The 69,965-nt window shown below is 41.8% G+C and overlaps 2 protein-coding genes, 2 long non-coding RNA genes, 1 other non-coding gene and 1 pseudogene across 5 annotated transcripts in view; 3 read left to right on the plus strand and 3 right to left on the minus strand.

The window, feature by feature from the left end:
• The first annotated feature begins 37,753 nt into the window (after positions 1 to 37,753).
• Positions 37,754 to 38,749, plus strand: LOC147126973 (uncharacterized). Its single transcript, XR_015084698.1, has 2 exons — positions 37,754 to 37,974; positions 38,307 to 38,749. It is a non-coding gene; the product is annotated as an uncharacterized LOC147126973 (long non-coding RNA).
• Positions 38,750 to 43,793: 5,044 nt separating this feature from the next.
• On the minus strand, positions 43,794 to 50,780 carry LOC147126974 (uncharacterized). Its single transcript, XM_086022190.1, has 3 exons — positions 50,357 to 50,780; positions 49,773 to 50,015; positions 43,794 to 45,131 (listed from the first exon to the last, which is right to left on the minus strand). The coding sequence occupies exon 3, from the start codon at positions 44,984 to 44,986 to the stop codon at positions 44,645 to 44,647; it is 342 nt and encodes a 113-aa protein (XP_085878316.1). The 5' UTR covers positions 44,987 to 45,131; positions 49,773 to 50,015; positions 50,357 to 50,780; the 3' UTR covers positions 43,794 to 44,644.
• A 352-nt stretch (positions 50,781 to 51,132) lies between these two features.
• On the minus strand, positions 51,133 to 51,303 carry LOC147126975 (U2 spliceosomal RNA; annotated as a pseudogene).
• An 11,151-nt stretch (positions 51,304 to 62,454) lies between these two features.
• Positions 62,455 to 62,527, minus strand: trnat-ugu (transfer RNA threonine (anticodon UGU)). The gene has a single exon. It is a non-coding gene; the product is annotated as a tRNA-Thr (tRNA).
• A 2,156-nt stretch (positions 62,528 to 64,683) lies between these two features.
• LOC147126977 (uncharacterized) overlaps positions 64,684 to 69,965 on the plus strand; it is a 16,885-nt gene continuing 11,603 nt past the window's right edge. The window contains 1 exon segment of the mRNA XM_086023079.1: positions 64,684 to 65,106. Coding sequence (XP_085879205.1) covers positions 64,992 to 65,106 — 115 coding nt within the window. The 5' untranslated portion in view covers positions 64,684 to 64,991.
• The window catches only part of LOC147126978 (uncharacterized), a 4,569-nt gene continuing 479 nt past the window's right edge, over positions 65,876 to 69,965 (plus strand). The window contains exons 1-7 of the long non-coding RNA XR_015084692.1: positions 65,876 to 65,935; positions 66,636 to 66,819; positions 67,263 to 67,468; positions 67,718 to 67,745; positions 67,815 to 67,994; positions 68,227 to 68,881; positions 69,871 to 69,907. This is a non-coding gene — a long non-coding RNA (uncharacterized LOC147126978). The remainder of the gene's footprint in view (positions 65,936 to 66,635; positions 66,820 to 67,262; positions 67,469 to 67,717; positions 67,746 to 67,814; positions 67,995 to 68,226; positions 68,882 to 69,870; positions 69,908 to 69,965) is intronic.

A 69,965-nucleotide genomic window follows, 5' to 3' on the forward strand; every position in this document is an offset into this window, starting at 1 on the left:
AAATACAATTTCACACACAAAAAGTAGTGCCTGTTCATAGCGTCCAATGATATTGAATAATAAATTTTATGCCTACAAATAATATACTCAGTGAAATAATTGATATTATTATTATCTATTATACTCTGATGTGTTGCATAATTATGCAATTTAGTACTCATGATTTTGTCAAGTATTCTAATTTCTATGTTGTCATTTTCTCGTGGCTCTGTTTCAATCACCACGTCGTCATTGACATCGTCCCCCAAGTCAGTCGGTCCCTGAGGGCATGTGTTCATCGTCGATCTAGATTGTCACCAGTGTTTGCCTCCATCTCCAACTCTGCTGTTTTTTCAGCCCACTCCATCTGGATCTCAGCCGTCACCAGTGACTTGCAGTTACACTTCAAGTCAGCATGCAGGGTCAGAGTTGCAACCGTCACCAAAGAGATCATCCTGGACATGACATTTCAGAAAATATAATTACATAAAAATATTTATCAGGCAAAGTATACTGTTTGAGATGATGGTAACTTCGATAATATGTAATCAAAATAAATTATTCAACTAAATGACAACATCAATAAATGTAGCTCTGAATTAAAAATGTATATTGTTAGCTGCATATCGTCGCTGTCATGTGAAAAACACTTCTCCATTTTTTTTCAATTTTATTATTTTTACGTGAATAGTGGTTCTGCTTTACAGACGTCGCATTAACATGAAAATTAAAACATTTTCAAAAATTGGACATATGTGTTTTTCACAGGATAGAGTTGATATGCTGTAAGTTGAAAAGAAAATGATAGTGTTACCCTCGTCTTTTTGATCAAATCAATACTGCTACTGTTCTTCAGGCTTGACATGAGCCATCGTGTTGCTACTACTATAAAAGAAAAACAATGCATTGAAACTAATATTTTCAATTAAAATGTGCACAACCTTGTTGGCTTGTACATGAAACCTTCAAAATAGATATCCTGACAGTCAATATATTTTAGCAGTACAGCATTGTAAACTGGGATTTTTGGGGAGTGTAACTCAAAATCCATTAAATACTTGGTTAATGTGTACTGATATATAATGATTTGCTCTTCTTATTCATATACAATCAATAATTTGTTAGAATATACAATACAATACAATTTTATAAAATATTTATAAAACCTCACTGCCCTTTCGTGTCACTACATTTCTATTAAAGATAGCTCAAAGACAATCGGACTCAGTGACATGTCTTCAAAGTAGAAACAAATTATGGGACATTTTGCTTAAGTTTTTTCCTTTTACATTAACACACTATAATGTCCTTGTTTTTTGGAGTTCAATGAGACTACCTAAATTAATAAAATGGAGCAACCAATTTAGCAAGAGTCATTAACAGCATCCATACAATACATACGTTTTTGTTAACGTGCTAAACTACAAAATGGTGCCAGATACGTTGAAAACAGAGCTACATTAGCCGGGTACTATTGCTAACAGTGAAACGCATCTATCGCCGTAAGCCTGAGTCCAAAGCTATTATTTGGGACAGAACGACGTTATGAAATACATATTAATAAGTTGGATATACACGTATCTGACTTTACCTGCTGTGAAGATGCGTCTCCTGAGCCGCTGGAAGCGTCGTCCGATCCGCCCGCGTTCGCCATCTTGGTTTTCTTATCTACGCATGCGAGGGGAGAGGAATCGCGGATTGATTAGCTTTTTTTTTAATTAAAAAACATTTTTTTTAAATATCTTTATTTAATAAATGCCAAATATAATAAAAAAAATTGAACATAATTTGCATTTTAACACACACATACAAAAAGAAAACAACGCTAAGGCGAGGAAGGCAGCGGGTCCAGATGGTATCAGCCCCCAGCTCCTCAAATCCTGCGCAGACCAGCTGTGTGGAATTGTCCAGCACATGTTCAACCTGAGCCTGAAGCTGGGCAGGGTCCCCCAGCTATGGAAAACATCCTGCCTGGTCCCGGTGCCAAAGACCCCCCCACCCGAAGGAGCTCAACAGCTTCAGACCAGTGGCGCTGACGTCTCACCTGATGAAGACCCTGGAGAGACTGGTCCTTGTCCACCTGCGCCCCCTGGTGAGCTCCTCAATGGACCCACTCCAGTTCGCATATCAGCCTGGCATCAGTGTGGATGATGCCATCATCTACCTCCTCCACACTTCACTCTCCCACCTGGAGAAGGCGGGGAGCACTGCTTTGATTTCTCCAGTGCTTTCAACACCATCCAGCCCACCCTACTGGGAGACAAGCTGGAGCGGGCAGGGGTGGCCCACCACCTCACCACATGGATCCAGGACTAGCTCACAAACTGGCCACAGTATGTGAGGACACAGGACTGTGTGTCTGACGTGCTCCTCTGTAGCATGGGGCCCCACAGGGAACTGTCTTCCTGTTCACCCTCTACACCTCGGACTTCAACTACAACACCCCTACCTGTCACCTGCAGAAGTTCTCTGACAACTCTGACGATTGTCGGCCTCATCACAGGCGGAGATGTTCGGGAGTACAGAGAACTTACTCAAGGTTTTGTGGACTGGTGCCAGCAGAACCGCCTCCTGATCAATGCGGGGAAAGCCAAAGAAATGGTGGTGGATTTCGGTAGGCACCAGCACTCTTCACCTGCACCAGTGAATATCCGGGGAACAGATGTTGAGAGAGTCTCAACTTACAAGTACCTGGGTGTTCATCTGAACAATAAACTGGACTGGAGCAACAACACAGACGCCCTCTATAGGAAGAGTCAGAGCAGACTCTTCCTATTCAGGAGACTGAGGTCTTTTGGGGTTCAGGGGACACTCCTCAGGAACTTTTATGACTCGATGGTTGCATCGGTCATCTTCCAGGGAGTGGTCACCTGGGCAAGCGGCGTCTCGGCCCGGGACAAGAAGCGGCTGGACAAACTGGTCAGGAGGGCCGGCTCTGTCCTGGGCTGCTCCCTGGACTCTGTGGACTCGGTGGGGGACAGGAGGATGTTGGCCAAGCTGTCATCAATGCTGGACAACCCGGACCACCCCCTCCAGGGCACCCTAACAGCACTCCACAGCTCCTTCAGTGACAGACTGTTACACCCTCGCTGTGCAAAGGAGAGTTTCCGCCGTTCCTTCTTGCTTGCTGCTGTCAGACTCTTTAACAAGAACATTGTGTAGTCTCTACAAAGTGGCGGACATTAGTGCAATTGTGCAGTCCTGCACCTGAGCTCATATCGTGCAATACCCAACATTCCCCACTACTGTAATACCGTGCAATACTCAACATTCCCCACTACTGTTAATCTAGTTTTATTTTTATCCAATGCTGTTCCTTACATTTCACTACAGCACTGCAGCACTGTCACTTAGAGTATTTTTCCTCTGTACTATGTACAGGCTAAAATGAGTGTTCCTCATACTTTTTATGTAGATGTAGGTAGGTGTGTATATACATGTGTATATACACATGTTACTGTGTATATTCACATAGGTTTGATCCTGAATGTTTGCAGTCAATGTTATACATTAATGGCTACATTATGCCGCCGCCCCTGTGTGACCTATATCTTTTTTGCTGTAACACTGAAAATTTCTCCACTGTGGGACCAATAAAGGCATTCTTATCTTATCTTATCTTATCTTATCTTATCTTATCTAAGGGGTAAACATAAAATACCATCCAAGAAGAAAATTAGTTATTTAAATAAAAACATTAAATTCAACACAAGCAGAAATAGATGTAATTGCTTTCTGTTTCAGAGAGTATCTGATTGAAAAGATATAATGTTTGAATTTGTTAATGAAAACAGTGAAGCTAGGGATCCTCCCCCAAGATGGCCGCCTCATTGGAGAGACCTCTGAGTGAGTATCCCCAGTCTAGCTAATGTCCCTGCCCAAGATGGCCGCCGCACTGGGGAAATCTCGGGGTGAGTATCCCCAGTCTAGCTAATGTCCCTTCCCAAGATGGACGCCGTACCGGGGAGACCTCTGGGTGAGTATCCCCAGTCGAGCTAATGTCCCTGACCAAGATGGCCGCCGCACTGGGGAGACCTCGGGGTGAGTATCCCAAGTCTAGCTAATGTCCCTGCCCAAGAGGGCCGCCGCACTGGGGAGACCACGGGGAGAGTATCCCCAGTCTAGCTAATGTCCCTGTCCAAGATGGCCGCCACACTGGGGCGCCCTAGGGGTGAGTATCCCCATTCTAGCTAATGTCCCTGTCCAAGATGGCCGCCACACTGGGGCGCCCTAGGGGTGAGTATCCCCATTCTAGCTAATGTCCCTGCCCAAGATGGCTGCCGCACAGGGGCGACCTCGGGGTGAGTATCGCCAGTCGAGCCAATGTACCTGTCCAAGATGGCCGCCGCACTGGGGAGACCTTGTGGTGAGTATCAACAGTCTAGCTAATGTCCCTGACCAAGATGGCCGCCGCAATGGGGAGACCTCGGGGTGAGTATCCCCAGTCTAGCTAATGTCCCTGCCAAAGATGGCCACCGCACTGGGGAGACCTCGGGGTGAGTATCCCCATTCTAGCTAATGTGCCTGCCCAAGATGGCCGCCGCACTGGGGAGACCTCGGGATGAGTATCCCCAGTCTAGCTAATGTCCCTGTCCAAGATGGCCACCGCACTGGGGAGACCTCGGGGTGAGTATCCTCAGTCTAGCTAATGTCCCTATCAAGATGGCAGCCGCACTGGGGAGACCAAGGAGCAATAACACCGGGCCACTGGAGATGAATGGTGAAATTGTGTGGCTTTTTTAAGGGTAAATGAGTTGAATGTGTGGGAAGTAGGCAATTTTGGGGGTGTTGAAAAGATAAATGTGAGCTGAATGAGTTGAATGACTTGAATTTGTGGAAATTGGAATGGTGTAAATGTGAAAAGTTAAATGTGTCATGTGTCATCTTCCAAACCGCTTATCCTATACAGGGTCGCGGGGAGGTGCTGGAGCCTATCCCAGTAAACCCGTAAAAAGTCAATCAATGGTTGCAGCGTGATTTGTCTTTAAGAGGAAGGATTTTGCTGCCCAAAGCCGAGGGTTTGTCTCGACTTACATATGCTGCCTTGTCCCTCAATATGAACAAAAAGATTTTGAACAATATAGACAAAATGTTTTTTAATTTTGTCTGGAAGAACAAAACCCATTATATAAAACAATCAGCTATAATGAACTCCTATGATAGAGGCCTTAACCTTTTGTACTTTCATACCCTAAACAATACCTTTACGATAAATTGGATAAAACAATTCTTAAAAAATCCACTTTCAATGTGGAATTTTATTCCAAATTTTGTTTTTTCTAAACTTGGAGGCCTCAAATTCCTTCGATTCTATAATTATAATATCTCAAAACTCCCCATTAAACTTTCTAATTTTCATAAGCAGATGCTTCTTTCTTGGTCATTAATTTATAAACATAATTTCTCACCACATAGATATTATTTATGGAACAACAAAGATATTGTATACAGATGAAAATCCTTATTTTATCCCACTTAGTTTTCACATAACATTCTTCTGGTTTGTCAGTTAAATGGTTCGAATGGTTAACTTTTGACACACCAAGAGTTTGTTTTGAAACTGTTTTGTTTATTTGTGTTTCTGGATTTAATACTGTTGTAAATGCTATTTCTGCTGGTGTCACTATGTTATTTAGGAATTTGACTGATTACAACTTGACTTTATTACCCATTGATCCATCCAAAACTGAAATCAGGAGGATATGTTTTTATCCTAAATGTAACAATTTTAATTTACGAAAACTCTTTCAAAAAGATGTTGCCTCTGTTCCATATGTTGTTTCTTATTGGAATAATCTTGTCAATAATCTTAATTGGCAAAAAATATGGAATCTACCTGCTAAATATTTGATTAACAACAAGATAAAAGAAGTAACATTCAACATAATCCACAGATGTTATCCATGCAAGTTTTTTTTTTTTACAGCGATTTAAAAAAGACATTGACACTCGTTGCTCTTTCTGTGAAGAATCTCCTGAAGATGTGTTTCATTTGTTTGGGGATTGTCAATTTGACAATCGTTAGATATTTCTAGACATGTTTAATCCTTTTATAGTAATATATATCAACCAGAAAATTGCAAAGGTGATTCAAATTCATTTATGGCTTCAATCAAAGATCTTATCCCTAACATCTCAGAACAATTCAAGCTAGATTGTGAAAAGGCTATTACATAAACCGAGATTTCAGAAGCGCTCCACTCAATGAAAAGAGGCAGATCCCCAGGTATGGACGGAATCTCTGTGGAGTTCTACATTCATTTTTGGGAGAACATAGAAAGCCAGTTATTTGAAATGTTTAAGGAATGCATAGAAGGAAGAGAAATGTCCACAACCATGAAACAGGGTTTCATCCATCCATTATCTATATCGCTTCTCCTCACAAAAGTCGCGGGGCGTGCTGGAGCCTATCCCAGCTGTCTTCGGGCATTAGGCGGGGGACACCCTGAATTGGTTGCCAGCCAATCGCAGGGCACACAGAGACAAACAACCACACTCACAATCACACCTAGGGGCAATTTAGAGAGTCCAATCAACTTACCATGCATGTTTTTCGAAACCGGAGTACCCGGAGAAAACCCACGCTGGCACGGGAAGAAGATGCAAACTCCACACAGGGAGGCCGGGGCCGGGATCGAACCCACGACCTCTGAACTGTGAGGCGGACGTGCTAAACAGTCGATCACCGTGCCGCCTGAAACAGGGTTTAATTACTTTAATACCCAAAACAAATAAAGAGCATTTGTTGATAGAAAACTGGAGACCCATTACATTATCAAACATAGATTATAAAATTATTTCTTTAGTTTTTGCTAAACATTTTTTTTTAAATCATGGTGAAATCATAGGAGAAACTCAAACAGGTTTTATGTCTAATCGACACATTAGTTCTAATATAAAACTAATCCTTGACCTGATGGATTACTCTGAACATCTTGAATCAGAGGAATCAGAGGCACTTCTATTATTTTTAGACTTTTATAAAGCATTTGATACTGTAGAGCATCACTTTTTATTTGATGCCCTTCATAGCTTTGGTTTTGGTCAAAATTTCATCTCGGTTATTCAAATGCTTTATGAAAATATTGATAGCTGTGCGATGCTCTATCCCAATACAACTAAAAGGTTTCCTGTTTTAAAGTCAGTTCGTCAAGGATGCCCAATCCCTCCTTTTTTGTTTTTGATTGTAGCAGAGTTGCTATCAATACACCTTTTGAATAATCCAACTCTTAAAGGGATATCTATTTTTGATAAAGAAATTAAAGTGACTCAACTAGCAGATGACACAGTTATTTTTTACGAGATAAACATCAGGTTGATAATGCTTTGTTTTTGATTCAACAATTTTCTAAGGCATCTGGCTTATAATTAAATAAATCGAAAAGTGAAATTTTGGCTTAAACTCAGATTAAGGAAGAAAGTTATGTAATATTTCTGTAAAGAAAGAAGTTAAATACCTTGGTATTCATATTTGTAAGAATGTTAAAGAACGCCAAAATAATCATTTTTCTACAAAACTGAAAAAGACAAAGACTCTTTTGGATTTATAGCTTCAAAGGGATATTTCGATATTGGGTAGAGTGCTCTTAACCAAAGCTGAAGGGGTGTCACAGTTTGTTTATCCTGCTCTATCTCTTGATGTGCAAGACTCTATAGCTAAAGATATTGATGGCATGTTGACAAACTTTGTGTGGAAGAACAAGCATCACCACTTGAAAAAGGGACTTCTTTCTGGCTCTAGAGCTGAAAGTGGACTTGAATTGTTATCTTTCATGGACTTGAATCATATGTTTAAAGTGAAATGGCTGAAGGAATGTTTAAAAGCTCCATCATCACTATGGTACTTTATCCCGCATAATATTATCAAAAATGTTGGTGGGTTGAATTTTCTGTTAAAATGTGACTATAATATTACAAAGATACCTCTAAAACTTTCCACTTTTCATCAGCAAGCCCTATTAGCATGGAAATTATATTACTCCCACAACTTCTCTCCTCACAAATCTATTGTATGGAATATTGTTGTTAGAAGGAACAAGTCTTTATATTTACAGCATTGGGTTGACAAAGGTATTATTTTTGTAAAAGATCTGTTTAACTCAAACGGGCAATTAATTAACTATGAAACATTTTTGAGAGAGAAGGAATACCCTATTAAAGCACAAGAATTCAATTTTGTTGTGATTAGAACTGATGAAAAGCTATAGTGGTGCAGAAGTAAATACAATTTCCGATTCAACATTTTATATAAATGGTATTGATCTGATGTGTAAACATAATAACAGCCATATTAGATTGTGCTTCCATAATCATAGGAATAGGAAAATAATCCCTCGTGGGAAATTCTTCTGGAACTCTCTATTTACAAAAATAGATTGGCGTAAAACATGGCTTGCTCCTTATAAATTTTTTGTAACAAATAAAGTGAGAGAAATACATTAAATATTACATAACATATATCCAACTAATTTATATATTTCAAGATTTGCTGAACTGGATGATAAATGTACATTTTGTGGAACTGTTCAAGAATGTGTAACTCATCTTTTCTATAAATGTCCCTTTAGTGTCCAATTTTGGAAAGATGTACAGACGTATATTTCTCATAAAACTTCTCACAATGTAAAGATTGAAGGTAAAAATATTATCACTTATTTCGTTTTCAAAGATACAGAAATTTGCGATATTGTTGGTCTTTTTATTTTGTTAGGAAAATGTCATATTCACAAAGCCAAATTCTTGAAATTTACGCCATGTTTTACGTTTTTTTTTTTTATTGATAGTGATTGTTACATTGAGTCTCTTAAGTTTGTAGATAATAAGAAAGGTAAAACATTTCGTGAAATTTATTCAATTTTTTAGTTGAAGTCTGTCGACATTTTGTTTATAGTGAAATTGTACTAGAGTCACTGATAGTGTAGTGGTACACACGCCTGAGTTGTGTGCGGGCAGCGTGGGATCGATTCCCGCTCAGTGACGGTGTCTGTGTGTGCCCTGCGACTGGCTGGCGACCAGTTCGGCGTGTAGTCTGCCTTCGCCCGTTGACGGCTAGGGATGGGCTCCAGCACCTCCCCGCGACCCTGCATAGGATAAGCGGTTTGGAAGATGACATGACATGAAATTGTACTGGGACGTCTGATTGTTTGTACATATATATATATATATATATTTTTTTTTTTTTTGTTTAATTTTGTTTCCATTTATTGTTCATTGTTAAATTGACAAAACAAATGTCATGGAATTGTTAAATTGAATATTATGTCAAAAAAAAAAAAAAGGACGAGCTCGCAAAAGTAGCAGTAATGTACTTTATTTTATTTTATATTTAGTAACCCAGAACATACAAACACAGCAACTAGGGGAGTGACAAACATAGAGGCAAATGAATAAATTATAGAAATACATTATAAACCGTGACGTCATCAGCACGCGCGCAGGCCACTGAAGGACCCCGAGACAATTTTGCAGCCCGAGCACATATCGTACCGACACCGGCAATTCGTGCGTAGTGAAGATTCGTAGTCATAGAAGCGAGAGTTGTATTCACGAAACAATGGCACTCACAGTTTTTATACGTACTCACAAGAAAAGAAGTCAAACCCTCACAATTTTGATTTGTACTCACAAATTATTACTATTACGGATACGAATCTTTAATCACGAATATGCCTTTTACTACTACGGATACGAATCTTTAAATCACGGATATGCCTTTTTGACAGCGATCTTTTTTCTTTTTTTTTTTTATCAAACAATGTCAACCTCAATTAACTCACAACATAGAACCACCAAATGATCACAACACACACATACACTTGAACTGTGTGGTATAACAAAAATAAAAATAAAAGCGAGAATTTATTTTTTTTATATTATTAAATCTACTCAGAAAATAAACCCATCATATTATTATGTATTACAAAAGCCTTCTTTGTTCTAATTCTATTCAATATCTTTGCAAAATGTCCCATTTCTTTTACATAAATCAAAACCAAAGGGTGACATTTTAAGAATCTGCACCTATGAATGAACTGTTTCGCCATTATTATCAAAACATCATACATGTCCTGTTTCATGTGTTTTTATGTCCCATATTTAATGTCCTTGTACTCCAGTTGAATAAAATCCTGGTCCTTCTCAGCCATCCAATTGTGAAAATCTTCCCAAAAGTTTTTGATATGTATATACAATCAAAAAATAAATGTTCCAAAGTCTCTAATATCAGAATTACAAAATACACAACCATTTAGTGGGCAGCACGGTGGTCGCCTGGTTAGCACGTCCGCCTCACAGTTCAGAAGTCGTGGGTTCCATCCCGGCTCCAGCCTCCCTGTGTGGAGTTTGCATGTTCTCCCCGTGCCTGCGTGGGTTTTCTCCAGGTACTCCGGTTTCCTCCCACATTCCAAAAACACATGCTTGGTAGGTTAATTGGACACTCTAAATTGCCCCTAAGTGTGATTGTGAGTGCAGATGTTTCTTTGTGTCTGTGTGCCCTGTGATTGGCTGGCAATCAATTGAGGGTATCCCCCACCTACTGCCCGAAGACAGCTGGGATAGGCTCCAGCACGCCTGCAACCCTTGTGAGGATAAGCGGTATCGATAATGGATGGACAACCATTTTGTTCCACATTAAATCTCTGTTTCAAAAAGTCACCACACAGGTAGATATTATTCATCATCTTAAAATGTGTTTCTTTAGCTTTTGGTGATATGGGTAGAGTAAGGTACTCTGTTCTAATTCTAGCTTTAATCTCTTGAGTGTATTCTTTTAACAGATTATTTCTTTTTACAGGCAATGGAAATAGTTTGGATGTAAGGTTACCTCGTAAGAATTTATTAGTAATTTTTTATCAACAAAATTAACCTCATCTATTACAGGTGATGTCATCATTGGTATTCTTCTATCATAAATCAGCATTCCTTTCACCATATTTACCATAGCTTGTGGTATTGCTTGAATTACTACATCATATTGTTTTTTAGTACATCTTAAATCAAATTTAGCAACCGAAGCCTCATAAAAAAGAAGCTCTCCTGATTTGTCCAATATATGTAGAATCGACCAAATCCCCTTCTCCACCCAATCACGATAAAACAAGGATTTTCTTTTCATTAGAACACATCTATTGTTCTAGATCTGATGAAACTTGGACAATTGAATTGGTATCTTAGAAATACAAAAATAACACTATAACAAAAAATCAATACCACCACATTTCTCAAATATTTTCGAGGGAATATAGAACCAAAAATTATCCATATTACCTTTCATCAATTGTTGCAACCACATAAGTTTTATCATACCATTCATTGCTTCGTAATCAATTAAATAAATAAATAAAGAGAAAGCTGGGTATATAAATCTGGAGAGTACCTCCATTTTGGTAATCAAAATACGTCCAAAAATAGACATATCTCTTTGCAACCAGGAATTAAGTATGGATTTGCATTTATCTACAACTGGAGCAACATTCAGTTTTTCCCTAATTTTGTAATCTCTGGCTATCAACCCCTAAATATTTCACCTCATGTTTTACTGGAATCCAATACAGATTCATTGGACGATGATCATGTATCGACATCAACTCGCATTTTTTCAAATTTAAATATAATTCTGATGCTTTACAAAACAAACCAATTTTTCTAGTTACCAATGGGATCTCTTCTGCTTTCTACAGAAATATTGTTATATCGTCAGCTAATTGAGTTATTGTCAAATGATTACCCAATACATTCAAAGGCTCAATTTCAGGGCTATTCTTCTGAAAAATAGCAGCTCTGCAACCAAAATAAATAATAAGGGGGAGCAAGGACATCCCTGCCTTATCCCCCTTTTAACCTCAAATCTCCTTGTTGTTCCTGAAGGAAGAGAAACGGAACTATTGATATCCTTATATATCGTATTTATTACCTTAATAAATCTTTTACCAAATCCATAATATTCGAGGGACTTTATTATAATAGTATGCTCTACAGAGTCAAAGGCTTTGTAGAAATTTAAAAATAAAATAAAGCCATTATCTTCAATCAATGATCCATAATCAATCAAATCAAGAACCAATCTAATATTATGATGTATGGATCTATCCCTAATGAATCCAGATTGTGTTTCACTTACTATCTGTCCAATATTGTTTTTTAATCGATTAGCAAAAATATGTGTCAGCAATTTGTACTCAACATTCAACAAAGTTATGGGTCTGAGATTGTCTATAATTCTTTTATCTTTCAGAGGTTTGGGTAACAACGTTATAATACCCTGTTTCATCGTTGGCATCAAATCATCCCTTTCTATACATTCTTTCAGAGCATTAAATAATATTTCTGTTATACCACCCCAAAAAAACTTGAGGTTAAACCATCTTGACCAGGTGCTCTCCCCGCTGACATCTGCTTTTAGCTGCATCTAATTCTTTCATTTGAATTTCAGAATCACATAGTGTTTTGAATGTCAAATCAATTTGCGTAATGTTATGTTTTATATTCTCCAAAAAGAACAATGTATCTATATGTGCTTTGACGAGTATAATTTAGAATAGAAATTGTAAATTTCTTCAGAGATTAATTTTGAAATATAACATTTCCGGGTGGCACGGTGGTCGACTGGTTAGCACGTCCGCCTCACAGTTCAGAGGTCGTGGGTTCGATCCCGGCTCCGGCCTCCCTGTGTGGAGTTTGCATGTTCTCCCCGTGCCTGCGTGGGTTTTCTCCGGGTACTCCGGTTTCCTCCCACATTCCAAAAACATGCATGGTAAGTTGATCAGATACTCTAAATTGCCCCTAGGTGTGATTGTGAGTGCGAATGTTTGTCTCTGTGTGCCCTGCGATTGGCTGGCAACCAGTTCAGGGTGTCCCCCGCCTACTGCCCAAAGACAGCTGGATAGGCTCCAGCACGCCCCGCGACCCTTGTGAGGATAAGCGGTACAGATAATGGATGGATGGATATAACATTTCCAATAACCTTTTTGAAAAGTTGAATTACTTCCAGCTTTTAGAGTGATATCAATAATACAGTGATCAGTAAGTGGGGCAGCAGATATTGACACATTAGTTACCAGGTCAACCACTTCAGGAGACACTGACCAAAAGTCTATTCTAGATCTTGATTGCCCATTTGGTTTTATCCAAGAAAAGTGTTTACGATAGGGGTTTAATTTTCTCCAAATGCCTGTAAGATAATTTCCATCCATAAATTATTTTAGTATAACATTATGGTGATGGTCCGCTGATAGTGTAGTGGTACACACGCCTGAGTTGTGTGCGGGCAGCGTGGGATCGATTCCCGCTCAGTGACAGTGTCTATGTGTGCCCTGCGACTGGCTGGCGACCAGTTCGGGGTGTAGTCTGCCTTCGCCCATTGACGGCTGGGATAGGCTCCAGCAACTCCCCGCGACCCTATATAGGATAAGCGGTTTGGAAGATGACATGACATTATGGTGATGATCGTTATACATAGATGGACATCTATCTACCCAATCATCTGAAACTAATTTAAAATCCCCTCCAATTAAAATAAATTCTATCCCACAAGTCCTCTTAAATTCAGCAATATTTTCAGTAATGGCATCCAGTAACAGTCTGTTTCGACCAATATTATTATATCCATAGATATTAACCAGAATTGCATAAAACCCTTTCAGATTTACAACAATTAAAACAAATAGCCACTCCCCCAGATCTATTACTCCCATGAGAGAAAATAATCTTATCACCCCATTGGGTTTTCCAAAATAAAACATCTTCCACACATGAATGTGTTTCCTGCAAAAATATACGTTGTGCTTTCAAACCTTTACAAAACAAAAAAATTGCCTTACGTTTTAAATTATCCTTAAGACCTCTGGTATTCAACGATATAAAAGAAAGTTCAGATTTTAAAAAAGGCATTGAAACAAACCAACCAACCAACCAACCAACCAAACAAACAAACAGCCGACTAAATTACACTTTAGAGAATTATCAAAGTGCAATCACATTATTGAAAGAATGTACCTAACACCGACATTCCTCTAAGATAATTCGAATAAATGTACCTCTCCCATTAACTTTCAGAAGATTCTTTAACAAGGTTACATCTTATTGTTCAGTTTTGAACTTCAATCCGTTTCCCATTAATGAAACCGAAAGGTCCCCGGAAGTATGCCTTCATTCTAGCTTTCCTTGCATCTTGAATCTGCGGCCATAGAATTTCCCTTGCCAGCTTGTCTGCCATTGGTATATCTTCACAAAAACGTACTCCAGCCTCCTTACATACACTTCCTTTGTCATCTTCCATATCTCATCTCTGTGTTGTCGCTTGACGAATTGGATGATCACCTGGTGTGTTCTTCTCTCCTCCCTTCTTCCCAGTCTATGCACGGTGTCCACCACGTCGTCCATTTTCTGCTCCCACATAGGTACAATCTTCTTGAGTAGATCCACCACCTGCTCTCTGATGTTCTCATTTTGCATTTCTTTCATGCCTCTTATTTTCAAATTCCAGCATCTGCCGTATCTGTCCTGCTCACCAACTTTTTCTATAAGTGCTGTGTTCTCCTTCTCCAAATTAGTCACTTTCACTTCCAAATCAGTCATCTTACTTTTACAGTCCTTAAGTTCCGCAGCGTTAAACTCCACGCCTTAGCTAGGCTGCCTATCATCGTGCTGTTAGCTTTAATCTGCGACTTAATATCTTCCAGTTGATTTTCCAGTTTATCAAATCTTGAGTTTAGCACTTTCAATATGACCTCCAACGAAGAATCATCATTTGGCTTCTCCCATTTGCGTATCAAAGTTTTAGTTGGAGTGCTTACCGGAAAAGCATCAACCTCCTGGAAATTTCTTTTATCCGCTCCACCACTGGTAACTTCCATTGTGTAGCAATGATCCTCCGCTAGTACGTCTTTAGCCATACTGCTAGCCGGCAAGACAGCGCTGTTTTTTGCGTCAGAAGTTGCGTTTTCTACATTGTTCTTCTGTTCTATTTTTTGTTTAGGCATATTTCTTGTTGTAACCGAGTTTTCTTGAAAGGAATTATTAACAGCCGTTGCGTCTGCTCACTCTGCCAGCAAGTATGAGATCATTCCTCCAACTGTTGATGTGAGGCTTCGCTTTGATGAATTTACACCTATGGATGAAATGTTTCACAAGAGAGAGCAAATTGTTCACCAAAAAGTCCAAGTCCTTCTCCTTTAACTGAACTCCAACTTTAATGGACATCCAGTTTAAAGGGTGCAACACAATTTGTTTGGATACTAACCAAAATTCGGACACAAATTTACAATCAAAGAAAATATGTTCCACTGTTTCCACGTCATTCTCACAAAATCCACACAAGTCATTGTCCCAATTAAATCTTATACGTAAGAAATGCTTAGATGGGTAAATGTCATTCAAAATTTTAAAGGAGACTTCTTTTGCTTTGTGAGGAATTGGATAAGATAAATAACGTTTTCTAATTATTTTTGCTTCATCAGGACTGAAATCACGTAGAACATATTTTCTTGTTAACAAGAAAGGAAAGTATCTTTTAGTTAAAACACACCTAACTTATTACAGAAATTATTACTATCGAAGTTGAATCCTTCTACGCAGAGTGAACTAATTTCTGGAACATTGGAATACATCACCCATTGTTGGGTCATTGTTTTAAAGGGGTCTGGAATGACTTTGATTATTTTATTGAATTCTCTAAGTGAGCAATGAAAGTTATATTTAAGACAGAAGTCCTTCTGACTTAAGAAATTACCCTGATCATTCATTAAATGTGAGACAGACCAAATTCCTTTATCCATCCAGCTTCCTAAAAACAATGACTTACGATTGGTCAAAATATATCTGTTGTTCCATAGGGGTGAATTGTGAGGAGTAAAATTGTGTTTATATAATAAGTTCCAGAAAAGGAGAACTTGGTGATAGTCTGACAGTTTCACAGGCAATTTACATACATCATAATCACAGCGCAACAGAAAGTTAATTCCACCCATTTTTTTAAAAATTGCGTCGGCAATGGTAAACCAAAAGGAATCTTTGTGTCTAATCAATGCATTGAGCCATTTTAATTTTAGAACACCATTCATGACTGAGAAATCTATAGCATTTAGACCACCCTCTTCAACACTCTTAATCACATCAGTTCTTCTAATATACTGACATTTGTTTTTCCAGATGAATTTGAAGAAGAATAAACAATAAAACACAGGACCTTTTCTATGCCAACAACAAGGAGGCATACACATCACTGCCCCTCCCCCCGCTGGGCAAAGCTGATCACAACCTGGTGGCTCTCCAGCCTGTGTACAAACCTCTGGTCCACAGGCAGCCAGCTGTGACCCGCAAGGTTCACAGATGGTCTGGTTAGGCCGAGGAGGCCTTAAATGTTTGCCGTCAATGTTATACATTAATGGCCACATTATGCCGCCGTCCCTGTGTGACCTATATCTTTGCTGCTGTAACAATGAAAATTTCCCCACTGTGGGATCAATAAAGGCATTCTTATCTTATCTTATCTTATCTTATCTTATCTTATCTTATCTTAAAGGACTGCTTCAGCACAACTGTGTGGGAAGTATTCAGCGATACTCACGGGGAAGACATTAATAGTCTAACGGACACTGTAACAGACTATATAAATTTCTGCATGGAGAACACCATACCCACTAGGACAGTAAGATGTTTCTCCAACAACAAACAATGGATCACACCAGACATAAAAGCTCTCCTGAAGGAGAAGAAGAGGGCTTTTGCGTAACTCAACAAAGAGGAGCGGAAGATTGTGCAACGCCAGCTGAGGAGGAGGATCAGAGGGGAAAAGGTCCTACAGGAAGAGGATGGAGGAGCAGCTGCTGCAGAATAATGCCAGGGGAGTCTGGAGGGGGCTGAAGACCATCTCAGGCCATGGACAACCCAAGACCCGGACTGGGGGGGACCTGCAGTGGGCAAATGAGCTGAACCTCTTTTTCAATAGGTTCGATCAGATGCCTGCCCCCACTCAGTCTCTCCTGCTGCAGGCTCCACCTACTCCTCCTGCTGGGTGTGTCACACCCTCCCCCCTTTTCTCCACAGTCTCCAGCTCCCAGCTACACCAGACAGCCACCACTCCCTCCTGCCCAGCCTCGGCCTTCACAACATCTCAGGTGAAGAACCAGCTGAAGAAGATGAAGGCGAGGAAGGCAGCGGGTCCAGATGGCATCAGCCTCCAGCTCCTCAAATCCTGCGCAGACCAGCTGTGTGGAATTGTCCAGCACATGTTCAACCTAAGCCTGAAGCTGGGCAGAGTCCCCCAGCTGTGGAAAACTGCCTGGTCCCGGTGCCAAAGACCCCCCACCAGAAGGAGCTCAACAGCTTCAGACCAGTGGTGCTGATGTCTCACCTGATGAAGACCCTGGAGAGACTGGTCCTCGTCCACCTGCACCCCCTGGTGAGCTCCTCAATGGACCCACTCCAGTTCGCATATCAGCCTGGCATCAGCGTAGATGATACCATCATCTACCTCCTCCACTTTTCACTGTCCCACCTGGAGAAGGTGCGGAGCACTGTGAGGATCATGTTCTTTGATTTCTCCATTGCTTTCAACACCATCCAGCCCACCCTATTGGGAGATAAGCTGGAGCCGGCGGGAGTGGGCACCACCTCGCCAAAGTATGTTAGGACACAGGACTGTGTGTCTGACGTGCTCCTCTGCAGCACGGGGGCCCTGCAGGGAACTGTCTTGACTCATATTTGCTGTTCACCCTCTACACCTCGGACTTCAACTACAGCACACCTATCTATCACCTGCAGAAGTTCTCTGACGACTGCGATTGTCGACCTCATCACAAGCGGAGATGATCGGGAGTACAGAGAATTTACTCAGGGTTTTGTGGACTGGTACCAGCAGAACCGCCTCCTGATCAATGCGGGGAAATCCAAAGAGATGGTGGTGGATTTCTGTCGGCGCCATCACTCTGCACCTGCACCAGTGAATATCCGGGGAACAGATGTTGAGAGGTGTCTCAACTTAGAAGTACCTGGGTGTTCATGTGAACAATAAACTGGACTGGAGCGAAAACACAGACGCCCTCTGTAGGAAGAGTCAGAGCAGACTCTTCCTATTCAGGAGACTGAGGTCTTTTGGGGTTCAGGGGACACTACAAAAAAGAACAAGATTCCCCTTTCGTCAAACTTTTTTGACAGGTTTGTAGTCCGGAAGTAAAAACCGTGACGTCATTGTGTAGTCCAGAAGCCCCACCCCTCTATGACGTCATAGCCGGTTTAAATCCCACCCATTTGATGGTGTCATTTTGTAGCCCATAAATCCCACCCCTAACCACGCCCCTTTGTAGTCCATAAGCCCCACCCCTGCCCCTGCCCCTTTGTAGTCCATACCTCCCACCCCTAACCACGCCCCCTTGTAGTCCATAAGTCCCGACCCTAACCGCACGCTTTGATGACGTCATGTTGTAGTCCATAAGCCCCATCCCTAGCCCCGCTTCGTTTCCTAAGATAAGATAAGATAAGAATGCCTTTATTGATCCCACAGTGGGGAAATTTTCATTGTTACAGTTGCAAAGATATAGGTCACACAGGGGCGGCGGCATAATGTGGCCATTAATGTATAACATTGACGGCAAACATTTAGGATCAAACCTATGTAGATATACGCAGTAACATGTGTATATACACATGTATATACACACCAACCTACATCTACATAAAAAATATGAGGAACACTCATTTCGGCCTGTACATAGTACAGAGGAAAAAATACTCTAAGTAAGTGACAGTGCTGCAGTGCTGTAGTGAAATGTAAGGAACAGCATTGGATAAAAACAAAACTAGACTAACAGTAGTGGGGAATGTTGAGTATTGCACGGTATTACAGTAGTGGGAAATATTGGGTATTGCACGATATGAGCTCAGGTGCAGGACTGCACAATTGCACTAATGTCCGCCAGTTTGTAGAGACTACACAATGTTCTTGTTAAAGAGTCTGACAGCAGCAGGCAAGAAGGAACGGCGGAATCTCTCCTTTGCACAGCGAGGGTGTAACAGTCTGTCACTGAAGGTGCTGTGGAGTGCTGTTAGGGTGCCCTGGAGGGGGTGGTCCGGGTTGCCCAGCATTGATGACAGCGTGGTCAACATCCTCCTGTCCCCCACCGAGTCCACAGAGTCCAGGGAGCAGCCCAGGACAGAGCCGGCCCTCTTGACCAGTTTGTCCAGCCGCTTCTTGTCCCGGGCCGAGACGCCGCCTGCCCAGGTGACCACTCCCTGGAAGATGACCGATGCAACCACCGAGTCATAAAAGTTCCTGAGGAGTGTCCCCTGAACCCCAAAAGACCTCAGTCTCCTGAGTAGGAAGAGTCTGCTCTGACTCTTCCTATAGAGGGCGTCTGTGTTGTCGCACCAGTCCAGTTTATTGTTCAGATGAACACCCAGGTACTTGTAAGTTGAGGCTCTCTCAACATCTGTTCCCCGGATATTCACTGGTGCAGGTGAAGAGTGCTGGCGCCTACCGAAATCCACCACCATTTCTTTGGATTTCCCCGCATTGATCAGGAGGCGGTTCTGCTGGCACCAGTCCACAAAACCCCGAGTAAGTTCTCTGTACTCCCGATCATTTCCGCCTGTGATGAGGCCGACAATCGCAGAGTCGTCAGAGAACTTTTGCAGGTGACAGGTAGGGGTGTTGTAGTTGAAGTCCGAGGTGTAGAGGGTGAACAGGAAGGGAGCCAAGACAGTTCCCTGTGGGGCCCCCGTGCTGCAGAGGAGCACGTCAGACACACAGTCCTGTGTCCTCACATACTGTGGCCGGTTTGTGTCCTCCTATCCACCATTTTGGCACTTCCTAGTCCACGCCCCTTTAACACGTCATTTATGATTAACGCCCCCTTCCGGTATGCCCAAATATGGATATTATGCTTCAGCCACGTTCAGTGATGTAGACTCCAGGCAAGTCCAGGCCTGTCCTGGCTGCCGCCATCTTTTCCGGCATGCCCAAATATGGGCATGGATGAGATCATACTTCCTCCTCGTTCAAGGCATGTACAGACATGTTTTTAGGCAGCCTTCCATCTTTTCCGGCATGCCCAAATATGGGCATGGATGAGATCATACTTCCGCCTCGTCCAAGGCATGTACAGACATGTTTTGGCTGCCGCCATCTTTTCCGGTATGCCCAAATATGGGTATGGATGACATACACGCATCCGCCTGTAACATGAAACTCATTGTATAGCCTGGGGTAGATGTCCAGGCTTATTCAGAGATGTTTTTAAACCCTCACCTCATCTATGGGGCACTACCATACACTTGGGCCTAATCAAGTAAGAAAGTAAAAGCGATCTTCCTGACAGCATCATGATTGAGGAAACATGTATTTCTATTCATAAAGGCTGTGGATCAAACTCTCATCAAAACTCAAGAATTTATTTGGAAAGAAGACAACACCCACCCACTGAATCATTGGAGTAATACCACGTCATCTTCACATTTGACTATGAAACACCTGAACTACACCTGTACAACATTGTGAATGACTCTTTATGTTTTTTTTAATGATTGAGAATAGCAACCCTTATTTTTTCTAATACACCTTGTTAGGGCATCTTTCATACAATCAAGACAACATAATTGTGTAAAATATAAGTGCAGAATACCACGTCATCTACACATGTACCTATGAAACACCTGAACTACACCTATACATCATTGTACATGCTTGGCTATGTTTTTTTTAATAGACTGAGAAGAGCAACCCTTGTTGTTCTAATACAGCTTGTTAGAGCATCTTTCATACAATTATCAGGTTAGTGTACAATTAAGGCAACACAGGTTGGAAAGTCTAAGCGCAGGTCTCTTCACATACCACCACACAAACGGCTCTCCCCCCACTCCACCCCTCCTTTTCTGCATGTAAGAAAGACACCCTAAAATACAGACATACAACGTTATCTTAGGTGTGTGTGTGTGCGTATCATAAGTCTTACAAAGAGGTGCTTTGTTCATCACGTTGTTAATTAGGAAGTTAGCCTTGGAAAAATGTGGGGGGTGTAGGCCTATACAGATTTTTTTATCTCGTCAGGATGGGTGAGAAAACCCAATATTCCAAATAACCCATGACCTTTCAAATCGTAAATTAAGAGTCAAATGCAGAGAGGTATGAACAATATGAACGGAGTGGCACGAGAAGAAGAAGAATCTCAGTGGAGCACCATCTCAAAGAAACTCAGAGACAAACAGACCATAAAAAATGGACAGTAAGTACATACTTTAAAATACTTCTCCTAGTTTCATGACTCACACGACTTTATGTCATCTAAATGTGATCATGTTTTACATTGAACTGAACGCGCATGAATAACGTATATGTTGTCATTAGCTATTGTTTTAGGATTTTAGCTATCCATGCATTCATGAATAACACTAGTTTATGTTATTATCTATTTGTTTTAGGATTTTAGCCGTCCATGCATTCCTGAATAATAATCTGTGAAATCATTATACCTGTTTCAGATGTAACTATGTCTTCGTGCATATTCATGAAAATGCCAAATAGAACATTAAGTTATGCCATCTATATATCTCAATGTTTTTTATATACAATACTTTGGTATGATGTATTTGTAAACATCCAAGTTCTCCAAGTTAGATCATATGCACATAGCACGTATTGTAACTAGATGACGTGTAAATGTTTGATCTGTGTTCTTCAATGGGAGTGATTTCAATCCATGTAGAGTTAGTAAATACAGTGTAGCTCAAACTCTGATAAATAGCACAGCTAGCAACAAGCTTTTTGAAGGCATGCATGTGTGTGTAGGCAGCCCTCCCTTAAGGAGATGCGTGTGCGAGTGTGTGTGTGTATGTGGGCATGCGTGCGTGTTTAGCGTGTATTTATGCATGTGTGAGCACATGTGAGGAATGCAGTCAGGGGAGTCAATCAGAGGAATGTAGATAAACGGTTGCTTACCCGCGATTTCTTGAGAAGCTTTGTGTATCAAAATGCGTGTCCATTTAGGATGGGTGAGGGGCAACTAGTCTAGAATAATAATAAACTCACTTTTGAAAAACTCTGAATGATTAATATCTATCCTTTTTCTTTTCAGAACATTACTGAGGTGTAACAAGTTCCCTACATATTAGGTAAGTGATGAAGGGTTTTATTATTAGTTTGTGAAGACATATACATGTATGGCTAGTGAAGGGTTTTATTATTAGTTTGTGAAGATATATAAATGTATTTTAACTATTTATTAATGATTCAAAGTTGTATTACAAATGAGTAAAGTAGAGCTGTTTCAAGATTGCAGTATCAGGGGAGCGGATGTATCAGCGGAACACAATGTGTGGGAGGTTTGATGGTACCAGGCACCGCCAGTGAAAAAACAGGGAGACAAAGGCGGGCCACAGTTTCTCTGAAGGCCCCGGCCTCTTGGAATGCAGATAACTTGGTGTTTTCAGGAGCTACAACCAAGCGAGTCATGTGCACAAGAAAAGGCGTCATCTGAGACGGCGGGGAAAAGAGAACCAATCAGCATCTGAAGAAATATATTGCAGATACCATGTAACTAATGAAATAATAGTGGCTAGTGTTTTTGGTGTGTTTAATTTGCATATTGTTTTCTATAACTGTTCGGGGCAACTCGGGTGTGGTGTCGCTCTCTGATGGCCACAGGAGCGCACAGATCTGTATTGAGAGGGAACCGAGCCCGCGATACTGTATTAGCTTTTGCTGTTAGGAATAAAATCTCGGTGATTCTGCTGATTGGCTTTCTGGTCTTCTCTTTTATGGAACGAGCACGCATAATTGTTAGGTAAGGTGAAGCTAAGGTTAATGTCGGTTCAAATAATAAATATATGGTAAATAATTTGGAGTCGGATAATTAGGGTAAGTATTGTGATTTAGACCTTAAACCTAACAATTTTTTGGTGACCCCGACGTGATCCTAAGGGAGAATTTCGGCGGACTTCAGGACACCAATCGGAGTCTGGGACTCTGTCTCCAAGGTCTGGGACCTTTTGTTGAATTGTGTGACGTGCTGACAGCTGGCCATTGGTGTGACACTTCCTTTCTCGCGAGATGAACGAAAAGGTAAGCACAATACCTGTTGTCTATTCAAAATTCTGCATATTGGCTGATTTATAAATCTGAGTGAAGTGTTGTGTCAATTGTTGGTTTGTCATATTATACGGTAGTGAAGTCTGGGACTTACGTATAATATTTGTGATAGGATTATACGGTAGTGAAGTCTGGGACTTACGTATAACCTTTGTGATAAAAGTGTATGATAGTGAAGTCTGGGACTTGCATACACTGTTTGAATAGGTCAGGGACCTAATGCTTCGTCGTGGTGGACAACTACAGTGACGACTATAGTTAAATAACTGGAGTGTAGTGAGATCTCCGGGAGAAGTGAGGCCTCCCAAAAATAAATTGGTGAATACGTAATCCTTCTGTGAGAGAGTCGATCGCTAACATTGATCCAAAATGAGTGACAAAGGGGTAAAGCTCGGGAAGCAGTGGCCAGGCAGACCCCATGCTTCAACTAACAGTAGCAAATCAACCCGTCGAGATGCTAGTGGACACGGGCGCAACATACTCTTCCATTAATTTGCCACTGCCTAAAGCAGCATTGTCCCCTCGCAGTACAACGCTGGTCGGCTTCTCGGGACAACCACAGACTCTGCCTTTCACAAAACCTCTTGAGACACGAATCAACAAAACTGGACAGCATTTATGGCATGAATACATTCACGCCACAGGAACCCCCATTAATTTAATGGGGAGAGACATGTTGATGGCAGTCAAAGCACAAATTATGTGTGGACCAAGAGGACTTACAGTCACGTTTCTGGAGGGGCAGACCATTCAGTGTCAACAGGCGCTGCGAACTCATGGCCAATACCTAATGGCCCCGCTTCCAGCGGAAAACAACACTGCAACCATATATTGGGTCCATTTGAATCCAGAGACTCCATTTGGCGGTGGTGTCTTTTCTACTTTCCTCATGTGGAAACCGTGGATTTGTTCCATAGCCCCATATCACCCGCCAGTGGATCCCCTGCATTGTACATTGTACTATGACAGGGAGCATGATGATGTCTATAGAGATTCATTTGAAGAAATTGAGGGAAAAATTTGGACGTTGGCCTCTTCATGTATTTTGATTGGTAAGGAAGGCGTAGCAGCAGCTGTTGATTTGGCCCCTGAGCAAATGGCATGGTTAAAATTATGCAACCAATGAAAGATGAAGGGAATTTGGAAATGTTGTTGTTGTCAAGGACACATGGCAGAGAGTTTACAGATCACGAACAAGCTGATGAGATGCTAAAATGTTTACCAGAAGAATTGTGGTCCAAAGGCCCTTTTGATGTTGGAGAGTGTCATACTGTTGCCCCCATTCAGTTGCAAATTGATGAAAATCAAATTGTCCGAAGGCCCCAGTATAGATGGCCTAGAGAGGCAGACGAAGGCATGGAAGAAACTTTGTGTGGCTTGTGGGATGCAGGCGTTTTGGAAGAATCAATTTCACAGTGGATCACCCCATTGAGACCCGTTCAAAAAGCTGACAAAAAGACATATCGAATGGCTCATGATTTGAGACCAGTCAACGATGTCACATTGACCCCAGTGTTACCAGTACCAGATCCTCACAGGATTCTGACAAGTTTAAGTCCCATGTACAAGTGGTTCACAGTGATTGGTTTGGCCAATGCGTATTTTTGTGTGCCGTTGGATCCCAACATTCGTCATGTGTTTGCATTTTCTTACAAAGGGTGTAAGTTGCAGTACACCAGATTGCCGCAGGGGTTCAAGAACTCCCCTGGCATTTTCAACCAAGTTTTGAAAGAGCTTCTGGGACCATGTGAGATTCCAGAAGGCTCCATTTTGTTGCAATATGTGGATGATTTATTGATTGCAGCAGCCAGCCAGGAAGCATGTTTGGAAGCTACTAAGAGGCTGTTGACCAAACTGCATGAGTTGGGTTTCAAGGTGTCGAAGAAAAAGTTGCAATGTTGCAGACAAAGGGTTACATTTTTGGGAAGAGTGGTGTCCCCCAATGGCCTTGCAATGTCACCAGATCACAGGAATTCCATTCTTCATCACAAACGCCCAACCACAGTCCAGGAAATGTTGTCATTTCTGGGCTTATGTGGATACAGCAGAAATGATATCCCATGTTTTGTGGACAAAACAAGTGTCCTTCGTGACCTTGTCAAAGTAAAAGGGCCACGAAACCTCAAAGCACACTTAGAGTGGACTGTAGAAGCTACACAGCTTTTTGTGACTTTGATTCAAGAACTCGCCTCAGCGGCTGCTTTGGCGACCCCAAATTATGTCAAGCCATTCCTCCTAGATGTGTCAATCACACGCCAAACAGCGAATGGTATTCTTTACCAAAAAGCACAAGGAGGGAGAGCAGTCTTAATGCACTGTAGCGTCCCATTGGATACTTTTGAGCAAAGACACCCAGAATGCGTTCGTTACGCAGCAGGCTTAGGTAAAATTTTACAGAAGACTGCACATTTGGTCATGGGACATCCACTGTATGTCCTCACGGAACACTCTGTGTCAGCCTTTGTGGCTTCAGGATCATTTGTCTTGACACCATTGCGTCAAACCAGACTGATGAAAATTTTAACAGCACCAAACATCAATTTTGTTCACAATGGTATCAATATGGCAGACCAATTTTTGGTTGGCCCACATGAATGTGCATTAAAAATACAGAACCAGATCAAAGTGAGACCCGATCTTTATGCCGAACCACTTGGCCTAGGGCGAGTTGTATTCACAGACGGTTGCTGCTGGCGCGATAAGAGTGGTTCTCTCCACGCGGCAGCAGCTGCAGTCGAATGGCGAGATGGTTCTTTCCAGCCACTCGTGACGCAGAAAATAACAGAACGTCCATCTGCCCAAGCGACAGAAGTACTGGCACTCACTCTGGCGCTCGAACAATGTCAAGGTGAGGCAATCACCATCTATTCGGATTCAGCATATGCAGTTTCAGCCGCCCTTATTGACCTCAAGGGATGGCTCCAAAATGGTTTCATGACTGCCAAAGGCACACCAATTGCCCACCGTGACCTCATGCTCAGATTACATGAGGCCTTGGCGCAACCATTCCAAGTAGCAATTGTTAAAGTCCCCGGACATTCAAAAGCAGACACCACGGTAGCCAAAGGTAATCAGGCGGCTGATGCGCTGGCCAAACAGGTTGCGGGCTACACTGTTGAGGTAGGAATGATGGTCAGTAATGAGGCCATCGTTGTTGATGGTGAACATCTAGATGCAGCTTTGCCACTCCCACCCACTCATGATGAACTTTGTCATTTGCAACAAATGGCGTCTCCTGAACAAAAATCCATGCGGATAGCAGCGAAGGCCGTAAAAAGACCTGATGGGCTGTGGGTTGGCCCGAGAGGCCAGCCCACTCTCCCAGAAGGTGAGCTTATGCAATCCATCTTGGCCGAGGCTCACTCAATTGCACATACTGGGCCTCACCCGATGATGGTGAAATTAAAAAATTGGTGGCACCCAAAAATGACAGATGTAGTAAGTTTCAGAGTGCCAGACATGTCAGACATTTAATGCAAGACCAACTTTAAAACCAAAACCAGGTATTTTTCAACCAGCTCCGTGGCCTGATGCTGAAATTGTGATTGATTTTATGACATGAGTGAAAGAGTGAATGGCAAACATTACCTTTTGGTGATGGTTGATTCCTTCTCAGGGTGGACTGAGGCCTACCCGTGCGCAAAGGAGGACTCGACCTCTGTCATTAAAGCACTGGTTAACCATTACATCCCAACCCATGGTTTCCCGGCCTTGGTCCGGTCTGATAATGGCACACACTTTAACAACAAAGCCTTGGCCAAGGTAGAAGCCATGTTGGGGCTCCAGCATCGGTTTGGTTGTGTGTACCATCCTCAGAGCCAAGGTAAAGTTGAGCGAATGAACCGTACGTTGAAGGAAAAATTGGCTAAAATAATGTCACAAACCAAAATGACGTGGCTTCAAGCACTGCCACTGGCGTTATTAGCTGTCCGACAGACAGTCAATAAAATGACTGGCTTTGCGCCTTTTGAGCTCCTCGCGGGCCATTTAATGCCAGGACCGGCATCAACATTGGTGCCTCCAGAAGATGTGCCAATGCCAGATTTAACACATGCTGCGTATTGGTCATATCTTAATGCTCTTGTGTCTAGTGTTTCTGCTCAGGTTGTGGAGAAAGCAAAATCATCAGCTGCTGAAGATACCTTGGAATCAGACCTCACCCCATACGCAGCTTGGTGACAAACGGCAAAAGTGGTATCATTATTCTTAATTGCGTCCTGCTCCTGACTTTAACCCTCAAAAATGAGGATCCGGTGGTTTGGCCGTGTCGATGACCCGGCCATGAGAGGGAGGGTTAGACCCCCACATTTACAATTTTTTTGCTTTTTGCAAAATCCAGTATATGTAGGAGTAACAGTGTGTCTTGCTTTTGTTTTTGTATGGCTTTTGATGATGATCGACATGGAGGGGACTGACGGGCTACGAGTGACGGAGGACAGCGTTGACCAGGACTATCCTGACTATGCGACCCAGAAGTCGTATCTGACGTACACCTGCAAAGGACAAACGGTGTACAGGGCACCGAAGGGCTCCAAGTGGGAGCTGACCCAGACAGAAAAATTATACTTGATTTATCATGCCTGTTGATTTTCAGACTATTGACGATCCCTGGGACGGACCAATGAAGGACTTATTCACTCGACATAGACGTGCATCCCCAGAGTGGATGGACAACAATGACCCGACCTACATTGACGCAATAGGAGTCCCAAGAGGGGTTCCAGACGAGTACAAACTGGTAAATCAGGTGTCAGCAGGATTCGAAAGTGTTGGTGGGTCAGAGTTTGGACGTGGATGGTATCGATTGCACTTCTGCACTTTCGCCTTCGAATCTACCTCACCTGCGCGTTGCGTTTTTACTCTTTTTACTTTTTGGAGACTATTTTTATCTTATTTTTTATTTATTTAAATTTTTGTTAATCTCTGGGTCGCTTGATCTCGCGGACTAGCATACAGCTAGCGTGAGACGGAAACGGGCTAGCTTGGGGCTAGCTTGGAGCTAGTGTATTAAAATGCCTTCAGACGACAGCGACGAACACAATGGCCTGCTGGAGAAGGCAAATAAGACAATCTCTGACCTAAGAAGGGATATTCGTCGTCTCTCAGAGGAGCTCCATGAGAAGGAATCGGTCATCTCTTGCTTCGCGACCCGTTTCCCCGAACTCTCCGCGGTGGTCATGAGAAGGCGCGCTCGTGAAATCCTGTCGGCGACAATGACGGCTGAGGCGGCTGGCCTCTCGGACACGGCGAAGTGGGATCCAATTGCCTGCCCGGGGCCATCCTGCTCGACACCGTTGCAGAGTGACACCTGGGTCAAGGTGGTGACCCGCGGCCGGAGGGCCGGGGAGCAACCCCACCGCCCCCAACTGGTCCTGGGGAATCGGTTCGCCGCCCTGGCGAGTGAGTCTCCTGTTCCCATCACTGCACTACAGCAGTCGGAGACACCGACTGCTGCGTCCGACGCTGGGGCTGTGCTCCCAGGGGCTCCCTCGGATTCCCCGCCACCCACGGCGACGACCTCGGCCGGGAACCCCATGTTGGGCGGGTCCGCCGGTGACACGGCCGCCCACTCACGCGTCGGGCTGCTCCGGGACGCGGTGTCCCGGTACAAGGGTGGTCGTCATCACCAGCATCATCGGCGACACTCATCGGTGTCATCCACCGTCTTCACTCGGCCTCGGCGGAGCCATCCTGGACAGTGGGGTCGTGAATCTTCCGCCGGTGGTGAGTCCCTTGGCGTTCCCTCCTCACGTCACCCACCGACCACCGTTATAATTGGCGACAGCACCATTAGACGTACTCACTATCCCGGCTGCGTCACCCGCTGTTTTCCCGGAGCGAAAGTCATGGACATAGTTAACATCCTGCCGGGTGTTCTTGACTCTCTGCCATCATCCATTACCCGGCTCATCGTTCACGTTGGGACAAACGAGACAATACGCCGACAGTCTGAGCAGACGAAGAGAGACTTTCACACCCTCTTTGCCTTGTTAAGAACCTGCGGTCTCTCGGTCTGGGTGAGTGGCATTTTGCCGGCATTGTCTCGCGGAGCCGAGCGCTTCAGCCGCCTTTTAAGCTTGAACACGTGGCTCCTACGCACTTGTGGCCACCTTGACTTTGCTTTTATTGACAACTTTAACCTATTCTGGAATCGCCCGTCTTTTTACCAGCCGGATGGTGTTCATCCGAACTCTCTTGGTAGCAAGATTTTAGCCGCTAACATCCACCATGTCGTAACCAATTCCACTCCCAGCTGACTCTTGTTTACCAATCATATTTCTTCTTCTACTCATAAACGCTGCAATGACAATGTCACTACCATCACTTACAGGCCAATACCAGCTGCTCACAGTACCACCACCCTCACTAGCTCCCCCTGCAGGCCCTCATTATCATTACCACTATCGGACAATTTTCCCATTGAAACCATCACCGGCAGACGCTTCCCTTGCACACACAAACAACGTGGTTTTAACAGTGGTAATCTAGTATATGTTAATACTGCTCATTCGTACCACCATGAGCGCACGTCCAGCACAATAATTAATCTGGCCGTGCTGAACGTGCGCTCCCTTTTAAACAAAACTTTTATCATAAACGACCTGATTTTAGACAATAATTTACATGGTATACTTTTGTCTGAGACATGGCTTGGTACAGATGCTCCAGTTGCTCTCAACGAGGCTTGCCCACCGAATTTTAACTTTTTATTTTCTACAAGGGATGGCAAAAGAGGAGGCGGGACTGCATCAATTTTTATTAATACTCTTTTATCAAAGGAGATCATTTTTAGCAGCTATTTATCGTTTGAACACCATGCCTTTGTTTTTAGCAGTCCCCCTATTCTCTGCATTACCGTCTATAGACCTCCCCATCATTCCACTTCTTTTATTACAGAATTTTCAGAATTCTTATCCATTTTATATTCCAGTTGTAACAGGATATTAATAACTGGCGATTTTAATATACACATGGACAACATCTCGGACCCACTATCCAGAGATTTTTCAAACCTTTTAAACTGCTTGGATTTTAAACAGCACGTCTTGCAGCCAACTCACAACAGAGGACACACCCTGGATTTGGTTATAACCTATGGCTTGTCTGCTGGTGTGTCCTCTGTTGTTGACTTGGCAGTGTCAGACCACTACTGTGTCTATTTTAACATCGCCAGTTTTAACCATCTAGCAGTCCCGGTCAGAACAGTGAAGAAACGCTACCTATCTTCTGAGGTGGCAGCAAATTTTATCGAGATCTTAAAAAACACTCCTGCTGACATTTTACCTGCACCCTGTGATCTTATTGTTGACAATTTTAACCTACATCTTAAATCATCATTAGATTTAGTAGCTCCACTTTTAATTAAAACAACAAAAACAAAGACTGTACCCCCGTGGAGAAACAATGCTATCAAAATATCAAAGAGAAAATGCAGGAGTGCAGAGAGGAGGTGGAGAAAAAGTAAACTTACAGTACACTATGAAATTTTATGCGAACAACTGAAATCTTACAATAAAACAGTAAAACTGGCAAGATCTTCCTATTTCTCAAACCTCATTACAGTCAATAAAAACAACCCCAGGGTTCTCTTCTCCACCTTTGAACTTTTAACTAGTTCTGATTTTAATAAGTCCCCACAGAGACCAACAGATGCTCTCTGTGAGGACTTTGCAGACCACTTCAGAAGTAAAATCGATGACATAAGATCCAGTCTTTTAGCCCGTCAAAACACAAGTTTTAATAAACCCGGACAATCATATTTACATGAGGAAACACTGGAAAGTTTTGCCCTGGTTGATGCAAGGACACTTGTTCGAGTTTTCTCCCAGGTAAACCCAACAACCTGCCTTTTGGATCCAATTCCCACATTTCTTTTTAAGACATTTTATGGATTTTTTGAAGAACAAATTTTAAATATAGTCAATTGCTCTCTTCAGACAGGCGTCTTCCCCGCTGCCTTTAAAACGGCGGTGGTGAAGCCCCTTCTGAAGAAGAGCGGTTCTGACCCGAGCGTTTTTAATAACTACAGACCCGTATCCAACTTACCGTTTTTAAGTAAGATTTTAGAAAAACTGGTTTTCATCCAGTTGAATCATTTTTTAAATACAAATAATATTTTGGAGAAATATCAATCTGGTTTTAGGATGAACCACAGTACGGAGACTGCTCTTTTAAGGATCTTAAATGATATTAGGTGCACTGCAGACGTGAGAAAACTCACAGTCTTGGTGCTACTGGATCTAAGCGCTGCTTTTGATACAGTAGATCACCAAATTTTATTAAATAGACTTAAAAATCTAGTGGGCATCTCTGGTACTGTTTTTGACTGGTTTTATTCCTATCTCACAGACCGATATTTCTTTGTAAGTATGGATACTTGTTCCTCTAAAACTCATGAAATTAAATGTGGGGTTCCTCAAGGTTCGATTTTAGGCCCCTTACTTTTTAATCTTTATATGCTTCCCCTCGGAGATGTCATCAGGGGACACGGCATCAGCTTTCACAGCTATGCTGATGACACGCAGCTGTATATTGCCGTGTCTCCTGATGACACAGGACCCATTGATACCCTTTTAAATTGCATTTTAGATATCAAGTCATGGATGGCAGATAATTTCCTACAGCTCAATGAGGACAAGACTGAGGTTTTAGTTATCGGTCCCGAAGGTCAGAGAGAGAAGCTTTTACCAAAACTACACATTTTTAATCCCTCACACTGTGTGAAGAACCTTGGCGTCATTTTTGACTCTGAGCTCAGTTTTATTCCTCATATTAAAAATGTAACCAAGATTGGTTTTTATCACCTTAAGAATATCGCCAGAGTCCGCCCGTTTCTCTCTCAGGCTAACACGGAAGTGCTGATGCATGCCTTTATTTCCTGTCGTTTAGATTACTGTAATGCCCTGCTCTCTGGCCTCCCGAAAAAGAGCATTTCACCACTGCAACTACTGCAGAATTCAGCCGCTCGGGTGCTGACGAGAACCAGAGGGCGGGAGCACATTACGCCAGTTTTGAAATTGCTGCATTGGCTCCCTGTGTGTTTCAGGATCGATTTTAAAGTACTTTTATTAGTTTATAAATGTGTTAATGGTCTTGGGCCATCTTATTTATCTGATTTGCTTTTATCATACCAGCCCTCGCGGATCCTGAGGTCCTCTGGCGCCGGCCTTTTATTTATTCCAAGGGTGAGGACCAAAATGCATGGCGAGGCTGCATTCAGCCATTTTGGTCCTCACCTTTGGAATAGCCTGCCAGAGGATGTCAGGTCTGCAGAGACTGTTGATATTTTTAAGAGGAAGCTCAAGACACACCTTTTTAGTTTGGCTTTCAACAACTTTTAAATAATTTATCTTTTCTTTTGATTGAAGATAATTCTATGTTTTGCTTTGAATGTTTTAAAGCACTTTGAGTTGCATTTTTATGTATGAAAAGTGCTATATAAATAAAATGTGATTGATTGATTGATGGTGTGGATCACTCCCAATAAAAATGTTGACCGAATTAATTATGTTCATTATAATGTACAGCGTTTGGGTAACTACACACACGAATCATTGGCTGCAGTGCATGAGCAATTGGCTGCCACGTCACTTATGGCGTTCCAAAATCGCATGGCCCTTGATATGATATTAGCAGAAAAACAAGGTGTCTGTGGGATGTTTGGCCACACCTGCTGTACATTTATACCCAATAACACTGCCCTAGGAGGAGGACTGACTAGAGCGCTTGAAGGACTACAGACACTCAATAAAAAGATGAAAGAACATTCAGGTGTGGACAATAGTATTTGTACAACAGGCGGATGCAAGCATGGGGCCCTCCTATGACATCACTTTAGAAGCGGCGGTGTAAGTACATCCAGCACACAGACATTAATATGTGGTATGGCCTCATAAATGAGGCCATGAGAGGGAGTGAAGAGTTTTATTATTAGTTTGTGAAGACATATACATGTATGGCTAGTGAAGGGTTTTATTATTAGTTTGTGAAGATATATAAATGTATTTTAACCATTTATTAATGATTCAAAGTTGTATTACAAATGAGTAAAGTAGAGCTGTTTCAAGGTTGCAGTATCAGGGGAGCGGATGTATCAGCGGAACACAATGTGTGGGAGGTTTGATGGTACCAGGTACCGCCAGTGAAAAAACAGGGAGACAAAGGCGGGCCACAGTTTCTCTGAAGGCCCCGGCCTCTTGGAATGCAGATAACTTGGTGTTTTCAGGAGCTACAACCAAGCGAGTCATGTGCACAAGAAAAGGCGTCATCTGAGACGGCAGGGAAAAGAGAACCAATCAGCATCTGAAGAAATATATTGCAGATACCATGTAACTAATGAAATAATAGTGGCTAGTGTTTTTGGTGTGTTTAATTTGCATATTGTTTTCTATAACTGTTCGGGGCAACTCGGGTGTGGTGTCGCTCTCTGATGGCCACAGGAGCGCACAGATCTGTATTGAGAGGGAACCGAGCCCGCGATACTGTATTAGCTTTTGCTGTTAGGAATAAAATCTCGGTGATTCTGCTGATTGGCTTTCTGGTCTTCTCTTTTACGGAACGAGCACGCATAATTGTTAGGTAAGGTGAAGCTAAGGTTAATGTCGGTTCAAATAATAAATATATGGTAAATAATTTGGAGTCAGATAATTAGGGTAAGTATCGTGATTTAGACCTTAAACCTAACAGTGACAAAGGGACTCTAATCACTAGCTTGTCTGTAAACAGCGTGCAACCTAACTTGCTGTGTTTTTTGTAACAATAAAAAAATCCCCTTCCTCTGTTGCATGTTGCCTAAGGAGAACCCAAATGGTCTGCTTATGAACCTCCAACCGTCAGCAACCATAAATGCAGATGTGTCAGGGAGTGTTTAAATCATTATTGTGGAAATAATATTTCATTTAAAAATCCATTCATTTATTTAAAATCATATTTAATCACTTACATGAGGTTTTTTACAAGTTGGTCAGCCTCAACGTTTAAAATCAGTACTTTATCATTAACACTTACCTGATTAATCTCAATCATTCTTATTAATGCAAGTATTTTGTAGACTCATATTTAATCACGGGCGGCACGGTGGTCGACAGGTTAGCACGTCCGCCTCACAGTTCAGAGGACGTGGGTTCGATCCCGGCTCTGGCCTCCCTGTGTGGAGTTGGCATGTTCTCCCCGTGCCTGCGTGGGTTTTCTCCGGGTGCTCCGATTTCCTCCCACAGTCCAAAAAAACATGCATGGTAAGTTGATTGGACTGTCTAAATTGCCCCCAGGTGTGATTGTGAGTGCGGATGTTTGTCTTTGTGTGCGATTGGCTGGCAACCAATTCAGGGTGTCCCCCGCCTACTGCCCAAAGACAGCTGGGATAGGCTCCAGCACGCCCCGCGACCCTTGTGAGGATAAGCGGTATAGATAATGGATGGATGGATATTTAATCACCTACATAAGGTTTTTTACAAGTTGGTCAGCTTCAATGTTTAAAATCAGGTCTTTATCATTAACATTTACCTGATTTATCCCTATCATTCTTACTAATGCAATTATTGTGCAGACTAATATTTAATCACATGATGTTTTTTTCAAATTGGTCAGTCTCAACTTTTAAAAACTTTAACATTTACTAATGTTGAAGTTTTCTTTATTAATAATGCAAGTATTGTGTAGACTCATATATTAAATCACGTTTTTTTTTTCAAATTGGTCAGTCTCAACATTTAAAAACATTATCATTAACATTTACTTGATGAACCTCTATTTTTACTAATAAAGTAATTAATGTGTAGACTAATTATACTGTGTATTTGATCATCTGCTATTGTTGACCATATTTTCTTACATCTCCAGCATTTAAACATCGACCTGTTACTTTAATGGATACTTTTACTAGCATAAATGTTTGTTTAGAATCCTTGTATTTTAAAATCATGGTGAGAGATTGATGTAAACTCATTAATCAAAGCAGGAAGTAAAACCTATACAATATACTGTTTATTGTTTCAGCCTAAAACTCTTGTCGTATTTGTACATTTATGAAATACAAGTTCCTCACCAGTGAATCAGTACGTGCATGAGTAGACCCCACATACTGGAGTGTTCAAACTGCCTTACCTTTTTTAGGACCGCCTCACATCCCCTTAGCAGGAAGGATGAGAAAACTACAAGGAGTAAAGTTACATGCAAAATCAGAGACACCCTGAGCTATCCATCCTCTCACCAATTTGCCTCCAACCAGCTGCTTGAGCGATGAATATCAAGTCCAACAGGAGCTGACTTTGTCAATTTGTTGAGATATTGGTTGAAATTGTAAGTTATATATTGTTGTGAGGCGGTAAAAGATGATCTGACATGGAAGGAAGAGTATCCTTCAGTTCATTTGAACCTAGCATGTGTTTAACATGAGAGTAACTGTCAAATGTATACAGTTCTTACACGCACATAAATTTGAAGGTTTTTGTTTATTAATTGTTTTGTTTTTTTAAATCATGCCCTGTCTCACTCAATTGTTTGGGTAAGAGCTGGGTCCTTATAAAGGAAACCACATAATGGGAATAATGAAGGTATCAAGCTAGGTTTATGAAGTCATGTCAACTTGAATGTTGTTTTTAAGATAACCAACAATACAATGTGAGTATGCAGACTAAATGAAGTGAATGTCATGATCAACATTATTTGAAGTCAATCCATAAAAGTTAAAAGTTTTTAATGAAGTGAATGTCATTATCAATGTTGATATTTGAACTCAAATCATAAAAGTTGAAAGCTGATCTCAATGATTCACATGTTTAACATGCATTGATGTATTAAAGTGTAAGAATAATAATGTATTTTATTATTCATGTGTTGGATTCTTGTGGACCAGGCGAGAGATTGATGTAGCTTTATTAGCTTGTGGGTTTAGCTTTAGCTTTTTCCAAATCTACTCCCAACTTGCTTGATGTGCTTTGCTTCCACATATGTATGCTAATGGCTAACACACACGCGAACACACACCCACACACGCACACCCACACACACACTCACACACACACACAAAGACAAAACAAGTTCATAGTGTTCCCGCTGCTTTCACTCCCCTTATCCTTAGAGTGGAACACCTTTGTAATCAGGGACTCCGAAGAAAATAAAAAGAGAGGAGGCACGGGAGCCGGGCAGAGGGTTTTAGGAACTGTAATCGTACACTTCCCTGCGCTCTCCTTGCAAGTAAAAAGACAATATTGTTGTCGAGTGTCTTCTCTCCTCATTGTGTGTATTGTTTACTAATGTCTCACTTGGTGTGAACCTGACATAAAGCAAGTATTTTTAGAGTTACGTTTGAGAGTGTAGAACTGTGACTCTAGGTTACTAATTAGAGACTGTGTAATACCACAATACCACAAGGTATTTTATTCCATATAATGTAGTAGGATAATGAACAGCAGACTGGTGTGGATGCAGAAGCAAGAATTCTCCACCTGAAAAGGTTGTAGTGAGAATGACCACAACAGGAAATTTGAATTGCTGTCCTATTGATAAAAATCCAGGTTTTAGAACACCCTAGGTGTTAGCAAGCTGGACCAAATTGTCTATACAATGGGAAAATAGGTAGTAAATTTAAATCATAAAATGCAATGTAAGGATAGGAAGTTTGTTGTGGGAATTTGAAATTTGAATTGCTGTCTCACTGATAAAAATCCAGTTTTTAGAACACCCTAGGTGTTAGCAAGCTGGACCAAATTGTCTATACAATGGGTAAAATAAGTAGTAAATTTAAATCATAAAATGCAATGTAAGGATTGGAAGTTTGTTGAAAAACAGGATCCTGATAAGATCCAATATTTAGACGCATCGATAGCTGAACGCGTTTTTAATGGTTAAGGTAATTCCACATAAAGTAGCCGTGTTACAGGAATCAATCATATAGCAGAAGCGTTTAATGGGCAAAAAGTAAGAAACGAAGATAATGTGACTTGAGCGGCGGCGCAGACATCAGGGAGGGGCACCTGGGCCCTCTGCTCCTCTCTTGTCTGACCCTGCGACAAGGCGGAACAACTCTTGTTCATTATTATAACATTTGGCTGAAGAAGTGCACAAAGTAAGCAAAAATAAACTATGAATGTAGAAACAACAAGTCTAATATTTGGGACGCAATCTTAGTGCTGGAAGTATAATTGTAGTGGGGAATAGAAAAAAACAAAAACAAAATGCAGTTCTCCAGTTTCCAAAACATCAAACGAAGGGGTGGATGATGTCTTATTTTAGGTCTAACAAATTGTTGCTGAATCTGGGTTCCAAATTATGCAGGAATCATTGGTGAAAAAATGTAATAGTGAAGACCTCAAATGACATCACCTTTAAGGTAGACCATTGAAGCAGGAAAGTTTTTTTATGAAATAAAGCAAATTTTAGTGTTAAGCACAGCATTATCTTAAATTATGGCGACCCCTTATTCAGTTGAAGGTCATTTTTCGACCTCAGTTTTGGTGCATGTGTAACCCAGGTTAACATAGTGTCATAAAATAAGAGCTTGTTAATAAAAACAGTCGTTAAGGAAATACATGTATTGTAAATACTAAATAGATAAACATATCTTTAAAGTATGTTACAAGGTTGAAAACCGTGCAAATTCATTAATTTATTAATGTTTTTGTATTTTTATAAAATGATTAAACTATTTATCAAAACTTTTATTTTGAAGGACACGTAACGACGTCACGTCGTGACGCATGTGACCAGAAATGCGCACTTTATATTTTCTTTTTCCCTCGTTCTTTCTGAATACGACGAAGGTGCAGTAAGTCCTCGCGGTGCTGCTGCAAAACGAAAAAAGAAAAAATAGAAGGAAACCGAGCTATCGAATGCTATTTTTGTACGGAGAAAGACTTATTTTTTCTATTTTTCACAACCTGTTCTACATTGGTGATGTACTAATTACTGAACGGGACTTGGTGAGTTTAAGACTTGTATTTTCTTTTATGCAACGAACATTTTATAATATTGTATTGGTCAATTGATGAAAAAAAAAAGAAGCTAAGGTGTCAAATTTATGTTGTTTTATGTTAAAACGATGGCTGTAAACGGTGAATTGGTGCATAACAGAATGCGGGTCGTGATACAATGTCTCTGCGATGTTTTTTTTCCACCTGCCACCGCCATTATTGAAACTGCGTCATTTTATTTGTATTTGTTTCATTCGACAGAAATGGACTTTAACTTGTAATTGAAGTTACCCGATGTACTAATTGGGTTATTTATGCATATTATTTAGTTGTTATGATAGGCTACTAAGGTTTGATTCAGAAACGTCTGAACTCTTAACGGAGTTGGATTCTTTGTGCGAGACGCAAGATGGCGAGCCAACCACGAACCCCTTGAACTGTCTCTCACGCAGGAGCGGAGAGCAATTGCGGGACGTTTTAATATCCATCGGACCTGTTAGGATCTATCTGTTATTTTCTCTGCTACACCGCAGTGGACTCTAAACTCAGGATTGACTATTCGGACATTCAGAAGAACATGAATGATTGAACCAGAGACATTTGAATACTTGGATTAGTTCAGTCTTTTGCTGAATTGTTTTGAGTTTGTACATTGTGTCACTTTTATTTTTTTGTCAACCATACATAATGATGCTGTAATGGTGTTATTGAATTGTTGATTGGTTTAAGCAACAAAGCAGAAATGGTTGAGATTTAAAGGTGGACTTAAGTGATTTGAACAAGATACCTGCCTTTACTGAACTTTATTCAAAACAAAGGTAGGGTCACATAAATAGATTTAAACGTAAAATTAGAATTGATTAAAATAACAACCCGGGTTGAGAACTGTATTTTCAAAACTAAATAATAGGTTTAAAGAAAAGGGATAAACAACCAAAAAAATATTACTTGAAAGCAGAGGGAATTTATTTTCCTTAGTTTTATGTAAATCGTATGTCCATTATGTGTCAATTTTGTGTGTCATTTGTATGTCAACATGTTTGAATTCAACTAAAAGAAGCCGGCAGTTTAAACTTATTCTTGGTCTGTGGTCATTCAATTGGTTTATATTATTTACTACTACTTTAAATAGTCGAACTTAGAACAGCAGAAGTGTTACACATGCAATAGCTGATATATCCTTGTTGGCATACCGTTTTTTAAATATAAAATCCATCCATCCATTCATTATCAGGAAGTAAATGAGGTACACGGTGTGAAGCACTTTGATTACCAAAGGTAGATGCGCGCTATACAAGTGTTAGCCCTTGTAACCATTTAGCGCTATAAACTCAAAATAATTAAGTTGGTGGTAGTACTGTGCACTCAGTATTGATAGCTTGTTTACACGTAAAGAGTTCAAGTTAAGTTTACTTATCATTTCTAAGGCAACGAGTTTCCATATATATTTTTTTTTTAAATAACTGGACTCCTTGATTATTACAGTGCAGGGGTTGGCAGAAATAACTCCAGTTCTCGCGTTTGCCACAATGGCAATAACCTTTGCATGGTATTAGAAGAATTAGAGGCATGGTAACATCAACGGGCAAGCCAGTTATGCGTGCAGAACTCTTATCAAAGCTTTTCGACTCAATACAGCTGGCACACACACGCTGGCCGTCTGCAAGTGTGCAACACACACATCAAGCACAGACAGTGTGTCCCATGGGAACACATTTGCAGTTAAGACAGCTACAGACCCAGCTACAGGATAAACGCAGTGTTAGCAGTGAAAGACATACAAATTTACACAAGGGCATATTAAATGGCATGCAACAAACAAAGTCCTGAAGCAGAACAAGAACTTTGAATAAAGAAAGAGAAACTGAATAAGAAAAAATAAAACACTGGTGCGACACTAACAGGTGACATCTATGTATGGCCAAACAGATGACTTATTTTACCTGAATATCCATACGAATGGGCTGCTGCGTTGAATGATTCTAATGAGTCAACATTATACGACCTATGACTTTGATTCTGATTCCAATACTTTCTGTAGGGCATGCTTGTCATGTGCAAGACACAGTATACTAGGTAACTTGAGACCAAGTAACACTTTACCACATTATCCATTTCATCTTATTCATATGTTTGTTTATTATTGTATTTTTTTTTTTTTTTTTATGAACCGAAGTAAGGGTAAAACTATTGTTTGGTCATCATAGATGCTTTTTCAAAATGGCTAGAACCATGCCAAACATTCAGATGCGTTGCCGGTGGCAAAAGCACTTTGCAGGGATATCATCCCCAGATATGGCATTTCTAAAAAACATACAATGATGGTGATACCCGTTTTGTTGACCAAATTGTGGACAAAATAAGAGTGACGGTTCACATCTTGGTGCTTAACACCCTCGAAGTGCTGGATTGGTGGGAATAATTAATGGGACAGCAGAAAATAGACAGAGATAATGCATTAATATAACGGGAAGTACCTTTCATAATAAAATAACGCTTAGACAATGTGTACACATGAAGGACATGGCAAGTACTTTTCATAATGGAGTAACATTTAGACAACATGTACGCAAACAGGGTAGCAAGAGAAGATTACATTTTTCTCAAACAGTAATGAGACAAAACACACACACACACGGAAGGAACATTTGTTGGCATTTATGGCGTACTTTCAGTAGACCAAATACCAGATGATAACACACCACTCGACGACGCAATACTGACAGAACCTTTTGGGAAAATAACGGGGTAATAGGAAATGTTGAATAATATGTAGTAAAGAAGGTGACCCCATCCTTCCATAAGGCCTGTTTACATGGGTAGCAATTAAGAGTCGTGGGGCTTGTCACGTCTCTTCAGGGGGGAGGGATGATATAGATTGTGGAACATCGCTTTGCTGCATATCGATGTCGAGCATGTGACTTGTATAAACCGTAATTCATAAGGAAATGCTACTTAGTGTGTTTTATACAAGTCACACATACAAGCACAGTATCCTTTAGGTGGGTTTATTATTCGACTAAACAAAATAGGACTATACTAATATTGCCTAATGCTAATTAATGTGTTCTCAAACTGGGTTGAAATTGCGCTACTACGGTGGCAAGGACATTGTGTAAATATATTACTACGGTATACCACAAATGATTTGGAGTGATAATGGAAGTCATTTTGTAAAGGTTGTTGAATAACAGGACAAATCTTTTGGTTATCCAGTTAAAGTGCATGACTGGTGAAAAGAACGAGCGACACTAAGAAGATTTAAAAAAAAAGAGAAAATAAAAGACTCTACGTTTGAAATTCTGTATGGAGAACTATTTATGTTACCCATAATAAATAACCCATTTGGTCCTGGGCGAATGGAAGACATTGACTGAAATAACTATATGAGGAAAATGTTAATGCTTTACGACGAGGAAGTGAAACTGTCTCATGAAATGCCAGAGGAATCTGCCTGATGAATCTCTACCCCTGCAAGAAGGTCAGCCTCCCATCAGACCTTGTGAAACCCCAAGTGTTGGTCCAGGCCGCAATGGGAAGGCCATTCCAAGTGGTGTTGACAACCTTGACTGCTGTGAGGACTTCGGACTCCCCAGCTGTTTTGGAGTTGTGGAGTCACAACTATTTTGCGGCTGGCCTGGCCATTGCACAGAGTCACTGACTATCCAGGCTCCCTCTTACGTCGACGGGAGTATGAGATGCGATCTGAACCAAAGGTGGGCTGTCCTTCTCTTGCCTTTCCTGAAGGGGCAGGAGAGGAAACTAACACAAGAGCATTGTGCGACACACACATTTGATCAAATACACGAAGGGGACACTTTTAGTTGCACCACATAGAGAGGTGAAGTGCTGGTAACCCCTCCCTCTTGAAGATAGAAAGATGATTGGAGCCAAGACGGGACAGCTGGTGGTGGTGGGAGATGCTCGACTGTTTGAAAAATGTTTTACCCATGAATGTAACAGACCTTTGTGCTCTGGTGACTTTGTTATTACTTGTGTCTGTACATCCCATGCCTGTACAAGAGTTAACAACTAAATGATCCACTGCCATGGCAAAACATTGGCAACATCAGAAAAGAGCCGTAAATTGGCAAAACCAAGATGATCCAACATGCATTGATGCCACTGGTGTTCCCCGTGGGGTTCAGCGTGCGTACAAATTATTAGTGAATCAGATAACAGCAGGATTTTAGTCCTTCCTTTTGTTGGTGGTGTTAAAAACATGGCAAGAACGTAGACAGGATCAACTACATCCATTGCAACATACAAAAATTGGGCAATTGGACACAGAGTGGGTTTGAAGCTGTGCATGAACAGCTATCAGCTATATGTGGATGTTGTTTGTTGTATTCCTTGTCTGCGCTCTCTCCTTAACAGATTGATGACAACAGCACTCCCCCCCCATTTGTAACCGAATGGCTCAATTGTATCCTTTACTGGATCGTGACATTAAAGGTGATGATGATGTTACATGGCTGATTTGTTTTCAGATTTAGGTGACTATGAATACGGATTAACGGTGCTTCTGAGGGTAAATATTTTGTTTTCATAATAATGGGTGAATGAAATTGGACGAAGGGTTTGAGCAAATATGTGATAACAGGAGGGAATGATAGAATAATTGTTCGTAGGTTATACCATATTTACTCTTATGATTATTCTAAGGTATTTTTTTCAGCATTATAAACTTGTTTTAATCGTGTGAGTCGAAGTTGCTTGTGAAGAAAGTGGAATGTGAGTCGGACGCAGTCGCAAAATAGGAACAATGCTCTTATTGAAGAGCATCCTGTGGTAAGACGCTGAGTCCTTGGGACAAAATAAAACAATAACAATGGACTGTGCAAATGTAAGAAAACAGAGGGGAATGTAAGAAGAATGATGTATATACTGATTCACGTGTTAGATTTTTCACGATTAGGATTATTAGCTTTGTAGGTTTAGCTTTATATTATATAAAAACGGGGTAATGTAAGAATAATGTATTTTATTATTCATGTGTTGAATTTTTCATAATTAATCTTGTTAGCTTTGTAGGTTTAGCTTTTTATTATATAAAAACGGGGGAATGTAAGAATAATAATGTATTTTATTATTCATGTGTTGGATTCTTGTGGACAAGGCCTGTTAGCTTTATTAGCTTGTAGGTTTAGCTTTAGCTTTTTCCAAGTCCACGCCCAACTTGCTTGATGTGCTTTGCTTCCACATATGTATGCTAATGGCTAACACACACACAAACACCCCCCCCCCCCCCCCTCCCACACACACACACACACACAGAGGAGGCGCGGGAGCCGGGTAGAGGGTTTTAGGAACTGTTATCGTACACTTCCCTGCGCTCTCCTTGTAAGTAAAAAGACAATATTGTTGTCGAGTGTCTTCTCTCCTCATTGTTTGCATTGTTTACTAATGTCTCACTTGGTGTGAACCTGACATAAAGCAAGTATTTTTAGAGTTACGTTTGAGAGTGTAGAACTGTGACTCTAGGTTACTAATTAGAGACTAATTCTGTAAAGTATAAGTATACATTTATGAACACTCTTTTTTCAAGTATAATATTGATAAATCTTAATATGAGTTATTGTTTGTAATCTTTGGTTGTACTTGTAAAATGTCCATCATTGTCCTCTAGATTACTACTTAGTGATTGTATAAATGTGTAAATCATAAGTTTACAATTAGTAACACTTTCTTTTCTTTTAACTACAAAATCGATAAATAAGATTTACCCCTACCCTAAGATTTTTACAAGAAAATTATTCTTAGAAGAGTAAAGAGTTGGGGTTCCTGATGTCCACCTCATGTATGTTTCACCAAACAAAAGGTTTGTGGTTGTTCCCAAAGCCAGGATTACAGGAATTTTCAAAAAGTATTTATTGATAGAAATAAAAAACATCCAAAAAAATGACAAATCAAGGCACTTTGGACAAATGCAAAACACGAGTCCCCGGACCCGCCTGGGAATAAACTCACCCTACTTGGAAACCAAACAATTATCTGGGAAACCTGACTGATGATGCCATGAACACTAACGATGCTTATGGAAAACCCAGCAACTCTATACAAGTGGACTGTCGAATGGTTGAGAAGGTGACACTGTTTGACCTAAGGGACAGGTTTGATGAGAACAACATCTGAGAAGCGAAACAAGGTAAGCGTTTATTCCAAACATAAAAAAACATAGATTGCGACACTTTCTCTCAACAGAATCACTTTCTCTCAACAGGTTCATCAGTGTTGAAGTCTAATGGCTTGTCACTTCTCATTGTAATACTAATCCTCCAACAACTTTCGAGCCTTGTCATAGATGTTGAAGCCGGTAGGGGGCCATGTACTCCCTCGGAGCTTGTCAAAAATCTTCTTTTCATATGATAACTCTCTCAGAAATATCTGGGCCGTGTCTTTAACTTGTTGATACTTGATTGGCACTTGATACAGGTTCAACATGTAGTCAAGACTAGGGAGAAATTTCTTGTTACATAGTAACAAGTGTCACATCATAAAAGTGTGTGTCGTAATAATAATCTTCCCCCTCCACAGTCTGACACGTGTGATGATTCTGACTAGGGTGATCATTTTTACACCCGTCACATTGTTCTTTCGTATATTTCACTAACACATCCTGCAACAAGTGAATGATTGACTGTTTGATACATTTATATCTAGATGCAGTCATCCAGCCTTATGGAGGCATCATCCATGCGAGATCCTTCTCCTCTGACTCCTCCTCTTTCTTCTTGGACCCCTCCTCCTTTTCTGACTCCTCATCCTTTTCTAATTCAAGCTCCTCCTCCTCCTCTTCTGACTCAAGCTCCTCCTCCTCCTCTGCTCCTGTTTCATCCTCCTCTTCCTTCAACTCATCGTCATCCTTCTCCTCCCCGTTTTGTTCCCCTTCCTCAGTCAACGTCTTTTTTGGTAAAGTCTTGACAGCTCCGGTCATGGACGTTTGAGGGATCTCCATTGGTGGTATGTTCTCCTTCTCAGCCTCCTCGAACCCATACAGCTTCTGCTGAGGATACTCCATTGTAAAAACGTGGTCAGCGGTCACCGTTGGTTCCACCTTGAGGTTTACGTCAGCCACATTCACTTCCGTTTCTTCACAGTCATTGTGGTCTTGGTTGGCGGTTATCTGTATCAGAGGTTTGCAGGTGGTGGGCGTTTGTCTCGACCTTTTAATAGATTTAGATTTAAAAACAAACCAACAAATAATAAACAAAACTTTCAAATCGGATTGCATGTAAGAACTGTATACATTTGACAGGTACTCTCATGTTAAACACATGCTTGGTTCAAATGAACTGAAAGACACTCTTCCTTCCATGCCGGATCATCTTTTGCCGCCTCACAACAATGTATAACTTACAATTTTAAATATCTCAACAAATTGGCAAAGTCAGCCCCTGTTGGACTTGGTATTCATCGTCCTAACATGTTGTATTAGAACAATAAGGCTTGCTCTTCTCATTAGAAAAACATAACCAAGCATGCTAAATGGTGTGCAAGTGTAGTTCAGGTGTTTCATAGGCACATGTGTAGATGACGTGGTATTGCGCTAAGATGAATTCAATCAAGTGGGCACTTCATTCAATTGTATGGGAAATGTCCAAACAAAGTGTAGTAGAACAATAAGGGTTGCGATTCTCAGTCAATTTAAAAAAAACATAACCATGCATGCAAAATGATGTACAGGTGTATAAATAAATTTGACTTGACTTGGCTTGACAAGTGTAGTTCTGCTGTTTCATAGGCAAATGTGTAACCCCATATTCCAGCGGCAGGGGCGGACAAAGACCAGGTTTAAGTCAATGATTCAGTGGGCGGGTGTTATATTCCTTCCAATAAATCCTTGATTTTTGATGAGCGTTTGATTCACAGCCTTTATGAATAGAAATACACGTTTGGACCCAAGTGTATGGTAGCGCCCCATAGATGAGGGGAGAGTCTAAAAACTTGTCTGAACAAGCCTGGACATCTACCCCAGGCTATACAATGAGTTTCATGTTACAGGCGGAAGTATGATCTCATCCATCCATATTTGGTCATACCGGAAAAGATGGCGGCAGCCAGGAAATGTCTGTACATGTCTTGAATGAGGCGGAAGCATAATGTCCTTATTTGGGCATGCCGGAAAAGATGGCGACTGCCAGGACATGTCTGTGCATGTGCCTCTGTTACATTGGACGAGGCAGGATTATGATCTCATCCATCCATATTTGGGCATGCCGGAAAAGATGGCGGGAGCCTAAAAACATGTCTGTACATGCCTTGAACGAGGCGGAAGCATGATGTCCATATTTGGTCATACTGGAAGGGGGGGTTAATCATAAATGACGTGTTAAAGGGGTCGGGACTAGGAAGTACCAAAATGGCGGACAAGAAACGAAGCATGGCAACGTAAAATGGCCGACCGGATGTTAGGTATCGGGGCTAGGGAGGGGCTTACAACATTACGTCATCAAAGCGTGCGGTTAGGGGTGGGGCTTATGGACTACAAAATGACATCATCAAAGGAGTGTGGCTGGGGGAGGGGCTCTACTTCCGGACTACAAAATGACATCGCCAAAGGGGCGGGATTAAAACCGGAGATGACGTCAGAAAAGGGATGTAGTTAAGGCGGGACTTCATGTATGACGTCACACCTGTCAAAAGTTTGACGAAAAGGGGATCTTATAGTTTTTTCACTACTCAGGAACTTTTATGACTCGGTGGTTGCATCGGTCATTTTCCAGGGAGTGGTCACCTGGGCAGACGGTGTCTCGGCCCGGGACAAGAAGCGGCTGGACAAACTGGTCAGGAGGGCCGGCTCTGCCCTGGGCTGCTCCCTGGACTCTGTGGACTCAGTGGGGGACAGGAGGATGATGGCCAAGCAGACTCTTTAACAAGAACATTGTGTAGTCTCTACAAACTGGCGGACATTAGTGCAATTGTGCAGTCCTGCAACTGAGCTTATATCGTGCAATACTCAACATTCCCCACTACTGTTAGTCTAGTTTTATTTTTATCAAATGCTGTTCTTTATATTTCACTGCAGCACTGTCACTTACTTAGAGTATTTTTCCTCTGTACCATGTAGAGGCTAAAATGAGTGTTTCTTCATACTTTATATGTAGATGTATGTTGGTGTGGATATACATTTGTATATACACATAGTTACTGCGTATATTTACATAGGTTTGATTCTGAATGTTTGCCGTTAATGTTATACATTAATGGCTACATTATGCCGCTGTCTCTGTGTGACCTATATCTTTGCTGCTCTAACACTGAAAATTTCCCCACTGTGGGATCAATAAATGCCTTCTTATTTTATCTTATCTTATTTTACTAGGATAAATAATAATAGCGAGCTGTTACAACTCAGTCTAATACCCCTAGAAACTTGAAATCTTTGGCAGGTGCTGTGTTCTAAAGTCACCGAACTGTTAATGTCCCTGTATAACATACCAATAGGGTTAGTAAATTTCTGACCAATACCAAAATAGTTCAGAGTACTTAAAATGAAGGGGTGCTCAACTGAGTCGAAAGCCTTGTAAAAGTCAAGGAAGAGAATGAACCCCTCCTGTGACAATACATGACTGTAATCCACCAGATCTAAAACCAGTCGTATGTTGTTGTGAATTGAACGCCCCCCCCCAAAAAAAACAGATTGTGTTTTTACAATAAGCTGCGACAAGCCTTGCTTCATTCTCGCTGCTATACATCCAGAAAGCAATTTATAATCTGTGTTAAGAAATGTTGTAGGTCTTAAATTATCTAATAATCTTTTATCTTTGTTGTGCTTGGGAATGAGTGTTATCAGACCTTGTTTCATACTTGGCATCAGTTCTTGTTTTGCTACGCATTCTAGTATTGCCTTAAACAGCAAACATCTGACATCTTTCCGGAAGAAATGGTAAAAGTTGAGCCAAGGGGCTTTGTTTAGAGGCAATCTCAAACTGACTGCATCCAGTTCCTCTATTTTCAAATCAGAATCACACATTTCTTTAAATGTAACATCGATGATAGGTTGGAGATTTGCAATTTGGTCAAAGAAATTGGTTGAATCACCAGAAGAGTACGCAGATGAATAGAGCTTACTATAAAATGTAAAAACTTCTTTCTCAACACTTTGGTTGTCTTTGTATTCTCTTCCATTTATTAACAAGTTTGTTATCGCCTTTTCCTGTCTTCTTTTTTCCAACCTGGTAAAGTAATTTGAATTTTTTTTCTCCCTCCTCCATTCATTTTGCTCTTGATCTTACAAAAGCACCCTGGGCTTTCTTCAGAAAGATGTCATCAAGTTTGGATTGAAGCAGCAATAATTTATCCTTGTCTTCATTTGTCAGATCAGGTTTGTTACAGCATTGGCTAATCTCCCAAAACAAATTGCTTTCTTCTTTTCTTTTTTCTCTATTTAATTTAGAGAATTCTCTATTACAACTAGCAAAAGTTGTAATAGAGAATTCTCTAACTTTGTATTTAATAAATTCCCACTTATTACAAAAACGAACTATACTGCTATAATTTTCAATGCCCGTTATAATTTCTTTTATTTTGGAACAAAATTCTTCATTTGTTAGTAGGTTAGAATTAAATTTCCGGGAACTTTTGTTTTTGTTTTCCTTGTAAATCGAGTCAAAAGTTATTTAAACTATACAGTGATCAGTTAAAGGAGCCTTAGAAATCAAAGTTTCCGAAATAGATTCTTCAAGCGTACCAGCAAGAAGACAGTAATCAATTATTGATCTAGCAGTACCATCAGGTTTAAACCAAGAGTTTCTTCCCATGGTTTTGATTTCTCCAAATGTCAACTATGCTATTATCTCTTGAAAAAAATTCCATGAGGGAATTAAAATGATGTGTATCAAATTTGGGCGGCACGGTGGTCGACTGGTTAGCACGTCCGCCTCACAGTTCAGAGGTCGTGGGTTCGATCCCGGCCCCGGCCTCCCTGTGTGGAGTTTGCATGTTCTCCCCGTGCCTGCGTGGGTTTTCTCCGGGCACTCCGGTTTCCTCCCACATTCCAAAAACATGCATGGTGAGTTGATTGGACTCTCTAAATTGCCCCTAGGTGTGATTGTGAGTGCGGATGTTTGTCTCTGTGTGCCCTGCGATTGGCTGGCAACCAGTTCAGGGTGTCCCCCGCCTACTGCCCAAAGACAGCTGGGATAGGCTCCAGCACGCCCCGCGACCCTTGTGAGGAGAAGCGGTACAGATAATGGATGGATGGATGGATGTATCAAATTTGGATGGCCATCTATCTTCCCACTCATCTGGAACCATATTCCAGTCACCACCTATTAAAATCAAGTTGTTTTGGGCCACAGGTTTGTAACTATATATTAGCCAGAATCAAAAAATGACTTTCGACTTCCAAAACTGCAATTAGCCAGTGACCTTCTAAATCTTGAGTGGTTATAACACCTGGAAATCTGTGAAAACAAATAGCAACACCAGCTGACCTGTTGCTACCATGGCTAAACAAAATTCGGTCTCCCCACATATTAGTCCAAAAGTTCACATCGGTGTCAGAAGAATGCGTTTCTTGTAATAACAAACAGTGTGATTTCCGCCCTTTGCAAAATAGAAATAAAGCTTTCCTTTTAACAGGATCTCTAATCCCTCTCACATTTAACGAAGCACAAGAAATAGTGCACTTGAACATTCACACAAAACAAAGTAAAAAAAAGAACAAGATAAACAAACAACTTGCTTAGAAGTAGGAAACTTATCTTCCTCTGATGAACGAACAAGAAGTCCCATATTAATAAGTGTCACTCATTTTGTATATTCGTGTTTCAACCGGCCAGTCATTAACCAATTTTCCGTACCTTTATGTAAACGTGTGGACCACGATAGTAGGCTCGCTTCCCTTCACGCTGCGCCTGCTCGATTTGTGGCCATAATTTTTTCCTCGCCTCACGATCCTCCAGCGGCATTATCTCTGCGAAGCGGACGCCTCTCTCCTTGCACACACGGGAATCCTTGCTCTGCGCCAAATCTCCTCTTTGATCAGCCTCCTCACGAACATCACCACGACAGGCCTACTCCGGTTGTCCTCCTTTCGTCCGATCCTGTGCACAACATCAACAGCTCCTCTAAGTTCGGAGCGATCTTCCTGAAGAGATGAATGGTGTCTTGTCGGATGTTTTCATCACTTTTCTCCGCCACACCATTAAGTTTCAGGCACCACCGCATCTTGTATCTTTCCTGCTCCCTTATTTTCTCCTTCAGCTTCTCATTCTTATCTTGGAGGTACATGTGTACATTGTGCTTCCTGCTCCTTTATTTTCCCCTTGCACCCTTTAACTTCCTCTGTATTGAACTGCACCGCTTTGGTCAAAGCAGCTAGCATGCAGCTAGTAGCTAGTTTGTTTAGCTTGCTCCTTTAGCTCGTCAAAGTTCTTTTCCATACCTTGAATGGCTTCGAGGATGGTCCGGTTGGAGATCTCTGTCTCGTCTTGTTCAGCTCTACTTTTCTTGCCAGTTGGAAGCTTGCTCGCAGTCACAGGAGTGGACCCGGAATCTTTCCGTTTAGTTGGGTTAGCCATGCTAACCTCCATAGCATAGTCGTGCTCGCTCGCGGCTTGCTCCCCACCGAGAGGCAAAACTTTCGAATTGTTCGCTGTTTGGGTCGCTACACCGTTTCCCCCGGACTTTGACAGTTTGGCAGGCTTCAACATGTTTTTAGAGCTCATTTTCAATTATTCTGAATGTTCTTCAGACAATTTTGATGCAGCCTCAAAAACGAGTTGCCGATCAACACACCATCTTGCCCGGAACTCTCAACAGCAATCTTATTCCATAAAAAAAGAATCTGCAAAAACAATCCCATCATGTCTTGCTTCAGTTCTACCCAGAATTCAAAGTGAGAATTGTCCCTGCCCCCTCCCTTTTCCAGCACTCACTTCCAGTTTTTTCATGTGGTCAGGAACATAATTTGGGGCTGCTGACATCTAGTGCTGTAACAGCATACAGTCTTTCACAACACTTCACTTAAATACGATAGTGACAACGCAAACTTCACTAGTTACAAAACTTCTTATTTTCCTTTTACCATACTGCACTTAACGTCCGTAATCTACACTATTATTTGCAATATTGCAGCATTGAAAGACACACAAACATTTATATTCAGAAACTCATAGAAAATTAGTGCATTGCATTCTCAATTTTATGGTTAACCAGCAGAGGGGGTGCACCGTTCCTGGAGGTACTGCAATACCAGGTCGATGCGTGGACGGAGCAAGCCCCTATTTCACATCCCAGTTCCAAAAATAAATGTAATATATGGACCCTGGTTAGGGGACGTATCAGACATTAAACTGATTAGAACAGATTTTTTCCTTTTGAACAAGTTTTATTGATACAATGGACAAATGTTATTTACGTCTCTCCAATATGGAGCACAGTTTTATTTACAAAACAACATGTTAAGATAATATCCTTGTAAGCTTAAAGATCAACATGTTAAACTTAATACAAGGTAAACTATGCATAAAATACTAAAATTTAAAAGACAGATTGTACAGAAGCATAGTGTCTCCTTACTAAGTGGGACCTCATCCCACCCTCTCAAACAGCATTCCTCCGGTTGAATCCTCTCAGGGAGCCCATAAGAGTTCCTCACCCCTCTTGCTCCTTTTCCTCTCCCGCTGAGCCAGGCCGTCGCTGCCAAGACCTTTCCTGTGTAGCTCCGGTTCCCTCCTCCGGGCGGGCACAGACGACTCTTCTTGGTAGCTGCGTCCTTGGCCTGCCGCCGGCAGCTGTCAGGGTAGCTGCGGCCATTCGGAGCACAGCCACAGGGGGGAGTCTGTCTGTGCCTCCTTACCAGCAAGTTTCTGGAGGTCCAGATGGCGTCGAGGGTGAGCCACTGCTTTGCAAAGTGTTCTTTAGCGTTTTCCAACTGGCTCACCCCATAGAGCACAAACTGTGCATTCAATGCCTCCCTTGCTGGCAAGTCCATGAATTGCAGGTGGCCAGCTGTCGCCCACAGGGCTACAGCAGCAGTGCACTCCCAGAGGAGGTGCCTCACCGACTCGTGGGCGCCTGATTAAACAGATTTTTTTCTTTTGAACAAGTTTTATTGTGACAATGGACAGATGTTATTTACATCTCTCCAATATGGAGCACAATTATATTTACAAAACATGTTAAGATAATATCCTTGTTAGCTTAAAAATCAACATGTTAACCTTAATAATACAAGGTAAACTATGCATAAAATACTAAAGTTTAAAAGACAAATTAGATAAAACATATCGAGCCTGTTGTACAGAAGCGTAGTGTCTCCTTTCTAAGTGGGACGTCATCCCACCCTCTCAAACAGCATTCCTCCAGTTGAATCCTCTCAGGGCGCCTATAGGAGTTCCTCACCCCTCTTGCTCCTTTTCCCCAGTATCTCCCGGTGAGCCAGGCCGTCGCTGCCAAGACTTTTTCTGTGTAGCTCCGGTTCCCTCCTCCGGGCGGGCACAGACGACTCTTCTTGGTGGCTGTGTCCTTGGCCTGCCGCAGCTTCAGAGCACAGCCACAGGGGGGGGTCTGTCTGTACCTCCTTACCAGCAAGTTTCTGGAGGTCCAGATGACGTCTTTGATGGCGCCGAGGGTGAGCCACTGCTTTGCAAAGTGTTCTTTAGTGTTTTCCAACTGGCTCACCCCATAAAGCACAAACTGTGCGTTTAATGCCTCCCTTACTGGCAAGTCCGGGAATTGCAGGTGGCCGGCTGTTGCCCACAGGTCTACAGCAGCACTGCACTCCCAGAGGAGGTGCCTCACCGACTCGTGGGCGCCCCAACCAGGTCGGGGGGCAATTTGAGGACGCTGACATCCTTCAGGAGTGCATAACGGACCTAACTGGGAGAATTTCATGGGCCACCATCCATGACAGGTCCCGAAGTCTGTTTGAGAGGACAGGATGGTTGACATTGCGCCAAACCGTTGTGGGCTCACCGAATTCGAGGCCGCGAACTGGACTCACTGCTTCCCGCTTCTGTACAACAGAGATAAGAGATCTGTGATTTTTTTAAATATGACACTCTTCTTTTTCCAGTTCAAACTTTCTTTAAAAATTCCTGATAAAAGAATAAAATGGTGGCAGATTAAAAGACACAGGGATTCTATGATCAGTCGGTATTAATTTTAGTTTATGGAGGTATGAACCCATCCAGAATTGTGTCATTACTTGACTTTTCTGGGCACTTGATGGGCCAAGCGCATTTCGCAGGTACAGGGCTACATATCAGCTCCCCAAGAAGAGCTGGAGGTCCGGCACTCCTTTTCCTTATTCCTTGGTTTTCTTCATTGTGTCTCTCTTCAGTCTCTCCCACTTGGACCCCCAGATAAAATGAAAGAAGGCGCAGTCCAAATCTAAAAGCACATTTCTTGTTGGGGTAAAAACAGAACTGATCAATAAAAGCAAGGGTAGAATAACATCTTTTATGATTAAAACTTTCCCCTCTATAGTCAGGTCTCTCAGCCCCCAAAAACCAAGTCTTTTTCTCACTTTCCCTATACGTCGCCCAAGTTTGTTTCCCCGTCCCCATCTTTGCCAAATTTGATACCAAGTATTCTCTGGTCCGTTTGTATCAGTGTCAGGGGTAGTCCTGTCTTTTCTGTTGCGGTCCACGGTCCATAAAATTGTGCTTGGGTCTTAGCTCTATTGAGTTTTGACCCAGAGGCCCTTCCATACCAGTCAGTCAAGTCCGAGGCCCTTGTCACAGATAAAAGATCTGAACACAGGATGTTAAAATCGTCCATGTACAAGATGTACTTTGTTGTAAGTCCCCCGCTCCCAGGGATACTCAACCCCTTGATCATTTTGTCCCGTCTCAAAATCTGTGCCAGTGGTTCTATGCATAAAACATAGAGGAGAGCAGATAAGGGACAGCCTTGACGCACACCTGAGTTAATCTGAACTGCTTTTGTCAAATTCCCATTGACCATGAATTTGCTGCTAATATCCTGATACAGCACTCAAAGTCCAAGTTTAGGATTACTAACCGCACATTTCTGTCTCTCGAGTAGCAAATGGTGTCACGGATCAGCATGAGGCTGTCTGTGATCTTCCTCCTCGCTATGGCACAGGTTTGATCAGGGTCGATCAATTCGTCCAGTAAAACAGACAAACGCATAGCTAAACGTTTACTAAAAAGTTTGCAATCAACATTTAAAAGCGTAATGGGTCGCCAGTTACCATGGTCAGTCTTGTCTCCCTTTTTGTGCAATAGTGTAACTATCCCTACTCTGAAGCTGTCTGGTACTCGACTTGTTTTGTGCAATTCATTAAAAACAGTGATTCAATCTTGTGCCAACAAGTCCCAAAAGGTCAAGTAGAACTCAAGGCAGAGGCCGTCCTCTCCTGGAGACTTTGCTTTTTTGAATTGTCTTACACATTTATTTATTTCCTCTCGGGTAAAATCTTGTGTTAATAACACTTTGTCGGTCACAGTTTTCTCAATGAAATTTAATACCTCTGACATTGTCGCTGATTGAGTATCTCTCTTGTCATACAGTCTCTGGTAGTAAGTTTCGACTTCCTCGTTTATTTCACTGCTTATTTCCGTTATAGCTCCATTTCCTTTTTGCAGCTTGAAGATACCCCCACCCTTACTCATAATTTTTTTGAAGAAATACGTGGTACATTTTTCTCCTTCCTCTATTTCTTTTTCTTTGCTCCTTAATATTACACCTCTACTTTTGATATCTCCTAGAAGTCTCAGTTCATTTTTGACCTGTTTAATTTCGTCATTAAAATTAATGCCCTTTAGTGATAAATTAAAATACGTTTGTATTCTCTTTTGCAGGCCCAGCATGTGTCTCATTTCCTTCCTTCTTTTTTCCTTACCTGCTTTTTTATAGAAGCTCTCAGTTCTTTGCTTTATCATTTCCCACCACTGTGCCCTCGATTTGGACAAATCTTGGAAGTGTCTGCCAGTCCTTGTACTGCTTACTGTATTTAGCAACCAAGGCCTCGTCCTCCAGCAGGGAGCAGTTCACCTTTCACAGTCCTCCTCCAATAGTGACACCAGAAGGCAGTGAAAGAGTACATGACAGTACTAGGTGGTCTGAGAAAAAAACAGGCGTTAATCTAGCATCCGTCGGTGGCCAATCCCGTGTAAATATGTAGTCTATGGAGGCTCTGATGCTATCACTACTGAACCTTGGGTGCATGGTTTTAAAACAATCGTCTAATTTAAAAACCCGACACATGTCTTTCAGTAAAACAGATGTTTTGTCCACTTTAAAATCCTCCCCAGCTCCCTTTCTATCCCTTACATTTAAAACACAATTAAAATCCCCTCCCATAATTAATGGTACACAACCTAGCATGTGGGGCTGCAGGTTTTCCAAAAGCTCATACCTATCATGTTTATCATTAGACCCATAAATTTATTTAAAAAATTTAAAAGGTTAAAATCCTGTCCTATAAATTTAGATGTGCTAACAGTGCTCGTCCATTTTCCACCACCATACACCATGCTTGACAAACGTCAAGTAGCCATAACAAAAACTAATAATAAAAATAATAAACAAAAACATTTACAGCCCAAACAACAACTACACTAATTTTAGATAGTAACAAGGCCAACTGTGTTGTTTGTCAGCCTGCAAATGAAGAAAAAGTTGAACAATTGCCGGGTACTGTGGGTCATGTGGCCCAAAGTGGTCCAATAGGAAAGCAGCAATAAATGTGGTGCGGACATGTCTAGTGGACACTAATTTGTTTTTCGCTGAACCCAATAATATTTTTAGGGCTGTACAATAAATCGAAATGTCATCGACATCGAGCTTTGACCTAGCGCAATAATGCAATTGCAAGTTTTTTATATTTTTCTTCCAGCCCCCGCCCCCATCCCCCCTCTTCCGCCTTAATGTTTCAGTGATAGATGTATTAGCTAACCAGAATTGTCGACGCTCGGGTCTGAATGGTACCAACCAATTAGTGTTGTTGACTTTTGCACAGGGCGGCACGGTGGTCGACTGGTTAGCACGTCCGCCACGTTCAGAGGTCGTGGGTTCGATCCCGGCCCCGGCCTCCCTGTGTGGAGTTTGCATGTTCTCCCCGTGCCTGCGTAGGTTTTCTCCGGGTACTCCGGTTTCCTCCCTCATTCCAAAAACATGCATGGTAAGTTGATTGGACTCTCTAAATTGCCCCTAGGTGTGATTGTGAGTGCGGATGTTTGTCTCTGTGTGCCCTGCGATTGGCTGGCAACCAATTCAGGGTGTCCCCCGCCTACTGCCCAAAGACAGCTGGGATAGGCTCCAGTACGCCCCGCGACCCTTGTGAGGATAAGCGGTATAGATAATGGATGGATGGATGGACTTTTGCACATTAGTCTGTGCTTGGATGCCGACAGCCAGCACAGCGCGACCAAAACACGGTCCACATGAAACTTGAGTTTTTCCAAACCGTGTACCAAAGTGGCTGTAATGGAGGAAGGAACTTTTGCCGCTTCAGAGAAGTAGAAGGAGCGGCTCGTGCCAAAGAAGGGCACTACGTCTACAGTATTATTTGGACGTGCTTCGGATTCAACAAAAAAAAGTTATGCGGATCAAAAGAAAAGCGCCAGATGAAAAATTTGCTGCAAGTCAGTAGCCAGACCCAGAGGCAACACAACCAACTTATATCAACTCTTACAAAAACACCACCAACTTCAGTATGAAGCCTGTCAAACAGATTAAAAAGAGACAGATGATGGGGAGGCAACAACTAGCGGCCATTCACGTGCTAAGAAAACAAAGCTAACAGCAACATTCGCGTCAGTCACGCCTTATGAAAAAGGTCTGCATCGGCACAAAGAAATTATGAGGGCTATAACTCGTTATGTTGTCGAGGAAATTATTCCCCTAAATGCTGTATCACTGTGTCAGGGGAAAGTTTCAAAAGCCTCATGCACACAGTGGAATATGAAAATATAATAGAATAAACATGAAATATTTGGGCTTTAAAGACCTTGCCAATTAACTTTTTATCACATTTTTCTTCGAACAAAATACATTCTTCAATCAATAGTCTTGGCAATACATTGGAAGCATTGTTATACATCAAAAAAGTCAGAATAAATGGATCAATGGCAAAGGGATTACATTACAGGTTTTGTCATACTCTTTTTGAGAACAATTCAACTGATATTTTTTCCATAAATATTGTGTACTGCAAAAAGGTCCCATGGCTGTCCATTAAATCAGTTACAAATATGAGGCCCTCCTCAAACCAAATACTTCTAAAGACTGGCTTTCTATTTATTATAATTACCATATTGTTCCATAAAACTGACTTATGAGGAGAAAGGAATGTGGGCATATATCATTTTTCAGAAAAAAATATTTTTTTAATGAAAATTAGACAACTTGATAGGGATTCTGTTGATATCAAAATCACATGTCAACACCAAATCCAAACCTCCAATTTTTAAAAATAAAGACCTTGGAATGTGGAACCGCTGGGAGATGGGCTGCGACAGACAAGATTTGATCCAACTCACTCTAAATGTACCAATCATAGATTCAAAGTCTGGAGCTTTAATACCACCATTGTTATATTCCTTAACAATCTGGGATGTCTTAATAAAATGTGTTTTTTTCAAGAACTGGAAAATAACAGTATTATAACAGTGTTAGCTTTCTTAATATAGCTAGAGGATTGTCGTTGCATTCTATTACTTCACCACTAGATAGCACTAAATTGTAAACACTGTACTTTTCAGTTAGCCTTCAGGACTGCGTTTTGCTTTCGTTTTCTTACACGGCGGCTTTACGTAGCACAATGGGGAAACTTCGATGTGTCAAAACAAACCCTTCCGATTGGCCACGTTTGTCTGACAACATGAATTGTTTACTTACTTATGGAAAAGTGATCACTTTCCTCTGCAAATAATTCCATTTGCCAAATCTGTGATGCTGTCCGAGACGTTTTGCTCCCACTTTTGAAATTTTTATTTTTCAGCGTTTTTTTAATGTTTCAAAACTTGTTTCAATATTTTTAATTTCAACATTTCAGTATTTATTTCAACATGTACTTATTTAATTCAATATTTCTTCAATTTTTTCACTATTTATTTTAGCATGTCACTATTTTGTTGAGTCTTTTTTTATTTTAAATTCCTTTGAATTCATATTGCATTCATTTAAATTTGTTGTTGATTTAATATTCATGTTCCCATTTTTTATTTTCAAATACATTTCAATATGTTTTATTTCAGCATTGCTTTTCTTCACCACTTAGTATAGTCATCGTGAATCTTGGGGACGAAGGGGTGGGTCGTGTGCCCCCCTGTGGCCTCTGCCATCTGCGCCCATGCAATGGCAAATACGTTCTTTCCAAACCACTGGTAATCACGTTGCTTCTAGCCAAATATTGTGTGTGCGAAAAGAACACTCAGCTGTTTTTTATGTCTTCCTGTTCATTGAATGCCAAGGGGGAAGTACTGTGAGTAACTTGAAATGTTTCAATCGGTTTCCATGGTCGGAAAAAAAAAAAAAATTGACGTTTTTGTCATGATGGTGTGACAACATCTGTCACAATTCTGGGATGGTAGAGTGTACCCAAATGCAGGGAGGTAGGAGAAGCAGGGAGTACTGAAGAAAATATTTATTAACAAAAACGAGCACAAACAAATCTTGAAAGGTCCAGAACTCAAAGTAGCAAGGAAAACACTTGAAAACCAAAACACAACTCCAGGAGAAACAAAATAACGTGACAGAGACAATGACTCAACGAGGACTCTTCGAAAAGTAGGAACTTAAATACAAGCATACTGACGAGACAACAAGAAACACCTGGACGAGACGCACAAGGTAGGAGGGAGTTGATTGGCCAACACTAGGGTGTGGAATACAATACAATACATCCATCCATCCATTATCGATACCGCTTATCCTCACAAGGGACGCGGGGCGTGCTGGAGCCTATCAATCCATCCATCCATCCATTATCTATACCGCTTATCCTCATAAGGGTCGCGGGGCTTGCTGGAGCCTATCCCAGCTGTCTTCGGGCAGTAGGCGGGGGACACCCTGAATTGGTTGCCAGCTAATCACAGGGCACACAGAGACAAACATCCGCACTCACAATCACACCTAGGGGCATTTAGAGAGTCCAATCAACTTACCATGCATGTTTTTGGAATGTGGGAGGAAACCGGAGTACCCGGAGAAAACCCACGCAGGCACGGGGAGAACATGCAAACTCCACACAGGAAGGCCAGAGCCGGGATCGAACCCACGACCTCTGAACTGTGAGGCGGACGTGCTAACCAGTCGACCACCGTGCAGCCCCCTATCAATACAATACAATACAATACAATTTTATTTATATAGCGCATTTCATTACAGCTAGAGCTGTAACAAAGCACTTTACAAACAATACAATAAATAGATCAAAAATAATAAAAGACTGTGATAAATGTATTAATAAATATAGACATAAATAATATACAAATATAAATAAAATATAAATAATGAAGCCAATAAATTGACATAAAACACTATATACAATTGACACCGGAAAAGAGCCAAAAATTTCAAGTCTGATCAAAAGCCAGAGAAAAGAAATGTGTCTTCAAAATGGACAGAGAGGGGGGCTTGCCTAACAACCAATGGGAGGTCATTCCAGAGGGAAGGACCAGCAGTTGAAAAGGTACGATCCCCTCTGAGGCTCCGCTTGGTCCTCAGCACCTCGAGCAGCGCCTGGTCCGCAGACCTGAGGCTGCGGGAAGGTGCGTAGGAGTGGAGGAGCTCAGAGCGGTATGCTTTAATGATTTAAAGACCAATAAGATAATCTTAAATTGAACCCTAAAATGCACTGGGAGCCAGTGAAGGGAGGCCGGAATTGGTGTTATGTGCTCCATCCTCCGAGCTCCAGTTAGTAGGCGGGCAGCAGAATTTTGGACCAACTGGAGACGTATGAGGGAGGACTGGCTGACTCCGAAATAAAGTGCATTGCAGTAATCTAGCCGAGATGTAACAAAGGCATGGATGACTGTTTCTAAGTGCTGATGGGAAAGGAGGGGCTTTACCTTAGCCAGCTGTCTAAGGTGAAAGAAGCTCATTGACGAGACAGACACAGAAATACTGAGAAGACAAAACTAAAAAAGCCCAAACATAACAACATCATTGAAAGACCAAAATGTCATATTGGAGGGAAACGTGTGAAAATTGAAATTCTACAACCTGTAGCTGTGGAAATTAATTTTGTAGTTGAAGCAAAATTGAACGTCATCATCATCATCATCATCTTCCAAACCGCTTATCCTATATAGGGTCGCGGGGAGTTGCTGGAGCCTATCCCAGCCGTCAATGGGCGAAGGCAGACTACACCCCGAACTGGTCGCCAGCCAGTCGCAGCAAAATTGAACGTCTTCCTGGATAAATAAAAGATAAATGCAAGTAAGGGTGAATAAAACACTGTAAAACTTTTCAAACAGTTCTACTAACTTTAGGATCAAAAACGAGCGTCAAAGATGATAACAATGCCGATGATTCGGGAAGTTATACAACAAGCTGTTGGCGTCCCTGCAGATATTGAGACTCTGGGACTCTCCCACTTGTCACAGTTGTTAGTCACTGTGTTTTGCTTGCCAGCCAATCAAGTTTTCTTTCTTCAAAAAGATTGTCTCAGTGGAGCAGTTCTCAAGAAGCGTGTGGGCAGAACATGCTGAAGCCCGTGATGTTGTGACAGCGCCATCTCCATTTTGCTTTTATGAATGTGGAATTAAAAACAAGGTGAGGTTAGATGTCCTCCATTTCAACAAAAAGAAGGAAGCTTAAATGCTGACGAATGTGCCAAATGAAGAAAATGTGTGGAGGTTCTTAATCAATAAATCATCTTAGCTGATACTCCAATCACAGATTCCGGACGAGGAGCAAATCATCTGAGAGACGCTTGTTAAATGTGCACTGTAATAAAACAGTGTCATCTCTTGTGTTTGAATTTCTAATCTTTTAATATAAATTTGATTTCATTTTTGGCCTCCTAACATGATCCTGTCAACAAAAACCTGGGGAAAAAAATCCAATATTGGTCCCGTGACCCCGGATTGAAGAACTTTGAAAAGGAGGACAAGTCAAGTTGAAGGACACCCGAAAAGCTCGACGACTGGTTCCACACCAGTCCAGGTAAGCAGTAAACCTTTTGACGAATCAAAATGACTCCAAATTAACAACTTTAAATTGTTGAGTTATCTCTTTTAATAATGGCACCGAGGTCCTTTGGGTCCATGCCCTTTTTTCTTTGAATTTGTCAGTCACTTTTCAGGAGAGTCTTTCTGCAGGCCGCCGTTCCTCCCCACGTCTCTGCAGAGCTGAAACCACCACCGTCAGGCCAGAAATATGTTGAATAATTTCAAAATAAAATTGCTTTCCATTCCAGTTTTTTAATAAAACGCATATAAAGTCAATACTATACCCTGATAATTCTGTCAAATTTAGTCTTGTTATAAATATAGTTGACATTTTTCGAAAGTATAATTTGCAACAGAAATATCCTAAATTCTACTATACTTTAATTTTATTCTTGGTTCTCAATTAACACCCACTGGATTTTGGCCAGTTTGGCTGGTGATGCGTGAGGCAATCGTGTCGGTCAGATACACTTGCGCATCAAGTCTCCAAAATCGATTGGTCTAACATTCTGATTCTTTTGGAATCTTTGGCATTTGAAATTCCCCAGAAGGGATGGCTGCACCAAGGCTACCAGCCAAGCACAAGAATATCGTGCTGTGGCCAGGTACTGCACCAGGTTTGTTCCGGGCTGAAGAAGAAAACCAAAGAAAACGTTGATACAACATGTAGGCCTGTCAGAATGATATTGTCATAATTCTTTCTATGCTGAACATTTTTCATAAATAAGAAAGCATAAATAGCAAACCAATAACTAACAGGTTGTAATGCATCATAAATATGTCAGTAATTGTAACTTTGAGTTGCCCAGTGAGCTTGTACATGAGCATTGTCATGAGGATGTGTCATCAATGAACATTTTCCTCCTGAGTAAATGTTGTCCTTACGATCTTTAATTCCCATGCCAATACTCTGCTACCAAGCAAGGCCACATATACACACTGAAAAAGGGTTTTGTTGAATTTGCTCAACTTTATTTCTTGAAGTGGTTGCACGAAATACAATCATCTGGATAAAAATACATTTTTTAAGAAAAGTAGACGTCATCTACTAAATAAATGACTGAAATGAAAAAATAATTGAGTCAATTTCAGACACCATTATTTTCAGTGTAGCTTACCAGTCACAGCACAAGTTGACGTGGGAAGAGCTTCACGCTAGTTGAAGTTCTGGTCATGTGAAGCAGGATTCCTGACTTTGATTTGTCTTGGTTAGAACAAGGGAGAGCAAAATGTCATTTGTAAACTGTAATTTGTTGTTAGGCTTCAGTGAAAATGTCATTTATGACCCCTGATTTAAAGACGTTCTCTTGCCAACTGAGGCTTTAGCATATTATCAAAAAAATGCCAACATTACGACATAATGCAAGGTAAGCAGCAAGTGTAACTATGTGGCAGGCCTCAGTGAGAGTTGAACTCACGACCCCTGGTTTACAAGACCAGTGCTTTAACCACTGAGCTATGAGGCCTACACTGTGCTCTCATGACACACAGCATATGGACAAATCCAGAAAATGTCGGGCAAAGGCATGAATCTGTGTGCACTTTCCTTTTGTACATGTCATCCAATGCGGAAATGGCTGCGTACCAGACTCTCCACGCCCCCAGAAGAAAGGAAATGCACACAGCAAACCGCGAAGACGACGTATTGTCGTTGTGCAAGCACGAAGACTGCACAAGGGTGCTCGAAAGTTCATCTACCCCACTAGCTTGGAGGCTATGCGAGTTAGCAATATCGCCGAAATACAGGCTGTGCACGCCGACATGAGAAAGGTCAACGAAGCTACGGGACAAATTCAGAAACATCTTTCAACCTTCAGATCGGAGATAACGCAGACGCTCCGTGTTGTTAACATTGATTTGAAAGGAATGAACAACAAGGTTGAGGAAACCAGGTGGCAAGTGTCAACAAATCCTGATGTGTGCGTGGCATGTGTTGCAGCCCTGTCGCCAACAGCACAATGCGTCACGTGAATCAATGCGGCAGTTGTTTGTGTCAGAAGAGACGTCAGACAGCAATGTGCGTTCAAGCGTGTTTGTATTTCCTTATTGTCACATCACGTAACCCGCGCCTCCCACCTGCAACTGGGGCATACCATTACAAGAGGGGGCGGGGGGGCAATACCACAATCCCTATAACATCAGTTGTCGCTCGCGCCGACGCGGGAGTAGAAAGAAGCCTAAAAAGAAGCCTTTCACCGAGTAGGCTGAGATGATTTTTGGCCGCCTCGCGAGCACGTCACACGCATGAGGGCCGATTAGTGGGCCGGACTAAAATCAACTTCCGGCCATGCTTAGTCCAGCCATTTTTTAAAATTTGTCACCCCCAACCCCTCCGCCCCAAAAATGGGCATTCCAGCCCACGGACGGACTGCCCAGCTCTGTATACAACAATATACAAGTCCATCCATCCATCCATTATCTGTACCGCTTCTCCTCACAAGGGTCGCGGGGCGTGCTGGAGCCTATCCCAGCCGTCTTTGGGCAGTAGGCGGGGGACACCCTGAACTGGTTGCCAGCCAATCGCAGGACACACAGAGACAAACATCCACACTCACAATCACACCTAGGGGCAATTTAGAGAGTCCAATCAACTTACCATGCATGTTTTTGGAATGTGGGAGGAAACCGGAGTGCCCGGAAAAAACCCACGCAGGCACGGGGAGAACATGCAAACTCCACACAGGGAGGCCAGAGCCGGGATCGAACCCACGACCTCTGAACTGTGAGGCGGACGTGCTAACCAGTCGACCACCGTGCCGCACAATATACAAGTCATGCAACACAATTCAGGCTTAGCCAACATCCTTGTTATTTTATGTTGACATCCTTGACGATGATGAAATAACAATAATAAAAATCTCTCGAATTCTAAACACTAAAAACATTAGGAAACACACCGTCGTCCCGGAGTGCGACAATAATTCATTCTAAACCCTTTTGTTTCAAATGTTTGTCGAATCCGGGCCACTCCAGAAAGCCAAGGTGACAGTGTAACTAGCAAGGGAGCTACTGACGTGGGCGGCCCCACGTAACAGCATATGGACTCCTTTGGGGTGCCAGAGCCTCACAGCTGCCCGCCGTCATTCAAGCAGCAGCTACGGTTGCCGCAACCCAAACCCACGGGGAGTCATGATATCAGAAATGTTTCAACAATTCTATTACAAGCATCGAAACGAGATATGTTCACATCGGAAAAAAATTATACTTGCAGTAACAGTGCAATCAAATTGTGTCATGTGTCAGTGCAATCAAATTGTGTCATGTGTCATCTTCCAAACCACTCATCCTGTACAGGAGGGCAGGTGCTGGAGCCTATCCCAAATGACAATGGGCGAAAGGCAGATTACACCCCAAACTGGTCGCCAGCCAGTCGCAGGGCACACACAAACACCGTCACTGAGCGGGAACCGATCCCACGCTGCCCACACCCAACTGAGGCGTGTGTACCACTACACCACCTTCTACCCGCAATTGAATTGTTTTCCTAATAAAACGCACCATGGCGTGGTTCAATTTTCAGCACAAATGGCGACATCTGTCGGTGACTTGATGAAAGTGCTCCACACACGATTCGCCGCCTCCAGCCAATTTCCAGCAGCCAATCATATTGCTGCTGGGCGTGTCCTGCATGACCTCCACCTCGGGTCTACTCCCTTAACAAAACATTCACGTTAAATCATTCCTTCCAATTTGTGCTTAACGGACCACAGCCTCCACACAGGACGCCCGTGACTACGACATTATTTATTAAGTCTTTGTGTCCCGATTAACTCGTATCGGCACGCGTTGATGCTTCTCGGCCTTGTTAGCTTGGTTTACCGTAGCTTAGCTGAGCTCGCTAGCCGCTAACGAAGAGAAGCACGCGACTCACCGTCAAACAGCGATCAAGAAGTGCGCATTTGTTGCGATTGTCGTGTGGAGTTGTGTGCAATGACGACAGCAAAGTACGAGGAGGAACTTTGTGGAATAAAAGAAGAGAACGAGCAACACCTTCAACTATTGGGCGAAGTTTGCACGCAGCCTCGTGTTGTGCTACACGGAGCAGGTTTGTACACTTCACTTCGTCTTTCTATCGTTAAAAATATGCACGTCACGTGTCAGTATTTCAATGTAATCTTCTTTACTAGTGTAAGGTAATGATGATCAGATGACGTTGTTAGGGGAAATGCGTACAAGGTTTTTGCTTCTTTTTTTTTTATTCATTGCCTTTGGCACAGCTTTTCTCTACTCAAAGCGCTTCACACTGTTGCCTCATTTACCTACTGATGACGCATCATCAGAAGCAACCGGGGTTCAGTATCGAAACCCTCCACTATAAAATCCCCCCCCCCCCCCCCCCCATAAAATCTAACTGAATATTTAAAGGTCCGCTAATATGAAGAGCTCTTTTTGTTACGGTTTTAGTCATAAATATGCATTTCCCCAACCGGACTAAATGCCCAAAGTTGTGAGAGCAACTATTCATGTTTCCCAGCCTGCAAATGTATACGTCACTGACCACACACTAACCCGCCCCTTTTTGGTCGTACGTCCGTCACTTAGCGCGAACTCCGCCCTCAGCCGGCATACAATTGAGTCGCTTACAGGACTACATGGAAGCCAGAAAAGCCTGTCGGAGCTGCTCTTTACCAGAGTGCACAAACACCTTTTTCTTCTCCCTCCATCCGAGCCACAGAAAGGCTTGTGGTTGAGGTCTATTTATAAATCGAATTGTGCCCAAAGACCTCCCAAAACGTGTGTTAGTTTGTGGCAAACATTTTGCTGATGACTGTTTCAGCAATTTGGGACAATACAAACGTGGATTCGCTGGACATCTTTGGCTTTGCCCGGGATCAATACCAACTCTCTCTGGAACTGGAAGTAGCTCTGTTTAAGTAGGTCTATTTTCGGAGCAATTTCCTTCAGATGTGATATATTGTGGACTTGTTTGAGTCGTTAGCTTCGCGGCTAACAGCCCAACATCAATACTATCTCGAAGCGTGTGAGTATATCACGTGTTGTGAAACTCTTTACAGTTATAAACGAATGCTATTTGTAATTTAGCTTCATCAATGTCTCTTTCCAATCCTTGGAGATGCTTATTTGCTAATGTATTTCCGAATCTCGTGCTGCTGTTAGACACTGGCGTGTCGTCATTCATCGCAGTTGTTCTTTGCGAGAGCTAAAAGTACTGTAGTAATAACATACCGGTACTTAGCTTTGCGGCTGTGTTAGCTTCGCGGCTAACAGCCCGGTTACTATAACATCGATATCGAAGAGTGAGAGTATATATCACGTTGTGAAACTCTTTACAGTTATATACGAATGCTATTTGTAATGTAGCTTTATCAATGTCTCTTTCCAATCCTTGAAGTGAGCCTTATTTGCTAATGTATTTCCGAATATCGTGCTGCTGTCGACATTGTTTTTCTGTAATCGAAAACTAAGTTGGCATGGAAAATGTTTAATTCCTGACTTTTCCTCCCAGCAATGTATATATTGTAGCAAGTCAAACAAGACAGTTGAGTGATCGACACAGTTGTTATGCTTTTTATATTTGTAGTTAATTTGTTTTATTAAATGTTTTGGTAACAGGCCAACACAACTCAGTCAGTCCAATCATTTGCTCAGCAGCCCCCCATTCAAGTAGCAGTGGTTCAACAGGCCATTGTTCACCCCCTCTCAAGGAGTGTTGCCTGCCAGACGGACATATTACCCACACGTTGTGGAGGGACTCAGCTGGCTTTGGGAACACTGCAGTCTCACTTAAGAAGTAAAGGTATGAACCATGTCCAGTCTCCTTTAGAATGTTAAGATCACAAAGCAAATAAATAATTGTATTTGTATTAAAGCAATGTAAGCAGGAGTGCTTCTCAGATGTTTATAGTTTTCTCAAAAATGTCTCTTTGGTGCTCTTCAGTCGAGGGATCAACGCAGGACTTAAAAAAAAAAAAAAACTGGAAACTGAGGCACTCAAAGTTATTTTGAATTAAAAGGCCTTTATTTTAACATGGCCAGTTGGAGAAAATTCCTACGCGTTTCAGTCGTGGTAGGCCTCCGTCACTCAAGCTTGCCCTGACGAAGGCCTACCGAGGCTGAAACGCGTAAAGGCTTTTTAATTCAAAATAACTTTGAGTGCCTCAGTTTTTAAAAAAATAAAATAATTGTATTTATGTATTTTTGCTGTCCTTATGTGCATGTGTTAATCACTTGTCGTTGCAGGGGTCCAGGCAACTGTACAGTGTAAGGATTTTGGTGTTGGAACAGACAACACAGACTCTTTGTGGTTGTCCTCAACACCAGTGAAAAGACCTGCATAAAGGCCACGTCTGGAATTTGAGTTCTTTAGCTGACCCTTCAAAGATGCATGATTCCACTTATGATCCAGCCCAATCGGTGACATCTGCGTTCGACTATACACTTCAGTCGTAAGTCCAATATTATTTGAGAATGAGTGATGGAAGGATTGTGTTGGCATACTAACATTATGGAGCGGCTCCGGTGACACTTAGGTTATTATAACATTACTTGTGTGGTTGTTAGCATTGCTTTTGTCGTGCAAAAAAAATGTTAGCTTAGCTGCCTTAAAGTGCAGTGGTACAATTAATATGTAGAGGAAATGTTTCATCTGCTCTACTGAAAATGATTTTTTTGTCTTCTTCTGTGTTTTGATATAGAGAGGTATTCTCAACCCCAGCACACCAGGTCTGTAAGTATATAGCTTATGAGGATTGCGTCATGCAGCTTTTCAATAAATGTCCGGTCTGTACTAAGAAATGTGATGTGAGGACCCAGCGGCTTGGAACGTATCTATCGGTGAAGCAGTCCTGCCCACATTGCACATTTTGCAGACAGTGGAACAGCCAACCTGTCCTGGGGAGCATGCCGGCTGGGAACATACACTTGTCAGCAGCTGTGTACCAGAATGGTGCTTCCTTCATTCAACTTGAAAAGGTAATTTTTTTCCCAAAATAAACATATACTTTTAAAGCACTCATAGAGCGCAGACCTCTGCTTAGCAAAACTATTTCCCCATATCATGTCCTTGACTGATTTTCTAGTTTTATTGTCCACAAACAAACACAACCAGCAGCATAACCTTTTTGGTGGACATAATAAAAATGTGAGTGGATTATTTTTACATCAATTTAAATGTATTTTATTCATTTATCTACCACACCAACAGGTCTTCAAAGCAATGAACCTCCAGGATATTAAGTATGAAACATTTCGCCGGCATGCCAGATCTTTTATTGAACCGGCAGTTCACCGCTGGAAAGTCCAGCAGGATGAGATTCTGCAGCGGCTGTGTGAAGAAGGAAAAGTTATGCTTGGCGGTGACATGAGGGCTGACTCCCCAGGTATTGTGTTACTGGAATATTGCAAATATATGAAGACTGGAGACCGAAGTTAAAAATCCATTCAGTGACAGCTCCTTTTAGGACATCTGCTATATTCACCCGGACTCCAAAACACCGTCAAAAGAAAATAGATCTCGTGCTGTGCAGGAGCAAGAAATCTCGTGGCGTTCTAATCCCGCGGGATCTCGTAGCACAAGATCTCGTCCCATCCCTAGTGTTAACCTTGTCGAGTGGATTGACCTTTGAAAATCAAAGTCCATTTTGTGTTTTCACATAATCTGTTTTTTCTATGTTGCCCGAGCAATGTGGTTGGTGGTAGCTACCATATGGAGAAAGAGGGCCTTAAGAGGAGCCTGGCACTGATGGAGTCGCGTGGCATCACCATTGACTGCATTGTCACAGATCGTCATCCACAAGTGCAAAAGTTTCTCAGGGAGGAAAAGACAACATACTACTATGATGTCTGACACATAGCAAAAGGTATTTGAATTTTCTGTCTGTTGATTACACCTCAGGTTTCCCCTCCTCACAGGTTAAGGGTGTGGGTATCATCCTTGACAGCACTTTATAATTCCAATAAGACATCAATAACACCACCCACTCAGTCCACTTCCTCATGTGCAACATGAACCGTTTCAACACCTACCCCGTATCAAACACCACCTAATTCCTTGTGAACAGACAGGTCATCTGCCTTGTGGGTAGTTGTAACTCAAATCTCCTTTTTTCCAAATGGTCCAGAACTCTGCCACCGATATCATTACCCAAACTCCATCCTACTTGGTAGTGCAAAAATGGTTTGTTAGAGAATAGAAAATGCTACTTTCGTCAAACTTTTGACAGGTGTGACGTCACAGGAAGTCCAGCCTTAACCACGCCCCTTTTGTGACGCCATATCCACACATACATACATACATACATACTTGCATTCCATACAATCATCAGTTTAGTTTACAATTAAGGTAACACAGGTTTGGAAAGTTAAGCAGGCCTCAGAAAAAGGTATTTTCTCATACCATGTTTCATCAGAACAACGTAGCTCCCACCCCCTCCTTTTCCGTGTCCCCCCGTACCCCTCTAAAATGCAGGCAGGCAGGCATTAAACCAGAGGTTCAGACCATCTTGTGTGCATGAGCCTGCACGGGAATGTGTGCGTGTGTGTGCGTGCTACACTACATTATGCATCACAAAAAATGTGTTATAGTTGAAGCGTACCCCTCTGTGTATGTGCTCCGCAGAAATGCGCGTGCGATTGTGTACGTGTGTGAGAATGGCAGGCGGGGGAGTCAAACAGAGGAATGTAGTAACACGGTTGTTTACCAGCTATTTCTTGAGAGGCTTTGTGTATCAAAATGCGTGTCCATTTAGGATGGGTGAGGGGCAACTAGTCTCGAAAAATAAACTCACTTTTGAAAAAAATCTGAATGATTAATATGTATTCTGATTCTTTTTTTTTTTTTTTTTTTCAGAACAATACTGAGATGTAGCAAGTTCCCAACATATTAGGTAAGTGACAAACTGACTCTAAACACTAGTTTGTCTGTAAACAATGTGCAACGTAACT

Source organism: Filicampus tigris, chromosome 22 (assembly GCF_054856515.1).
Source record: "Filicampus tigris isolate MCC_2025a chromosome 22, RoL_Ftig_1.0, whole genome shotgun sequence".
Taxonomy (NCBI): domain Eukaryota; kingdom Metazoa; phylum Chordata; class Actinopteri; order Syngnathiformes; family Syngnathidae; genus Filicampus; species Filicampus tigris.

Bases quoted from the DNA above. Each gene is read 5' to 3' on its own strand.
- LOC147126974 (XM_086022190.1), bottom strand. From the start codon at position 44,986: ATGGAGTATCCTCAGCAGAAGCTGTATGGGTTCGAGGAGGCTGAGAAG.